The sequence below is a fragment of the Gymnodraco acuticeps genome, unplaced genomic scaffold, assembly GCF_902827175.1.
Source record: "Gymnodraco acuticeps unplaced genomic scaffold, fGymAcu1.1, whole genome shotgun sequence".
In the NCBI taxonomy this organism is placed as follows: domain Eukaryota; kingdom Metazoa; phylum Chordata; class Actinopteri; order Perciformes; family Bathydraconidae; genus Gymnodraco; species Gymnodraco acuticeps.
In genome coordinates, this window is record NW_022992214.1 from 114,927 (window position 1) to 187,015 (window position 72,089).

The following is a 72,089-nucleotide window of genomic DNA, read 5'->3' on the forward strand; positions in this document are numbered from 1 at the left end:
TGGGTGGGCTCCTCACCAGGCTGGGAGAGCCTGTCAGCCACCTGCCTGTGAAACTTTCTCAACATGTCAGTTAGATATTTGACATAGTTAGTCATGTAATCCTCTGTCCACAAAAGTGTGAGTCTGTGGGGCATTACTGGGGGACTAGATCCTGTGAACATTGGCCTTCCCATCAATACTTCGTGTGGGCTGAGCCCTGTCGTTGCATTTGGTGAGTTTCTGATTGAGCACAGAACTAGCGGCAGCGCGTCTACCCATTTTAGTCCTGTGGTCAACATTGTTTTAGTGAGTTTTTCCTTTATAGTCAAGTTCATTCTCTCAACCTGGCCTGAGCTCTGTGGATGATAGGGAACATGCAATTGCCATTTGAACCCTAACACTGTAGCTAGACTCTGGGTTATCTTATAAATGAATGCTGGACCTCTGTCACTGTTAATCCCTGCTGGAACACCAAATCTAGGGACAACATCTTTAAGACACTTTACAACTGTTCTGGCGTCTTCTTTTCTGGTAGGGTAGGCCTCTACCCATTTGGAGAACTGGCACACTATTACCAAAAGATATTTGAATCCTTGGCATGGTGGCATGTGCGAAAAGTCAATTTGCATATTTACAAAGGGCCCCGAGGGGGGCGGCAAATGTTCATGCTGAACTGGACCTTTTCTTCTTCTTGTCTGCTGGCATATCATGCATCTATCTACAAGGGTCTGTGTAGCTAGTGTGATGCCTGGAGCAAACCATTGTGACTTTATAATCCCATTCATCCCTCCTTTTCCTACATGTGATTTGCCATGTGCAACATGTGCCAAAACATGGAGGAATGAACGGGGACAGACCATCCGGCCGTCTGGGTGGAGCCACAAGCTGGACTCAGCGTCAAGTGTACAACCTCGTCTTAGCCATAAATCTTTCTCCCTAACATCAGCGCGGGCTTGCATGTCCGCGACATCATTAAAGGAAGGCAAACAAATAGTTTCTGCGGGTTGTGTCGAGGGGCATTGGAGCACCATAGAAGAGGAGGAAACTGCTGCTTGTTTAGCCGCGGTGTCGGCTAACGCATTTCCACGCGTGTTACGTTCCCTTCTAGATCTAGGGGGTACAAAGGGAAGTAACAACACACCAGGATGACCAAGCACGACAAAAAGGGAGAGAAAACCGATCTCTGAGTAACGATCCAGTCGTTTAATGATCAATCAGGAACACGGCTCACCAGCCAACTTGCAAAACAACTCTTGCTACAAATATATATATATTGGAGACATGGACACCACGCTGCACACATCCAGCCCGGGGAGAAGGGAGAGAGAGACTGCAGCTTTTCCCAGGTCCTTTATGGAGGCCCTGATTAGTGATTGGGAGCACCTGAGGAGAAGCTGCACCTGGAGACAATATAGAGGGAGAGAGAGAAACACACACACACCACGGCACGTAACAACGCGAAATAGGATCATTAGAATTTTTGTGAGCAGCACATTTAACTACTGCTAGCTGTGCAGGGAGCAGGATAGCGTCTAATAGCTCAGCTACTAACGCATGGTGTTGAATAGGCTTACCAGCCGATGTTAGTAAACCGCGCATTTTCCACAAGACACCAAAATCATGGCACACACCAAATGCATACCTGGAGTCTGTGAAAATGGTTGCAACTCTACCTTGAGCCAAAATACACGCCCTAAGCAGAGCATACAACTCTGCAGCCTGAGCTGACGTGCCATTTGGCAAGGCCCGGCTTTCTAAAACTTCCCAGTCATTCACAACAGCGTAGCCTGCTAAGTGTACTGTGTCAGACGGCCTGCTCGCAGACCCATCTGTGTATAGAATCATATCTGAATTAGGGATAGGAGTTTGCAACATATCAGCTCTGGGGGAGGAAGACATGTCAATCGTTGTGACGCAGTCATGTGTTATTTCAAAATCTGGAATTGGCACCAGTGTAGCTGAGTTTAGGGGGGGGGAACGTTTAAGAGTGATGTGTGGACTTGAAATAATTACCGCTTCATAACCAGATCGCCTTGCTGCCGTCATATGCTGAGTAGCAGAGGTGTTCAGAATATGCAAAACTGCATGTGGGACATGTACTACACAGTCACTGGCCAGTACAATGGGAGAGGATTGTTTTACAACTATCGCAACTGCGGCCACAGCCCGCAGGCATGAAGGCATACCAAGCACCACAGGGGAGAGTCGAGATGAGTAGTATGCAACAGGCCGGAAATTAGAGCCATGCTTCTGCACCAAGATGCCCGTTGCAAAGCCCCCCTTCTCATGGACGTGCAGGTGAAACGGCTGATGGTAATCAGGTAGACCCAGGGCGGGAGCCGATGTGAGGGCTCGCTTTAAGTCCTGAAAGGTAGTGTGCATGTCCTCAGACCATTGAACAATGTTAGGGGCAGCCTGCAGAGTGGCAGCACGCAGGACAGAATCCATCGCAGCATACTCAAAAATCCAGTGTCTGCAATAATTTGCCATGCCCAAGAAGGAAAGCATGTCCTTCTTTGTGCGAGGTGGTGGTACTTTGTTCAACAGACAAATCCTTGCTGGCGAGAGGAGACGGTGTCCATCCCTCAGAATGTGACCCAAATACGTGACCTCAGTCTGGCAGTATTGCAACTTGGCCAGGGATGCTCTGTGTCCGCATTCAGAAAGTCTTTTCATGAGCAGAATGGAGTCGATGCGACAGGCGTCTTTATTGGGAGAAGCTAACAACAGGTCATCTGCATACTGAAGCAAGGTACTACCTCCTGTCAGGACCAAAGTGTCCAGATCTCTCCTCACAGCTGCTGCATACACTGTCGGAGATTCAACAAACCCCTGTGGGAGGCGCGTGTATGTGATTTGTTTACCTTTAAAAGTAAATGCAAACAGATACTGGCTGTCTGGATGCAGAGGAACAGAGAAAAATGCTGAACATAAATCAATCACTGTGTAGTACTTAGAGTCCGGGGGCAGAGAAGCTAAAATCGAATTGGTGTCCGGCACAATTGGAGCTGTCGGAATGACAATAGCATTAATAACTTGCAAATCTTGGACAAAGCGCCACTCATCAGGGCGATTGTGTTTAGGTATGGGTAGAATTGGAGTATTACAGGGACTAGTTGTGTAAATTAACACGCCCTGATCAAGCAAAGATTGGATGACTCCTTCAATCCCCAAAATGGCTCTATGGGGCAAATTGTACTGTCTGATAGCTGGCAATTTGGCGTTGGCTTTAAGTGTTACTCGATGTGGAGGCGCTGAGGCAACAAAACCAACATGGTTCTTGTGTTTTGCCCATAATGCAGCCGGGACTTCTGAAAAATCTGAGGGGGGGCCATACTCTGTGGGGGGGTTTGGTTGTAAATGAAGGAAGGTGCTTTGGGGAAGAGCAATTGGCTCCGCGAGACGCAGCAGGAAATGCTCCCCTCCAAAGTTAATTACGTTAGGTGCGTGTGTGTGTGTGTGTGAAAAAAGTGAGGCTTCCAGCTGGGCCTGGCAGCGGGCTGCCATGGCCCCCACCTCCTTTGGGTTACTGCCTGGCGTAACAGCCACCGTTATGTAGGGAGAGGGTTTCTTCAAGATAAAAGCTTTGTTGTGAGGGTGTTAGCCTGAGGGGTAATACACATCCTTGTCGGGAAATGAACAAATATTGTTCACTTGTCAACCGATCTGATTTGTTGCAAAAACCTCTTACTGATTGCGCGTAGTCATCTGACGGATTAAAGGCTGCTGTGCAATGACAATTCAACACAGGTCGCATAAGAGACATTAAAGACGCACAAACCGGAGAAATGCTAGCAATCTTCTGAATCCCTGTTGTGGAGAAAACAGAAATCATGTTGAAATCTGGAAATGACCAACAATAAAGGTTGTCTCGCGATGATTGAATGAATTGGACTGCCTGATAGACCTTACTGTCAGGAATTGTCAAAAACAATCCGTCTGAAGTGCAATGTATTGTTGCCTGTAATTTACATAGTAAGTCCCTGCCCATTAAATTAATAGGACTTCCATCTGAAATAATGAAAGAGTGTTGCACGTTTGATCCATTAATTGAAACATTAGTGTTCTCTGAAATGGGTTCGGACATAGAAATTCCAGCAACACCGATAGTTGTGACAAATGTATTGGTTGCTTCACACACTTTCTCCTTAGTACGCACGGCAGATAAGGTGGCTCCGCTGTCAATCAAAATATCTACAGCCGTACCACTAAAATCAACGGGCATAATCGGATCTTCACAAGGGTTATTGGAAAGGCGAATTGTTGCTGCTTGAATGGGGAAATGCTGTGAATCTGATCCTATATCTTCCTGGCACCCCTATCTTCTATTAAATCCACTTTGTTGAGCGTTCTGCTCCTGCTGGATCTGTCTGTCATAACGTGGAGGCTGCATTAATGCCAGATGTCCGGACTGCTGGGGAAGGGTAGGGGGAAGTGCGGGCTGGGTGAGGGGGGGCTGTGTATGCTGCTGGACCCCCCACCGCTTACCACACTGTCCTGCCCAGTGATCCGTTGCTCCGCAAACATGACATGGCATCAATTTTTTAGGATTTTTGTTCTGCTGCTGTCTGCTCTTATTATGATAATCCTGTGATCTCCCCTGATTTTGATACTGCTGGGTGTGGTTTTGTCCCTGAGTTTGATAAGCCTGGGTGTTTTGAGGAAATTGTTGAAGCAGTTGTGAAATTCTGGGAGTAAGAAATATTTGGCTCCTATGCAACGCACGCATTGTGGCGATAGTCGCTTTCCAAGATTTAATTTGCCAATCCGGAGTTGACATCATGTAGGCTTGAGCTGTCTCTGGGATTAAATTATGTAACAAGGTCTGTATGGCAAACAAATCATTACCCTCTCTTTTAATTCCCGCATTATTGTCCCATACTGTCATGAAACGCTGGATAAATTCTGGGACATTTTCTGCTGGGTCTTGTACACAAGCCGTCACTTGGGAGAAATCTGTGTGAGTTTTAGCGCATGCTCTGATAGCCAATGCAGCGACGTTTTGTATCCACATGTCTCGCGTCTGTGTCGTGGGCCAGTCCCCCGCGGCCGTACACTCAGGAAATTTAAACTCGTCTCTGCACGTGGGCCAATCTGCTTTGTATGTTAAGATTATTAGCTGTTTAACATCATGAACCAAACAGTTATAAACTGAACAAACATTAGTCAACCATGACAGATACTCATCTGGACTTTTAGTGGGACTGGGAGCGTGGTTAGTGACATCAATGACCTCAGCGGGTGTCCAGGGTTTGCAAACTGGAACATCTCCTATCAGAATTTTCGGGTCGGTCACACTTTCTTCAGAATTATTATCCTGAGATGTTTGCATTGTCGTGTACATTTTACGCTGGACATGTTTTGGAAAACTGGTGCCGTACGGCGAACCTGTGTAATCTTGTAAAAGGAGTGGCGGAGTGCGAGGAGTGGGGGTCAATAACGGACTGCCATATGAAACATTCCCCTCCCCCGCTGCTGCACTCTGCTCGGCGTGTGCCGATTCTAATTCTCTATATTGTCCTGTCTGATATCTCAACCCATTTTTATTCATGATAGCTGCAGCTGTCATTAACAGATCATCATCGGAGTTTCTCGCAACGGGATTTGAGAGTTCTGTCGCGGGAATTATTTTCGTACAGAGAGATACAGCCTGCTTTCCTTCCAGCAGCCCCGCGTCTGTCAAAATACAAATGAGCTGAGATGGGCTTGGAGATCTACCTTGTCGTTTAAGCCAATCAAACATGACTGACTTTGCAATGTCTGGAACATTCTCACCGTGTCTTTCCCTGAATCTGGACATGTTTTCTGATCTTACATCAAAAGCAGCCTCTAGGCTAAGCAAATGACAACTTTTTGCACATTGAGAAACTTTATCAATCAGCGCCTTGAGCTCAATGGAGCCTCGCTCGCTGCCAACAGATTTTGCATTCTTCCGCTCCTCATAACCCCTTTTTTCTGCTATAGTCATCCAATCTTTCACACATTCTGTCATGTATTTCTGATCCCATGAAAAATTTGAATTATTTTCCACCAGTTTATATGCTTGCCACAACACGGCCATATCAAAACTACCTGTCAGAGGCCAATCAAATTGAATCAATCCTTTCTGATTAATCTGTTGTGAGTGTTCGCAAAGTAACGATGTAAACGGCATAACTTTAGACCAATCCAAAGTTCTTCCGACAATTCCAGACGGCATGTTTGGAGAAAACAAATGCGTGTACTGGTTTTCTGCAATCGGGTTTTTTTCAAGTGTCTTTGTGCGTAAAATGGTTTTCCTCTTACCAACTGAATTGTTTGTGGAGGCAGTTTTACCCATGTTTAACGGTTAGTACAATAAAACAAACACTGCAATTAGACAAACAAACATGTACTCGCAACAAAATCAGCGCCCTGGCCAAAAAGTCATCCAGTTAAATTTAGTCCGAAATTACGGAAACGTCAACGGGAGCACTGAAATATCTGTTTAATATGGGCTCTTCTCAGCCATATTTACTAGTAATCTGTTGATGAGCAATAAACTACCTTATTCTCAATAAAAACCACTATGCAAATGTAGTGGTATAACTGCTCAACCGACCGAGAGCAGAGATTTTTAATTAATTCAGTACTTTAAAAAAAATTTTTTTAAACAACATCCAATTCAATAATCCGTTAGTTTATTAAACACAGTGTGAATGCAATATTCTGCCACCACCCTTCCCATTTAATAGCTAAATTTAGTTCTTGAGCTTATGGTGTGATTAACAGAAAATACAAGTCTGTGTTCTTAAACATTCCTCGTGTGCCGTTCACCACAGGGGGGAGGGGAATTCGCCCTCCCTCGTGCAGGCTTGAACAGACACCCGAAAACGGATTGGTCTGATTTAACCCGTTGAAATCTCCAGAATTCGGCAATTTGTTTCAATTACAAATCCTCACATTGCTTTTTGAAACAGAGGTTCCACCTTGCTGATGCTTTCCTTAAGGTCTCTCCGAATATTTGCAGTGTGTGATTGTCCAGTAATTTAATTCTAGAAAACACACACAGCGGAAATCGTTAAAAGTCGATGTTCCGAGGTTATTTATTAGCCCCAAATATTCTTATTGTTTTATACATGAGCTGTGCTTGCTTTTGTTGGCACTTGCCCCAGCAGCAATCACAGGAAAAAACCGGCCAGGATAGAATCCCCTAGATACCGATTCCTCAGGTTATGATTAAGCCTTCAAATGTACAGAGTGAAGAGACCAAAACAAATTGCACTCGCGCAGTTTCACAAGTAATTTTGATACCGTCAATCACAGAGTCTGGTAAGGCAGTTGTTCAAATAGATTTGAAAAAAAGCACTTACCAGTCTTCTGAAGAAATCTCGGTATCCTGTTCGTGACGCCAATTGTGAAGTTAAACTTCTGTTGTTGCAATGTTGAGGTAGAATGAAGGAGTCTGGAACCGTCGTTAGCCAAAGCACTGAGAGTTTTATTGAACACAGTACAGACAAATACGGCCGGGAGATCATCCTAGTTTCCCACCGTCCCGTGGTCCACCAAGATCATTTCTGCTCCAAAAGCCACAAAACATCTAGCACCACGAGGAGAGGCGGGCCCACAGAAGCCCGCGTTTACCTAATCAATAGCAAATGGGAGACAATAATCTACTTGTCTCAAGGAAACGCAGACAAGCCTGAAACCTTCCCCCCACAGGATATGGGAGAAGCGTTTGACCTGTGACCTCAACTTACAGAGGAGTCTTTGACTGATACTACTACAAACACATGTTTGCAGTATCACAAAGTCTAAGAAACCATAAGAAACTCTATAAACAGATCAGATTAAAATATTCTCTTACAGTTATCACCCAACCTGCCTCAACCATACCCCTCCAACCCTATTCCTAACATAGCTTAATGAACAAGATGTGCCTTTATCAACTGTGATTTGGACATGAGGCCCCAATTCAATAACCAATTAATCCTGCTATATTTCACACAGATGGAGGATTGTTGTTCATGGTGGCATTGATGGATTCTCCAGGCTAATTGTGTACTTAAGTCGTGCCACCAACAACAGAGCTACAACTGTTCTTGAAGGCTTCTTGTCTGCTGTTGGCCAATATGGCGTGCCGTCTCGAGTTCGGTATGTAATGTCCTACACATGTGTAATAAATGAAGTACAATGAGACTTATTTGACTAAAATATATTTTAATAGCTGTTGTGGAAATAATTATCATCATCAATTATCATGCCAATTTGTAACATACAGGACAAACCTCGATGTCTGTTTACCTTCTTTAAGGACACAGGCTGCTTAGCCAATAATGTTATTATTCCCATTCTGTGACCGGTCAATACTGGGTCACAGATGGTCTGTGTTGTGGGTACACTGGGACACTTCCTTCTCTGTATTTGTGGACTCCAAGGTAAAATCTTCGAGGTCATAAGTGTCCGAGGCAAGTAGCTCTGTGTTCCCACACTGTTTAGGCTATCTCCTCAAATATGTTGTTTACTCTCTGCGAAACCAGTTAGATGGGCTGGCAAGAGAGAGGCTCTCCAGAATTGACGTGGCAACTCTACCGTGAAGTCAGAACCTCTGACTCTTGGACTTGTGATGTGAATCCTCCGGCCGTTAACTCCAAATAAACCATCATGTGTTTGACATCAAAGCTACTGCTCTTCCCGTGTCTCCTTCCTGAGTCGGTGACTCCCACTGCATAGCTACACAGAAGTTTCCTCTACAAATTGGCGTTGTCGGCAGGATGCCAACAGATCTTCAGATTCTGGTAAGTGTGATTTTCAAATCTACTTTGGACATTGCCTTATCAGAATCTGTGATTGACGGTATCCTAAAATTACCTGTGAAACTGATCGGCTGCGTTTCCTTTTGGTTAATGAACATTTGGGGATGATAAACCCAGGGAATCAGTGTCTGGGGACTCAGTCCTGGCTTATTTCCTCTGTGTGTGCTGCTCGGGACGGAAGTGCCATACAGGCATACACAGCTCATGTTTAGAGATACCTTAAAGAAAGGGCATCAGTGAAGTGGAGCTTCTGTGTGAATTGAAAGCAATGTAAAAGATTTGTATTGGACAAATCGCCGGATTTTGAGGGTCTTAGTGGCTAAGCACAGCAGTTGAAAATAAGCAGCCAAAGATATTTGCTGCTATCACCTCTCTATAAAAACACGGCTCCAGCTGCAGCCTTGCGTGTGTGTGTGTAAAAGAAACCTCACTGCGTGTGTGTGGGGCTGGAGCAGTGCAGGCTGAGAGGGAGAAAGTCACAGCTTATTGCCTATAGGTTTTAACTCACGGCACCACCGTCCTTCAAACGGGACGGTCTAAAAGCACTCGTTGTTTAGGACCGCTTTTCTCATGGTTAGACGGGCCAGCGCGAAGTGCGTGCATCACCCGATGCGCCACGGTTCTCTGGAGCAGGTGGCGGTCAGGAGTGCATACATAAAATTATAGGCTAATTGATCAGAGGTGTGTAGTGGCAAGCAAGCATAGGCAAACTGTGTTTCACCTTGAGGTGAACTCGATGGCGAGTAGATATAGGCTGGTCGTACGGACTACAGTCAACTGAGCTGTTGTTTGGAGAGAAAGGGCAGGGAAAAAGTCTGTGGGCTCCGATCGGGGGGGCACAGCGCCACTAGAAACAAATAGCCTAGTGGTTGTCGCAAGAGGATAAGCTAGTTACCGCTCTTGGACGGCTTTCAAGCACCGATAAATAACTTGTATACAAGGGTGAGGCGTGAGAAGACGCCGCACTGGAGATAATTCCCCCCCCCCCTCTAAGGTCTCTAAAATCCGGACTAAATTGAGCTGAAGAGCTTTGCTGTCGCGCTGGTGTTTATTAAGAGTTCATGTTTTGTTTGTCTGATTGTTTGTATGGGGGTCTATATTGGTTTGTCCCGCCGTCTTGTGTATGTTTTGTAACAATAATTAATCAGTCCATAGACAGGGTAAAATGAACTAAACTTTAGTTATCTCACCAAAAGTAAATGACTTGAGAAAAATAAAAAGTGTTTTTATGTCCTGCCTCTGAGTGTGCAGGGGAACATGTAAACAAGAAGCCCACTGTTCAGGGTGAGCGCTATAGGTGTAAGAAGAAAATAAGATTATATTGCTTTAAGAATCCATTCTTAGATGGTATTGCTGGTATGTTAAGATATCTTTGTGACCTTGTATAAACCCTATGCCCGCCTTGCGCCCCGAGACCCTCAGAGACTTGCCTGAGGAGATCAGAGTTGCAAAATCTGGTTTTAGGTCAATGTTGTATTATTTGTTTCATTTATTCTTAATCTATGTATTGTATAGTAATAATGAATAAAAACGTAATGTATTGAACACATTCCGAAACAAAGCAGATAAGCAGAACTAGACTCAGACATAATACTAATTGTTGTTGAAACCTTTTGCGCTGTTGCAGCAAAATGGAAACTGTGTTAATTATTCTGTTCCAACTGGCCACTGGAATCAGGTGATTAATATAAGTTGAAGTTCAATTACATTTTAAAAAATTGTTTAACATTTTTTATTAAACTGCTTCAAATTATTTCTAGTATCAACCAATTGGTCTCTATAGACATTACTAAAATTAAAATAGTTGTTAAACTACTGACAAGTTTTCTGAAACCGAGCTTATGAACAACAGAGTAAAGGTTGCTGGTTAAGCCAGGATCAATATATTTGTTGAAGTTTTTATTGTGTGCATAATAAATGTGTTAAATTAATTGAGCAATTCTTTAAAAGTATAATGTTGCAATTTCTTTAAAATAAGTAATTACAGTTACAAAATAGGTGTTGTTTTCCAAGGGCCTCTCTTTCACAGGCACTTTGAATCATAACACTTCCAAGTCCTACAGAGATCAGTATCACTTTGTGTTGCAAGCCAAATCCAGGGGTTCTACTCGAGCCCAATTTAAAATACCATAAAGAAAAGTATTGAACCCAGCTCGAGCTAAATGTCAAATGTATTTAATTAATGTGCAAGTGTTTTGATTTATTTAAAATGTTCCAGTCTAGCTTCCTTCGAGTTTAGTATAAACAACAGATTGGTTCTCATAACATTCTCACTGCTGTGCTGTCCCAAATGTTTGAAACCTTGGGCAGATAAGCACACACACACACACACTTTGGATGAGTAATCACTTCATCCAAATTGTAAATTGTTGCCTTCTTTAAAGTTATTAGTAATTCAAGATTAATTATTAAATTAAATTAGGTACATAACATATAATAAACAAAATAACTTTGAATTGATCATTTTGTTCACAATATTAGACCTTGTCCTCTAATCTCTACTAGAATAAGATAAGTGTGCATGTTTGGGTGTGGAACACTCCTGTAATGTACCTAATCTTGTTATCCTTTTCATTACAGAGCTGGGGAAATGGTGTATTGCTTAGATTCGGATCCGTGCAAAGTCCAATTATGACTGACTTTAGTTCTAATGTTAATTTGATTTCAACCCATAAGGAATTATTTATATTAACTCAACATTTCACATGATGGATTAGTGCTCCACATTTTTCCCACTAATTTGTTGTGCAATTAGGCCAATGGTAAAGAGAGACATTGATGACCTTGTGTCCCTTTTGTTGGTACGTGGTTCCATTCTGTCTATGGCCTTGGACGGCTTCACTAAGAATCACCCAGTTCTGACAGTCCGGCTGAGTGCAGTCACAGAGATGCTATGGCTGCTCTACATGAAATGACATTAATGGTCTGGTCTGAGAATGGACACCATTACCTGCTTCCAGAGACAATGCCGCTCCTCAAACTGAACAATACTGTCTAACGTGGGCCACTCCCCCCACCAAGCCATGAACTGAAAGCTTGACATCTGCTTTGAACACCTGGAAGCCTCCCGGTCACACCAGCACCAACCCTTGGGTCAGTCAGATGGGACTAACGGCTTAACTTAGGGCATTTGGTTCAGAAATATGACTCTCGTTACCGCAGAGTGGGTTGTTTTTTTAAGGCTATTCATACTGCTATGCAGAGGATGCCTGTAGGTTGGCAAGCTGTTAAAAGCCCCTACTATTTTTAAAATAGGCCTAAATGTCAGGAGCCTCTTAATGTCTAGTTCTACATGTATTCACATTATATGGACCATGTTTCCACCTGGTGAAACTGAAGGCTGCACGGTACTCAGGCTACAATACGACCATTCTGTTCTGCTCTAACAATTCAATTGATAGATTCTACATCAAAACAATTAGCTTTTATTGTTTCCAATGATAACGTAATTTTAAGAGAAGGAATGCAAACCAGTTTTCAAATGTAAGGCTTTGAATGTGTTTGACATTTCTCAGTAAAAACACCCTCAGACACCCACTATCATTCATGCTATGCCTTCAGTAGTGACTCAGATGTTAGGGGGAAGAAGCTTTTCCTCCCAAATCAGATATGCTTTGTTTTTCAACAAAGGTATGCATTTTCTGCATAATATATGTTTCTCACAATTGTTTGTTTTTTTGTAAGCTGCACACAGGTGATACTGAGTCTTCTCGAGTAATAGATTACACCATGCTTAAATAGACTCCTAAGTTATTATTTCATATGAGACATATGTAAGAAAAGGGAGGGAAGAGTCAATTATATTGAGTAATTGATTTTATATTGGAACATTTATTTCTCAAACCTGTTTTATGGAAGAGGAAAATATTTCTGATAAAGTAATATGTTATCAAACGGTAAATGGTGAATTAATATAACATTTATAATCATTGAGAAGGGGTGATATCCGCAGGGACTAGCTCACCTTTAAATTACAATAACATTTCTCTACTTTGGACTGATGAGTTTATGATTCTTGCATGTTAAATGACTAACACAAACCTTACATTTATGCATGTGCATGTCTCAGGAAGGCTCCCAAATAATTCTGAGGGGCCGATCCTATTTTTGTATTTAAATGATAATGTGCTAATCCATTACCTTGAGTTGTCTGCACTCAGGAAAACATCCCTATCAAGTGTTAACCCAATAACTACAGTAGGACAGCTCTGAAGGCCAAGGGTCAGAGAGAGAGCTACGTGGGTCCACGCCAGCCACTGCAAGGTCCTAATCACCAACAAAAGTAGATGACAACAAGTGATGTGTCCTAATCACCAACAAAAGTAGATGACAACAAGTGATGTGTCCTAATCACCAACAGAAGTAGATGACAACAAGTGATGTGTCCTAATCACCAACTTGCACCACACTTGCACTACATACACCAAAACACACTACACACAAGGTGTCACAGGCAAGTGCCAGCTGAGCGGTTCCATATGCTCTCTGGTTCCTCGTTTGTGTTACCGGTGTGCGGAGTCTGACTGTCCGTGTCACAAAATCGACCGAAGGAATACACACACACACCCCATGGAGCATTCCCACCTCGTGATGACGGCTCGCCTGGGAAAACGACAACGCAACCGTGAGCAATACAACTGGCCTGGCCCAGTGATGTGGGGTTTAGCTCGCCACAAGATTACGTTTGGTTGTGCGGCGACAAGCTCTATCAAGTTCTGGCTCCCCTCTGGATAGGTACATGCACTCTAGTGGATTTGAATCCAGCAATCAGGCTTAACAACACTACTCTTTAATGTATTATCCATGCATAGAAAGACCTACAATGATGTTTCAAGTACTGGATTAATTTCAGTTTTGGCCCAAAACAAATATTTATAATATTTCATATAACAATTATGTAGCATATTTGATCCTCAAATTAGAGAAGTATAATTTAAAGAAATTGATATTCTCAACATTAGATAAACACAGAAGAATCCTTTCCAAGTACCATAAGTAGCTCAGGTAAGTATGGCTAATAGGAATACTTGATAGACTTAATTTGGTACAGATCAGTGGTAGCATTTACAAATGTAATAATTCAAGGTTTAAAAATGTTCAATCCTTCCTTTCCAGGTTTTTACAAAAGTCTTTGAATATTTGCCTAACTTTTCCTTTTCAGATTTTGAACAATGTACTTGACTAAAATGAATGTATTGATTTCACTAAGTGCCTTACTCTTGACTAAAGCGTATTTGAGTAAACGGTAAAAGTAATCCTAAAATTGAGGACACTGCACTTTTGCAGATTACAGATTGATCAAATCAGCATTGTGAATTCTATACTCTAACTGTGAATTTTTAGCTGGATCTCTTACGATCCTGAGTTTTAAAATGCTTTTGACTAGTGATTGCCTTGAAGTAAATCTTTAAAGCGGCAAGCTGGTTTTGATTTTATAGTTTGATGAATGAAATTAACTAATGGTAAATGATCAAATATATTAGTTTAAAAACAAATATTTAGCCATTGTGCACCTGTGTTTTATGTGTGTTCATTATTATGCTTTTGACAAAAGATGATCAAACCACTGATGAGAGATGATTTTTCCTATTATGATTGGCTGTATCAATCATTGTGATTGAATGTTTCAATCTTATTCCACTTTGTGATATAATTGATGTAAGGTGAGACCACACTCGAACCTGGAGACGCCTATTGAGTTAATTATTGACCAAATTATTATTAGACTAATGTTTTTAGGTTATCATAAATGATAAAAAGAGAGGACTGTTGTGGAAATAATTATCATCATCAATTATCATGCCAATTTGTAACATACAGGACAAACCTTGATGTCTGTTTACCTTCTTTAAGGACACAGGCTGCTTAGCCAATAATGTTATTATTCCCATTCTGTGACCGGTCAATACTGGGTCACAGATGGTCTGTGTTGTGGGTACACTGGGACACTTCCTTCTCTGTATTTGTGGACTCCAAGGTAAAATCTTGGAGGTCATAAGTGTCCGAGGCAAGTAGCTCTGTGTTCCCACACTGTTTAGGCTATCTCCTCAAATATGTTGTTTACTCTCTGCGAAACCAGTTAGATGGGCTGGCAAGAGAGAGGCTCTCCAGAATTGACGTGGCAACTCTACCGTGAAGTCAGAACCTCTGACTCTTGGACTTGTGATGTGAATCCTCCGGCCGTTAACTCCAAATAAACCATCATGTGTTTGACATCAAAGCTACTGCTCTTCCCGTGTCTCCTTCCTGAGTCGGTGACTCCCACTGCATAGCTACACAGAAGTTTCCTCTACAATAGCATTTGTAACACAGGTACAATTATCAAAAAGAAAATGAGTGTTCGGAATTTCAAACAAGTGTAATGAAGGTACTCTTTGGTAATCTTAAAACAGAGCTGGGTTACAACCCACGCAGAACGGCACAAACAGCCTTCTTCAGGGAATGCTTAGACCAGGGGTGCCCAACCAGTCGATCGCGATCGACCGGTCGATCGCGGGGAGATTCCCAGTCGATCGCGAGATGTGTCTAAAAATAGAACAACAATATTCTGTTTTATCGTTAATGTCCTGTAACATAATCTTCCTGTGCCAGAATAATGCACTTGAACGCATCAAAGCTTTGTGATTGGCGTGACCCCATGTCTCGGGGCGTGGCTGGTGGGCAGTGGGCAGTGCACTAGTTCGCTAACGTTGTCCGTGTCAACAGGAGTGACAGTCCGCACACACACAAGACCGCAATTATGGCAGAAGCAAAACATATATAATTTTCACTCCGAGTGGGAGGATGATTATATTTGTATCTATTCCAATTCAAAGTCCATCTGTCTCATCTGCAATGTGAGCGTGGCTTTATCGAAGAAGGGTAATTTAGGAGCGGCATTTCAAAACAGTGCACAAACGCTACGAGACGGAATTCCCTCCTAATTCTGCCCTACGCTCCCAAAAGGGGAGGGGCCTGAAAGGACAGCTAAATGCACAGCAGTCCATTTTCACCAGGCCCAACAACAAGAGCAAGGCTGCTACCAGAGCATCTTATCGTGTCAGTCACGTTCTTGCGAAACACATGAAGTCTTTCAAAGACCGCGAAGTTGTGAAAGAAGCATTCCTGGAGGCTGCGACCATAGACTGTAGTCTGTGTTTTGGGGCTCTGTGAGCGGCCACAGTGAGGTGGTTTTCCCGGTGTATTTAATGGCAGTGTGACATATCCTGTGTCCTGTGAATAGCGGCTGCGACGCGCTTTTTGGGGATAGTCAAAATAACAGAAGCATTTCAACAGGTTTTTGATATAATAAAAACTCAAGTTAGATACCGTTATTAATCAGCTGTAAGTTTGAGTTTGTTTGAACTTATTCATTATAATTATTGTACAAAATGGTATAAGAATGCAAACTTAAATTGATTATAGTCTATTATCAATTCAGGTTAAGAAACTAGTGTTGCTTGCATCCTATTTTAAAGGCATTTCTTTTTATAATCTACTAAAATGCAACAAAAAAAGGGTTTGATTCTATTAATGTTGTCTTTTTTATTGCACTTTGCCAGCAGATTCCTGAGTAGCTTCAGATCTGAGTTAGTAAGCCTAATTTATACTTTTGTAACAACACTATTTGTATATAATGGCAAAGAAAGGGTTCAGTGTATTTTCTTTTTTCCCTGTGTCACATGTGGCAGCACTGTTCAATGTTTCTTGAAAACATTACCCACTGTAGTGTCGTGTGAATAAACTCCAACTCTGTATCAACAACACTGTTGTGTAACTTCAGTTAAATACTTGTATGTGTGTAGATTAGAAATAGGTAAGATAAAGGATCTGCATTATTTTATGAAGTATTAATCGTACAAAGGTCAGTTTTATTCAAGTAGAAGTGTGTATTTACCTGGTAGTAGGCTGTCAGTAATGGCTACGCTCTCTATTTGGACTGGTAGATCTCGGCAGACTGGCAACTTTAAAAGTAGCTCTCGGTTCAAAAAAGGTTGGGCACCCCTGGCTTAGACCCTGAAGAAGGCTTTCCGAGAGAAGACCTTTCTTTTGAAGGTACAATTATGTTGGATATTCATCTTCAGATAAATGTACTTTTTCCCCCTTACAGATCTGACAAGGGGGGTGAGAATGTTAGGGTTGCTCATTTCATGGTCCAAACACAAGGGGAGAACAGGAGCTCTCATATTACTGGACGGAGTGTTCATAACCAAAGGTATGGAGGATTTAAAAAATATAAATTATTAAAGTACAATGAAACCGAGAGAAAAAGCATGTCTGTTCACCACTGGCGGCACATATCAGACCCGGGCCGGGGGGCGGGGCCACATGACCGGGCCCTTTAAACCCAATAAAGCTTGACAAAAATATCGGGAGTCCAGGGTGGTAATCTGACGCTCGTGCGTAAAAAGTCGCTCAGTCAGTAAGATTACAATTTAAAACAATGTTTGAAAGAAAAGTAACTAAAGAAAAAGGTGTAATATTTAAAGGGATAGTGGAAATCTGCGAATTTTGGGTTTAACTTATGTATTTTTATTAAAAAGAAGCATATTAAACAATTTTTTTTAATTTCATCCGCCTAGTTTCATTTTATTTTCAATTTTACTGCGCCCTCTCAATGAAACGAAATACTTCGGGAATCGTCGGGAATCTTCGGGTGATGACGAGAGCTCAGGAAGACGGGCACAAACAATAGCGGACATTCAATAGCATTTGCATGTGAATAGCCGACCTTTATTATGGTGAATAGATGTGTTTTGTATGGCTGTAGTGCGACAGAAAAATTCTACGTGACACAACGACATTGGATTAACCTTGAGATGCGTTTTTATTCCGTTGAACACAACTTTTGATCACAAATCAAAAAAGGTAAGACGTAATTATTGTAATATTTTTGGAACCGGATGTTGTTTACTTTCTCTTTTCTGGCTGATAGCTCCAGGAATTCGAGGTCTTACAGTGATGACATTACATGTGTGGAATCTGTGGAGTCTCAGCTTTAAATCGTATATCTTGTTTGTGCAGTTAAGATAGTAATAAGGGCATTTCTACCGTGTGTTGTGTGTAAAAAAGCGTTAGCATTAGTTAGCATTGTTTCGCTCAATGCTAATTCAAAGGCTTGGTATTACTCTTGTGTTTTTTCTAGCTAACAATTGTTCTTATTGTCAGTTAGCGGAGTTTCTTACCTTTAAAAGGGTATGAAACATTAATAGTTTCATAAATGTTAAGAAGCCCTGAGACATGTGAGAGAAAAAAAACGGTGGGAGGGGTCCACTGGGGGGGACCTTCGGCCTTAACTGGTTAACAATGATTAATATTTGTAAAGGCTACAGGTGATCTTAAGATGCGTGAGCTATGCTTAGGGACCTACCAGTCAAGATTATTTGTGCGTAGGGGTGCATCATCTGGCGCCTGGTCCTGGTCATCCTCGCCATTGCCCATGCCGTGAACCATCACCTCGGGCTCGGGCTCGAACAAATAAGGACGTAATGGTCCATCTTCTGGCTCAATATTGTCACCATCGTCGCTTACTGAACCGGATTCAGATTCAGTTCCTAAAACGACATTTTCGTAGGAAAGCCGAGAGGATGTTTCTGACTCGCTATCATCACTGGATACCTCGTACAATCCTTCTTCTTTGTCTGGTATATTTGCCCTTCCACGTTCATTCTGCATAGACGCCATGGTTTGTTATCGTATCGTCTTCCTGAGTTTTCGTCACTTCCGGTTAGGCTGAGAAACATTTCGTTTCTAAAAAAACTTCGGGGAAGCTGCAATAAAGTGCTTCTAACATGCGTAAGGCAATTATTATATTTTTTTAATCAGGTGTGATTGTTTTGGTGTAATTATGCTTGTATATAAGTTAAAACGAAACTATTTGAGGTTCCATTTCCACTATCCCTTTAAGATTTCGTTTTTACAAAGGGTATAGAAACGAAATATATAACAGAGATAATAATGATATAACATGACATAAGGTCCAACAAACCACAAGGACAATGAAAACATAGCCTAATAAAATGACTACATTTCTGACACACCATTCACCATGGACAGCCACCATGAGAGCAGAGCAGTGTAAAATTGGCACGGCGGCCCATACATTCACGTACAAGTAGGCTACTGTACAAATTAAATTTGAAGTGTACTCACCACTACTTGAATGGTACTCGGCGAGCCTTGCGCTCCGCGAACTTGTCCACAATACGCTGTATGTCCAATTTCTTGGCTCGGTCACTTTCGATGGACAGCAAGAACAGTCCACTCAGTCTCTCCTGTCCCATCGTGCTCCTCAAATAGTTTTTGATGAGTTTTAATTTGGAGAAAGAGCGCTCGGCGGTTGCCACGGTGACAGGAAGAGTCAGAAATAAGATGAAGGCTGTGCAAACCTCACTGAATGTAGATGTTACTGCTGGGTTGTAAACAATGAGCATTTTTACCAGATCCGCGACAGATTTTAGTTTCTGTATTTGGTCCCTGAAACAGGTTCTGAAAGAAAGCAGCTGGCCAGGGAAGCTGGCGGCGATGTCCCGACTGTAGTGCTCTCTAAGCCGCTGGGCAGCTTGGTGTAAATCCTCATCCTTTGCTTGCAGTAGTGTGTTGGGGTGAATTGCCTCAAACATGTTCACAGTTTCATTTAAACTGGTGAATCTTTGGGACAGTTGCTGGATGATTATATCGAGACATGCATTGAAAACGGTCACCCGAAAGTTGCTCTCTGCGTCAGTGAGGCGGCTGTCTTCAGAAAGTTCATCAAATTGTCTCTTAACTTTCCTGGCCCTGGTTGTTTCAAACTGTGTTTGACTTCCCCATTTAGTAGCCAGGGCAAGAGTGTCCCGGTACTTCTTCACCTTGCGGCGCAGCCAGTAAGGAGCCGGAGGGGGAGGGGTGCGGCTGGTCAAGCGTCAGGCCTGGCTCTCCTCTAGACGAGCAGCTAGCAGCTAGCAGCTGCTGAGTCGTCCCTATTATCATCATCACTACAGCCGAGAGACAGAAAAGGAAATAAGCTAGGTGGCCGAGCTACACGAAGTAACAACAACCATATGATATCAACATTTACCACAAACTCACATTTTCTTGTTGACAGTGTGTGGCCGTGATTGTAGCCTACCTGTAAATCTGGCTAACCCCCACTAACGTTGTTGGCGGGCTGGGGCTCGGGGATGAAACACGGCTGGCGAAAAAAATATCCATCGAGCTTGGACAATTTGGCTTTTCCTTGGTCCTCCTTTTTTATCTTTTTCTTTGCATTTTGTAGCTCCACTTTTGTGTTTATAACTGCTCATGCTTAGGCAGTGCTCTGTTGAATGACAAGTGATTGATGATGACGTTCATTTACGTATGGTGTTGATGGACGGCTGTTGATGACGATTTTACCCAAAATACATTTGGAGACAATAGAAGGGATTCACTTGCCATTTTTCATGTTTTAATGTTAAATGTGAGTGTGAAAATAGCAGAACAAGTTCAACTCGTATTATAGGCTACAATGCTTTATACCTAATATGACCACGAACGTCAGTGCACTCAGTGGCGCGAGGCAGCAGGGCCCGCCCGAATATCTCGGGGGCGGAGCCTGCTGCCTCGGCGACGGGCCCCCATTGGGTCCCGACCGTCCAGGGCCCGGGGAGCCCTGCCCCTACAGCCCCCCCCTGAAGCCCCGCCCCTGCTGTTCACCCTCTACATTACAGTGACCACCAACTGGCGGCCCGCGGGCCACATCCGGCCCGCCAGACATTCTCATCCGGCCCGCACGACGGGGGTGACTGTGGCGTTACTGCGTTCGCCCCACACCCATTTTTTTTTTACAACGTCTCGTGAGTAAGGTACAGTACCGGAGTCCAACAGAGAGGCAGCAGCTGCGGGACAGTAGACTGCGAAACCTTCCCTGCCTTGAAGAAGAAGTGATCCTTCGTTGTGAAGAGTCTGCTTTGTGCGCTCCGCAGCACAGCAGTAGCCCCGCTGCGACAGAGTCCAACAGAGAGGCAGGAGCTGCGGGACAGTAGCCTAGAAGCAGGGTTGGGTTGTAACGGAATACATGTAACGGCGTTACGTAATCAGAATACAAAAATCAAGTGTATTCAGCTGGCGTTACATTTGAAAAACGAGTAATCTGATTACAGTTACTTTCGTAAACCTGAAGTGAATACATTTTGGAATACTTATTGGAATTATTGGTGGAAAAGTTTCCTCACAAAATGTAATATTCATTACCGGCATAACTGCACAGCGCTGCAGCATGTCTGTGAGCGAGAGAGATGCAGAGTGTCTGTGAGACCCCGCCCCCGCACGCAGATTAGAGAGAGAGATCTCTTTTAAAATATATTGAAAGTTAGAAACGGAGATGGTTAGATAAAATGTGCAAGATAACGTTTATGTAGCAGTTCTTTATTGTCGAAATGATGACATTTATAACGGGATCAAATCAAAGTGAATGGCCTGCTGCTGCTGAATGCCTGGGGCAAGTGACTGGAAAACGTTTTAAAAGTTATTACATCGTTTCAGATAATAATAATAATAATAATGATAATTCATTCTATTTAGGGGCGCCTTTCAAAGCACCAAGGACACGTTACAATTCATAACATATTCCAAGGAAAGTTTTAAGGCAGTACAAAGAATGCAGTCTGGGTGATGTTTTTTATGTGTGGTGCAGATGAGAGGGAGCTGTCCAGAATGACACCAAGATGTTGTGTTTGAGTTCTTGATAAGCCATTAAATAGTAAAATACGTGTCTCCTGTTCACCAAAACATACCCATCTGTTATGGAAAAAGAAAGTATTCCAAAAGTATTCTAAAAGTAATCTGAATACGTTACTAACTGTATTCTGATTACTTTCAGAGCATGTATTCAGTAACTGATTACATTTACAAAGTAACCCTCCCAAACCTGCCTAGAAGTGATGCTTCGTTAGCGTGAAGAGTTTGCTAAGCTTTATGCGGTCCGCACCTGAGCGTGCTCGACTAGCATTGTGGACTATATAAAAATCGCTGGCCCGCGATAGTGTCTGTTTGGATACATTTTGGCCCTTGGACAATTGTAGTTGGTGATCCCTGCGAGATGTCTAACAATACTTCCATTCAGGCGGGGCAGGGGGTGATAACGGGGCGTTTTACTGGCAGTTCATAACAAGTTCATTCGTCACTACCTAAAATCCAGCTCTCACTTCGCTCATCATTGTGTTCACACTCCAGTCTGAACATAAGTGTCAATCAGCCCTTACTAGTAGAACCTTGTACACATTTTCCATCCTGCTAACTGTTGAATAATGTGACCTGCCAAAAATACAATATAAAGGCTGTATTTCATTCTTTCTTTTACAGAATTGAGCGCCTTTGGAGAGATGTGTATGAAAATGTTCTTGATCTGTTCTACACAATATTCATCCAGCTGGAGGCCCAAGGATTACTCAACCCTGACCAAGAGATTGACCTGTATGCACTACACAGGTGCTTCATGCCACATATTCAGCATCATCTTCAGTGTTTCAAGGAGGCATGGAATCACCATGGACTGAGGACTGCAAGCCACCGTTCGCCTTTACAGTTGTGGTTACTAAACAACAGAGAGGGACAAGATTTCTCACAGGTAAACAACGTTTTTTAGATGATGTAATGTATGCCATCTTATTCCCTGGCTCAATTATGTATTTAAAATACATGCAAAATGACCCACATTGTAATTGCTTACACATTGTGAACGGCTGTATTCCTTTTGTATGTCAGGTTGGTGAGCATTATGGTGTGGACTGGGAAGGACCACATACCCCCTGTGCATCTAATGTCTTTGTTCCTGAGATCCAGCTCCTGCGCCCATTGAGTGAACAAGATCTAGTGGCCCTACCAAACCCCCATGTTCCTTTCAGTCAGGCATTGGCAGTTTATCTTGAAACTGTTCAAACCCTCAGAGTTATGTTGAACCCAGAACCTTAGGTCAGGCAACATTTTCTTCGCACGATTTGAGCAGTGGTGGAAGAAGTACTTAAAACCATTACTTACGCAAAAGTACCAATACAACAATGTAGAAATACTCCATTACAAGTCAAAGTGCAGACATACTATCAACAAAATGTACTTTAAGTATCAGCAGTAAAAGTACATGTTGTGCAATAAAATGTAAATAATAATAAATTCTGATGCAGCATGTTACTGTTGGAGCTGCTCCAGGTGGAGCTAGTTATAACTACTTTATATAAAGTTAGCTAGTTTAGTCCAGTGTGTCCCGACCCCTCCTAATCTGAACACAGTGCACTTACGACCTGCTGGAGAATGACGGGGACATTTGTAGGCAAGAGTGTGCTGTATTTGGGCTTCGAGGCCAGACTGCTCAATATCATTTTTGGGTATTTCCTTTGAAACTCAGTACAAATTATGCCCTATGTGCATGCTGAGCATTTATAAACGAAATGTTATAGGGAGGCTATTTGGGTAGACACTGCAGCCTAAATTGTCACCAAATCTACCTCTCCAGCAGTAACAGTATTTTCGAACTATATTTTGTGCATAAGTAATGAAGCAATAACAACTATTTAAACAGCTCTGGAATTAAATACATGCAGCCCTTTAAGAACAGTAGTCATTCAAAATAAACTGAAATACTTTCAAAGTTGTAGATCACTTATTTATTTGATTCCATCTCGAGCTAAATACAATGGCCCAAACATAGAACAGAAAACATTGGAAACATTTCAGATATCTATGTAACTGAACTACCTGTGAATAAATCAATTTTTAAATGTTGATGGGTCCAAAATGAATGCTCTGTGGAAGATGTTGTCAGCGATCAAAAGTTGCCAGATAGTGTGGAAACCAACAAGTGACTACTGACATTAGCACATATTAGCTATCTTAGCTGAACAACAATAACCCACAAAATTACAATCCGGCATATGTCAACAAAACTACAACAGACATCACCCTGACAACCTGATAATCCCTGGTAATGAGGGATACATGTGACATTGAGTCCAACCTAAACAAGACCAAAGCCTGTGTCAACGGAGTTGAGGCAGGCCTGAATGTCGGTAACAAAAGCTTCATAATCAGTGTGCAGGAAGACGGAGCGTTTCAAAACATGTTGCAGATTTGGGAAAGTCGCTGCTGACCACTTTCAGCGTCAGTTCACTGGGTAGAAGTTCCCATCCGGTCCAGAATTGGAGGAGTGCTTTGAGCTGTGCACAGGATGCTATGAAAGGAGAAGTGAAAAGTGTTAATCTTAACCTATTTTTTTTGTATTCAAAGAACACTTTAAAAAGTTTGGATGACAGGCATTCAAAAATGTGTAATCCGTGGGCTATGATGATGTTAGAACGACTATCAAGTACTCCTTTAAGTGCTAATTACACAATGTTCCATTCCAGTCAATGACTGTTCACTAAGCTTCCCTGCCCAGGGATCTGTCTACCTCAAGTAATTCTACCTCAGCATTTTGTCCCTCAAAATAATACATCATTAAAGTTTGGACAGGACTATTCACGGTGATGGTTTGCAATGTGCATGTCGCAATTTATATACATTTACAAGACAACATGTGTACATAGTTTTACAGCCCAGTTTGTGAAATTAGTTTTATATTTGTCATTATGTATTTCAGAAAAATAATTCATTACTGTCATACCCTTTTCAATGAAGATGCGCAGGTATCCTGCGACTCTGCATTTGTCCTCCAAGCAGCATTCGTCCTCATCCTCATCCTCTTCCTCCTTTTCCTCCAGGATCGGCCACACAATCCTTTGTATGACTGTCTGCAAAAAAAGTCATAAAATAATCTTTTAGTGCAGTTGTACGTGCAGTTCTACAAAGTTGACATGATGTTCTTGTGTTAAAGAGGAATTATAACACTACTGCTGTGGACAACAGAGGAGACATAGACAGAGGATCTGGTTTGCCTTTTTTCACTTCACAAGTGTGGATGTCATTTTTACATGAAAATTGAGAGCAGCTTCTGAAGTCCTTGGTAGAAATGTGGGAATGATGTCTGCTCTCTCCTTCAGAAAGGGCCAAACCATGGTCTCCTTGAGTCCTTTTCTCAGTTGCTTAACCTGACGGCTTGTTCGTGAAATCACCTAGAATCCCAAAACAGAAAACGGCATAAAAAGCAACCATATGAGTTATTGTTGGAACAAAATAAACAGCAAGTCTATACAGAGAAACAAGTATTTCATTTGAGCTATATGGAGCAAATGCATTATGTTCTGTACTACAGCAGAATAAATAAAAAAATACATTATTGAACATAGTATTACATCTGCAGTTTCAAAAAAGTAGCGTGCAACGTCACCCACAGCATGGAATAAAAGCCGTTCATGCAGCCACTTCCGGTTGGTTTTCGTAACACCAGGCAGGTCCCAGGACAAGGCGAGGTCAAAGACAGCTTTCTCTTCCTGTTTTGTCAACTCAGCGTTGCCCTCCAGCTAGATGAGAACATATGTGTGTGTGTGTATATATATATATACATATATATACAGACAGAGAGAGAGACAGAGGAAACAAACTGTTCTTAATTTAAACAAATAACACAACCAACATTCTTACCAACTGGATAGTGGTACGGATGTCAATATCAGGGCAATCCTCAATTTGGATTGTTGTAGTTTCTGGTGATCCCCCGAACAGGACATGAGTTATTGCAGGACTTAGGCCAGATATGCAGGGTCCACTGTGTAGGAATGAATGGCCCATCATCCCCATGGCCTACTCTGAGTGTCAACAGAAGGAACTGGAGCAACACTGGGCAAGCTGAAAGAAGGGTTTACAAAGGTTGAGACATTATCTTAAAGCAACATGGATGTTTGTTAGAACATTTGAAAAGGACTTTGGTATCAATGTAAGTCCCTATACGAGCATTTGTGCTCATCTGTAGTTCCTGGGCAACTGAAGAGCATCAGGTATGCTTTCGTGCTCCATTTCAAAAACATAGTTCAGGAGGGAAAAATGAAGCTGTTGAAACCCTGCCATTCATTCATGTTAGAACAGGAATCACTGACGTACTTTGGAGATATGCATCATTGCAAATCGGTATCTCATGAGCATAATTAGCTATATGGGAAGAAGAAAAAAAATAGTAGGCTGCCCTTATTAATAATGTTACTATTAGCATACCTTCGGAAAAGTATGACAGACGATCCCCCTTTCTAACACAAATCAATGACAGGGTTTCAACTACTTGATATGTTTTTCCAAAGTATGTTTTTGAAACAGAGTAAGAAAGCAATGGCAACTTATGAAGAGGGGGGAGGAATTGTAAAACATGATTCTCTCAACAGTTGCCCAGGAGCTACAGATGAGTGTGAGTGCTTGTATATGGACTTATATTAACACCAAGGTCATATTCAGTCAAAAGTTCTAACAAATGTTGATACAAATCTTTTACTATGTTGCACTGATCAAACCTGTATGATTTACAAGAGTTAGAAAAAACATTCCACAACAAGTAGTACACATCACACACATAGTCAAACATACCTTGGGAACATAAAAATGTGATTTCTCATCTGATTTAAGGGGAAATCCTCGTCACAGGCTAAGCATCTCGTCAGTGGTCCTGGTTGCAGGGATGTTGGGGTCTACATAATAAAAAACTATTAAATCAAAGCTTTAACTGCTAAATTACATTAGTATTTAAATGCAAGTAGAAATGGCTCACACATACATTTACTGGTAAAATGTGAACAACCTAATGACAGACTTACACATTCCAAAACAATACTCTTCTGCAATGGCCTGATGTAAATCATGGCTTGGCCAATGCCGGTCCCAGGGCTGGAGAGATACCGCACCGTGTAGCCTTCATCTGGGCTTGTGATTAGGGTTAAATCCCGGCTGCGTGTTGTCCCCAAAATCCTCAGTAATTGGAACCCCCCTGTGTCTTTTAACTGGGGAAAGGCATCCTCAATTTTGGCCCTAAAGTTTGTAGGATCATCATCTCTTACTACATACCGGTACATAAGAGAAAGGGGGGTAGAGAAGAAGAACAAAAACTATCATTCTTCTAACATTGTATTCATTAATTGTCAAACAGAAGTTGCCTTGGAAGAAATATAAACCACACACACACACACACACACACACAACACAACACACACACACACACACACACACACACACACACACACACACACACACACACACACACACACACACACAACCTTGAAATGAGAGCCGTTTCTCTCCAAGTCCAGCAGTTGTTAAATCCCATTTTTCCATCTTTCCTGGAACTTTGTCTACCGTATGGTCGCTCAAGCAAAGAAAATAGTGTGAGTAGATTGTGCGAGCAGTGCGACACAGTCTTTTTGCTGGAGGTCCCAAAGAATGGGGTCTTAGTGAAGGCATTGCTTGCCTAGCACTGTAAGGGGCGAATAGTCTCGCCACTTCCGCTTTAAAATGTGAAAACAAGAAACATAGGATTAGAGAGGCAGTCTGAACAACAGTAAGGCACACAGACAAAGCTTGTTGGCGTAGCTTTGTAAACACATACATCTAGATCCCTGGCAGCACTTACTTCTGATCCTGATGATGTTTATAATAATTATTTTTAAATGACTTTAAACACACTTGATTCAAACAGGCCGAGTAGCTAGGTAGCAACATACCTCACTGAAAGACTCTATAGCAGGGGTGGCAAACATACGGCCCGCGGGCCGGATCCGGCCCGGGAGGCATTCCAGCTTGGCCCACGGAGCTGAAGGATTTTGCTAAGTAGGCTACTGTATGAGAGGAGGGAAAAAAAACTGCTATTTTGAATCCTTCCACTAGTGGGCGCACTACCGCACCGGTACCAGTGAGAGCGCAGCCAGACTGTAAAAAAAGTGATGAGTAAGAGTAGTGATTGCAGTCAATAACCTCTGACACTCTCATCCCCAAATGTCTCTGTCAAAAAAGAGAAAAGTGGACACGGAGTGCCGAGTTTTCCAAGAAAAATGGACCGCATCCTATTTTTTTACAGAGGTAAATGGAAAACCTGTATGCTTGGTGTGTTCGCAGCAAGTTGCTGTGCCCAAAGAATATAATATTCGCCGCCATTATGAGACTCACCATGGAGAGAAATACGACTGCTTGCAAGGACAACGGAGAAAAGAAAAGATAAATGACCTGCTATCAGGTCTAAAGAAACAACAGGCCGTTTTTACCCGGAGCCGAGATATAAGTGACGCAGCCGTGAAAGCCAGCTATCTCATTGCTAACGAAATAGCATCAGCCTCAAAGCCATACTCTGAGGGTGAGTTTGTGAAAACATGCATGCTGAAGGCTGCAGAAATCGTGTGTCCTGAGAAGCGACAGGCTTTTTCCAACATTAGTCTAACGAGGAATACAGTGAAGGATAGGATTGCCGATCTTTCAGCAGATTTGGATAGCCAGAAAAAAATAAAAGTCAAGTCATTCGTAGCATTTTCAGTTGCAATCGATGAGAGCACTGACATTACAGATGTTGCTCAACTGGCCATATTCATTCGTGGTGTAGATGAGACTTTGACGGTCACCGAAGAGTTCCTTGAGTTGGTTCCTATGACAGACACCACTAAAGCGGATGACATTTTTAGCGCTCTCGTTGAAGCACTGGACAGGGTCGGAGTGGACTGGACCCGTGCTGTCAGTCTGGCTACAGACGGCGCACCATCAATGATCGGGAAAAAAGCAGGTGTTGCCACGAAATTCAGGGAGAAAGTACAAGCAGCAAATGGAGGAGATCGTTTTTGGACATTCCACCGTATTTTGCACCAGGAGGCATTGTGTTGCAAGACGTTAAAAATGGATCACGTCATGAAAGTGGTTGTCCAAACTGTTAATTTCATCCGAGCCAGAGGGCTGAATCACCGTCAGTTCGACAGCCTCCTCAGTGATAAAGACATCACCTGTAGCCTACCATATCACACTGAAGTAAGGTGGTTGAGCCGAGGTGCCGTGCTGAAGCGTTTTTCTGATCTACGCGAGGAAATTGGACAGTTCATGGAGAAAAAGGGTAAGCCAGTGCATGAATTAAAAAACCCAGAATGGCTGCAGGACCTTGCATTTATGGTGGATATTTCAGAGCACTTGAATAATCTGAATATAACGATGCAAGGTCGCAAAAAAGTTGTCACAGAATATTATGACAGCATACGCGCATTTAAGTTGAAGCTGGCTTTGTGGGAGACACAGCTGTCAAGTGGTGACCCTGCTCATTTCCCTCATCTAAGAAATGTGCATATGACCGGAGTTACTGCTGACATGAGTCGGTACAAAGACAACATTACGGAATTGCTGCGGGAGTTTGAGCGGCGGTTTCAGGTCTTTGGTGAGCTTGAGACAGAGTTTGCAGTGTTTCGCTCGCCATTTGCAGTTAAGGCTGCGGATCTGCCCGTCGACATACAACTTGAGATAATCGACTTACAATGTGATCAGGATTTAAAGGACAAATTTGCCTCATCGGACTTGCGCACATTTTATCGGTATCTTTTGCCAGGATACCCCAAATTGACAGCCCTGGCAGCAAAAGTTTTGAGCATGTTTGGGACCACCTACCTTTGTGAACAGGTTTTCTCTGTAATGAACATTACTAAAACAAAGCTGCGCTCAAGACTCACACACAAGTGCCTGAATGAACTCATTAAATTGGCTGCTAGTCAGGATTTTAAGCCTGATATTGATGCCATTGTGAGGGCTAAAAGATGTCAAGTTTCAGGAGCAAATTAATCAGTGACGTGAAAATAAGAACCTACTGAAATATTTGAACATGTTATATTATTATGTCATAGAACATTGTGTATTATAATGTCAATCAGCAGCTGCATTAGGCAAACAATAGTTTGATTTGATGTGGCACTGCCCAACTTCTTTTTAAAATATAGAAATGTTATATCTTCAAGGCAAGGGGGGTAACTCAAACTCCTCACTTAATAGCTCCCACGTTTTTATTTGTATTTTGTGGTGAGTCAGTTCAGGTGGAAACTGTGATCTGTTGTAAAGAACATATGTGTAGCACTTGAAATTGCACTTGTTTTTTCTTAATAAATGTCAGTTTGTTCATAACGTTTTGCGTCTCATTACATGTGGACATTTTCCGAATGTACTTGTAGCCTACTTATTTGCACTTAAACAGAAATATTGTCGTTATAGGGCCTGTGGGTTATTATGCTGTGATTTTACTGGTCCGGCCCACTTTAGATCAAAGTGGGCAGTATGTGGCCCCTTAACTGAAATGAGTTTGCCACCCCTGCTCTATAGTGTCAATATCACACTATTCGTTATCTGAAGTAATGCTACCACAATGTTGACATGTTTCCATTCTCTTATAATAGAACAGGATCACGTTGACAGATTGCTTCATCAAATGTTGTCAACCATACCAACAACTTAGTGCCATCTATACTGAATAATCAGGAACGTTACACTAATTGTGTTTGCGGGCAGTCAGCTTGCTAGCTAATGTTACGTTTACCCGGAGAACACCGATTTGGATTAATCAGTACCTTGCTAGTGACCTACCTTGGACAGGGGTTCTTGGGCTTGGGGTGCCCAATCCAGCAGCTCTAACGTCAGACGGTGGCTGTCGCATCACCATCCCATCGAGGCGGTTGGCTGCCTCTCTCAATAATTCGGAGATGCTTTTCTCAGAGTCAGACATCGCATGTAATCTGATACTGATACACTAATTTCACCCGCCAGAAATGTTCGCTTCTTCGGTGTAAATTGTCCGTTGGCAAACCAGTTGACTCCTTCTCTCGGTTTTCTCTCAAACAACTTTAAGGTGCATACCGCCACCTACTGTACATGAGTGTGAATCATCATATCATTCCATCTCTTGACTTAACTCATGGACGTATCTATGATCTAATCCAAAAATAAATAAATAAAAAAACATAATAAATAAAACAAAACAACAATCTATGATCTTTCCTGTTAGATAATTGTACCTACCCCAGTTTCACTAAAGGTAAAGAGTGCCTTTCTGGTAGCTCTTTCTCCCTCTCCTTTTGTTCCCAAAATACCAACCACACTCCATTCCCTCTCTGCCTCTAAAACGTTATCCTTTAGTTTTTCTCTTTCAGCTTTATAGATGTTCCACATTTTCTTTAACTCCACAGTTCCTACACTCACTGTTACTTTCCCCCATGACATGCAGCGTACCATTCAATGCTGTGTGATTTATTCTGAGTCTAGCTATCATCATTTCCTCCCTTCTGTTTCTTTCTTTATAAATATTTGTCTGCTGGCATACCAGCCTACATAATGCATGTTTTCTGCTATCTTTGATGAATGATACAAATATAATTTTACCATTAGTTCTTAATGAAATTGATACTGTTTGACTTTGTATTAGCCTACTACTTACAATACATTGAAGTACTTTTACTGTGTATTGTTTGAGGAATACTCTGTCAAAGTCCCCTGCTGAGAACAAAATCTGGCCACTTCTGCTAAGTTTGATGAGGGAATTATTTTGTGTTGCCATTAGTTCTTCGTGAGATAATTGATCCTGTTGGACTCAGTACTACTGAAACTACCCCCACAAGTACTATGAAGTACTTACTGTGTACTTTTCCAACAATCCTCTGTCAATGTCCCCTCCTGAGAACAAGAATGCATGTTTCTCTGGAATAAGCGTTAAAAAACCTTTCTTCATGAGACTGATATTGTTGGACGGAGTATTTTAAGAGGATGGTAGACTGCACAATGACACACGCTGTCACTCTTGTTGGCCTATTGATGATGCTGCTGTCTTTTAATATATGATTATTTCTCAGCCGCTAGTTCGTCACAGATTCTTCAGTCTCATCAGCCTCATCCTTCCATCAGTCCCAGTCAACGCCTCCAGCACACTTCCAGTGTCTGACTCCATATGATATTGTCCTGATGCTGTAAGGGTGATGCCCCATGATCACACAGTGCCAAGGACCTCATATTATGTATGTCATTAATCTTGTTGTAGTTGACATCTTCGCGGATTCATCTTCTTATTACAGACACATGCATTTCCAAACATTCGGTCTATATGCTGTAAAATGTATTATCTCTTCGAGTTACACACGGCATCTATTGCACGTCTGTCCGACCTGGAAGAGGGATCCCTCCTCTCTTGCTCTCCCTGAGGTTTCTCCCATGTTTCCCCTCAAACTGTGGGTTTTCTCTGGAAGTTTTTACTTGTACGATGTGAGGGTCTAAGGACAGAGGGTCTAAGGACAGAGGGTGTCGTTTTTCACTCATACTGATATTCTGAACAATCTGTGTTGTTATATTAGGTGTAAAATGTCTCTACTGTAGGCTATTTTTATTATATGTACAGCACTTTGGCTCGACCAAAAATCGTTTATAAATGTGCTATATAAATAAAACTTGATTTGATTTGATTAATATTACATCACCCATTATGACAATTTGCTTTCCTTTTTCTCTTCTCTTAACTGAATAGTCCTGTCTTTAAGTATAATACAATGTAAAGTCCTTTTCCTGCACCATTTTAAGGCTTCAAAACAGGCATTTTTACTGTATGTGTTTGGAGAAATGACACAATCAATGGCCCAGAATTGTACTTTATAAACTATGAATCTTGTGGTGCTTGAAGAATTACACACTGGCTAAGCCGGCCAGGTTATATATGCCTTTTTTGTAGCCCTTTTTTGCAATATTTATAAAAATGTCACTAGTTATTTAAACAAACCACTATCTGAGGATAATACAAGCAACCATAAAACACCCTTTACTAAAGCCATTGAAGCCCATGAAGAATTTATCCTTTCACAAATATTTTCAACTGCTGTAAGTTAGGGCACTCTGTGCAGAACATTTTAAATATTCTTCATTTGCAGTATTTAAAAAAAAAAAAAAGTGTTCAGAAAGACTGCATCAATTATATATGTATATATATATATATATATATATATATAATATCAATATTTGTATTAACTAACCAAAGTCAATTTAAATAGCGTTAATTGCCATGGATGTGGTGTTTGATACAGTTTACGTTCAATTTCAACTATTTTAAGCAGAAAAACGTATATTGACCAAAACTTTTTTAATAGTTTACTATAATTTAGAAAGGTTTTTGTGAGAAATCATTTCAAAAGTAAACTTATTTTTCATTTTATATTTAAATTTGAAATACAACATTATTAATTTATCAATTTTTAAAAATTATGAATCCATTTATTTTAATGTATTTCCTTGAGGCTCAGAGGCTGGGGAAGATATCATGTAGTTCAACATGCAAATGTTATAATGCAAGTAAGTATAAGTATAACATGGAAAAGGAAATAAAATACTTTTCATAGGAGGATGTGGATTTATTTTCTCTCACCTTGTAATTACACAATCAAACAATCTATAATTTAGCTCTGGCCTTCACTCACAAAAAAAGATTTTGTTGAATTGGACACATTTTTCAAAGCTCTATTGACTGACATGCAATGACTGGGACTGATGGAAGAATTTGCGAGGAATGAACTGGAGCAGAGAAATAATCATATATTAAAAGACAGCAGCTTCATAAGAGGCCAACAAGAGTGACAGAGTGTGTCAGTGTGCTGAAGGATAGACCAGCTATCCAGGCCAGACTCTAAAGACTTTCCAAGGGGTACAAATGCTGCTGCCGGAGTACTGACTGGAAGTATTGCTGGTATCAAGTCTACCATCCTCTTAAAATACTCTGTCCAACAATATCAGTCTCATGAAGAAAGTTTTTTTTAACGTTTATTCAAAATAGCAGAGAAACATGCATTCTTGTTCTCAGGAGGGGACATTGACAGAGTATTTCTCAAAAAATACACAGTAAAAGTACTTCAATGCATTGTAAGTAGCAGGCTAAATAATACAAAGTCAAACAGTATCAATTTAATTAAGAACTAATGGTAAAATCATATTTTTATCATTCATCAAAGATAGCAGAAAAACATGCATTATGTAGCCTACTAAGGAGGAGACTCTGACAGAGGATTACTCACAAAGTAGCTACACAGCAAAAGTAGGCTACTTCATTTGATTTCTGGTAGAAGTCAAACTAGTACCGAGTCCAACAGTGTCAGTTTCCTTAAGAACTTGTGGTAACAAATATTTGTATCACTCGTCAAATATAGCAGGAATAATGAAGAGCAGCTGATTTGAAAAAACAAACTCGAGAGGCGGCTGAGTGACCGCAGTGCAGAATCGCTGTATAGTTTAAATCTCCTAACAATGTTGTCCATTTTAGACAGAGGCTTATTATATTTACAGCCCTCAATAACATCCATTTTCTGGGCTCAATATGTGTCTTGGCCGTTTTCGTTGTGATCGATAAATTCACCTTGTTTCCCTTTGTTTATAATATTATCACCGCTTTTGTTTTGAAATCACTTCCGTGAGTTTGGTCCCGCCCCCCGTTGCACTGACCATTAGACCATTTAGTAAGGTAAAAAGCAAAAAGCAAAAAGGCCTCTCAAACGCTCTTCCGTTTACGTGTTTAATAAAGAAAAACAATTGGACGGTAGATACACAGATTTAAAATAGATGCATTTGATTTAAAAATAACAAATATAATTCAAAATGTAAACAGCAACAAAGAAATTATTAAAAATGTTTTTCTTTTTCTTGTTAATATCCATTATCTTCTCTGTTATGTATCTTCCGGTCTTTGCCAATCTGGCCAGCATCTCTTGGTCCTCCACGTCTTTCTCGTGCAGCCACTGCTTGAAGCAAACTGAAAATAAGAAACAACAATGTTTTAACAAATCGTATTCAATAATGTGATGATAGAACTGCAAACAGAATAGCTGAAACTTTAACAAAATAAATAACTCAGTTACCTCTCATCATTAACCCATGTTTGTATCATTGTGTTAACTCTGTGTGTTGCTGCTAGCATACATAACACCTGACGTGGAAACGTTACTCGTGCATGGAGCTACAGAGCTACTAGAAAGACAGTCCGGTGCATTCTTCCGTCTGGATGTGGAGCACTTTTGCTAAATGTTTAGACAAATAGCTCGTGTTACCGCCCTTACATGCTAAACTCTTTTTGCACTATTGGCAACGAGCATTTTCCACCTCAAGACAAAGCCCCCAGGAAGTGCGCCGGACTCTGAGGAAAATATTCGTTGTGTCCAAACGGCGGTACTACAATTTCCTTATCAGTCTGTGACATCGACCGGCCCAGAAATACTTTTTCCCATTGACTAACATTTGGAAAGAGACGTCTGTAAATCGGTGGATAATTTTTTTGAAACTAAATAAACTACCCAGTATGAACTATTGTATAGCCCTAGAATCATTAAGTCCTTAAAGTTGTAAAATGCACTAAAAGCCGAATCTAGATTTATTCTCTCTCTCCATTCATTCTAGTGAGCCGAGAGTGTGTGCTCGGGGGGGCGGGGCTTAAGGGGTGCTTAGTTCTCTCCGCCATGTGTTTGTGCGCGCACGCGTGTGTGTGCGTGTGCGTGTGTGTGTGTGTGTGTGTGTGTGTGTGTGTGTGTGTGTGTGTGTGTGTGTGTGTGTGTGTGTGTGTGTGTGTGTGTGTGTGTGTGTGTGTGTGTGTGTTGCATGTAGCAGGTTCTGTGTGTAAACTGCCCCACCCCCTCGCACACCGTCAGGGGAGAGAGATCTCTCGTCTGGATTGGAAAGATCGAAAATAAATCATAGACGCACTTTGTAGTCTTATTGCATATTAGGAACGGAGTTGGCAACAGTAAGACTGCGATATAATGTTTATGTAGATATAATACATATGACATCTATTTTTTAAATGTCTCCAGCACCGATAAAAAGATCGATAACGTTGGACGTTAACGGTACCACGGTCTTTCATAATTCAGCCCCGGGGCCCATTTAATACCAGGGCTCGGTACCCATCCCTAGTTTTAATTATTACATCATCAATATTACATTTCAAATAACCAAGTACTTGGTTACCAACACAAAGCGTAAGTGGCTAGTGCTGCTAAGAACATACCTGGTGATGGTGTTGATGGTGGCTCTTCGCTGCAGGATCTGGTCGTTGTCCTCCTAGCAGAAGCGATTGCCTTCGTCGTTCTCGTCCATGATGGCGGCGTAGGCTCCTTTCCTCAGCAGGTCCTCGATCTCCTTCTTGGAGAACTGCTGGACCGGCTAAAGGCGACGCAGAGAGACATTTACACAAGTGGATTTAGAAAACTCTTTTTGAAAATAAACTAAGCGTACTGCAACAGCGACTGACCCAAAAATGACTTGGCATCTAGAAATATGACAGATTTTCTTTTTCTCACCCCGTTGTTGTTGTTGCCACTCATGCTCTGCAGGACGGGACGGTCCAGCCCGAGCTTCAGACTAGCTTTATCCAGCATTTCCCTCTCATAGTTTCTAGTGATCAGACGGTACACCTCCACCGCCTTAGACTGGCCAAAACGATGACGAACCGAGCTTGAGCCTGAAATAAAAAATTAAAAGAGGGGTCAAAAGAGCATCATGTGCAGCTGCTGTTCAACGTTTTTAAGCATTAAATGGGAAAATATACACTTAAAGAACCGAGGGAATAAACGGAAAGACTGTTGTTGTTGTAGCCCTATTGAACTATCTTTAGGACGGACAGAGCAGATATATATATATATATATTGTACCTGCAGGTCATTTTGAGGGTTCCAGTCAGAGTGGAATATCACACAGGTGTCTGCAGCAGTGAGGTTCACAAGCTCTTGATCAGGTGTTTGATGTGGGCTGGCATGATCCTTTCTGCAGCGATGAATAAAGAAAACAAAGAAGACATTATTAATAATAGTAACAACAATAATATTAGTATAACTATTTAAATAGCACTTACACAATAATTGCAAAGTGATTCTCACAACAAAAATAAAGAACAAAACAATAAAAAAACTAATTATTATATGAATGTTCAAATACAAATAAATGATAAACATTCTGAGAGGCCGACTACAAAAGGTAGACTCAATGGCTCTTGATGACAGTCCCAAAACATGCTGCTGTATAAAAAGAAATAGGTCCAGATTTCTTCTATTTAGTGTTGGATGATTTGTTGTATTGATTTCTGATGGATGTTAAGATATGTTTTACAATTATAACAAAAAGATTATTGTAATTGGAATCAAAAAGTTTACAAAACGTAGTTTTAATAAAATGACTAGCAATATAGGATTTATTCAACCGCGGTAAAGCATTAAGTTACTAAATTAACATACACTGAACTGTAAAACTTACCACTATTTAGGAAAGGACCTGATCAGAAAGATTGACTAGTAAGACAGCAAAGAGGTGGAGGAGGTCTCTGTCATGTACAACCATTGGTAGATGTTACACCTGAAAGAAAGATAAGGAAATAAGACAACACAGGAGGACAAACACCTTCTTAAGTAAAAGACCAAATCATGTCAAGCTTTAACTTGAGGCTGTTTTTTCAGTCTTTACAATGCACAGTTGGAAATTACATTCCAAAAGCTAAATTCAAACTCAACACCATAAATAACTGGGTACCAAAGTGCTTTACCTGATAGGACACGTTCCACACGGAGCAGCAACCATCCGGCTGGGCCGTATGCTGCATATCATCTCCTCCCTCTCCACTGTTTCCAGTAGATCTCTACTGCCTGTCCAATACAACTGAAATGCCCCAAAACAATCATATTTCAAAAGTTAAAAACAATAACTTGCTTTTGGCATTCAAATGTATTATAATCTCACCTTTTTCCTGGATGTCAGGAAGGCGTTCCCTTCAAGTCCGCAACCAGTCATAGGAGTTCAAATGCAAAGCCTGAAAGATGACAAGAGCGGGAGACTTACATGTTACAAGATAAGTAATACCAGAGCAGTGTTTAGGACATGCAGAGAACAGATCAAATCCCCTGACAGGCTCACACACTTTGGTGATGTCCTCATCTGATAATGATGTTTCATTTTTAGCAGCAAAGTAACATTACTCAAGGTATATGTTGGACCCAACTCATGTACAGTATGTTTTGCATCTCCTCAACAATGGTCTGTATAGTTGAGTAGAAACAAACTGTCCCTACAGTTTCAGGTAGATTAACAAAGTAAAGTTTGCAAATGAAGCACAAAACCCCTCTTTGTATTAAGCGAGCTGCCACAAAAAGTACAGCTTAACATGCTAACCTGGTGGAGTTAGCTAACGTTAGCTAACTTCATGTCCAACACAAAACCTCTAACGTGCATTACATTGACGATTTTAAACACAACTTAACTCTCTCAACTTGTAAAATAACGTTAATTTAACATACCCTTAAATAACTACATCACGTTTTTCAGGGGCAACACAAACTGCAGAAAACGTTAGCTGCTAACTGTTGTTAGCTAAGACAGCTAGCTCGTAACGATAGCCTCCTAGCAAACGTAAGGTTACGTCAACATTAACTTAACGTTGTAAGAAACGCAAAACGAACCTTCGAGACATATTTTACTCTCAGACTGGGTGTAATTGTGTAGCGTTGAAGGACCTCCAGAAGGACTTTTAGCTGACTTTTTAGCTCCCAGTAGAGACTACAGAGAGCTGTCAGAGCGGTTGCTCTCAGAAGAGCAGCATTGGGCGGACCAGATAAGACCAGAGAAGACCAGATAAGAACCAGTTAAGTCTTGGAGCCCACCAACGTCTTCCATGTTGTTATTTTCATTTAGTAGTTTGCCTTATAGTCCTTCTCCTCCATTTTCTTCCTCTTCTCGAGTAGTCAGTGTGGTGCTGTTGCTTTGGTCTGGGTCTCTGGACCTGTGAGCTAACCACGCCCCGTTCATTTGCATATAAGGAATGGAAATGTCTCATCATGAAATACAAGTCACATTAAATAAGCCATTATGAAATACAAGTCACATGAAATAAGCCATTATGAAATACAAGTCACATGAAATAAGCCATTATGAAATACAAGTCACATGAAATAAGCCATCATGAAATACAAGTCACATGAAATAAGCCATTATTAAATACGAGTCTCTTGAAATAAAGAAACGCGTCATTATGAAATACAAGTCATCTGAAATAAATAAACATGTCATTATGAAATACGAGTCTCTTGAAATAAATAAATGTGTCATTATGAAATACAAGTCTCTTGAAATAAATAAATGTGTCATTATGAAATAAAAGTCCCATGAAATAAATAAATGTGTATTTAAATGTACATGTATACATATTTATTGCCTAATTTATTTATTTTATAATTTATTTCATAGGCATATTTATATATATATGTATTTATTTAATTATTTATGTATATATTTATTTATTTAATATTGGCTTAAATGGCATTCCATATTCCTCTAGTAATGCTAACATGGAGAGGGATGTCATTTTTATTTTATTTCTATTTCAGATTGGGATCAATAAAGTACTATATATCCATTTATATATCTATCTACCTATACCTACCTACATACCTCTCTCTACCTACCTACCTAGCTACCTACCTCTCTCTCTCTCTCTCTCTCTCTCTCTCTCTCTTTCTATCTATCTATCCATCTATATATCTATCTACCTATACCTACCTACATACCTACCTACCTAGCTACCTACCTCTCTCTCTCTCTCTCTCTCTCTCTCTCTCTCTCTATCTCTATCTTTCTATCTATCTATCCATCTATATATCGATCTACCTATACCTACCTACAGTACATCCCTCTCTCTCTCTCTCTCTCTCTCTCTCTACCTACCTACCTCTCTCTCTATCTATCTATCCATCTATCTAATCTTTTTACTTTTAGATACACCTTACTATTACTGTATAGAACTATTGGTTATATTATACATTTCCTTTTGAAGCTTGGGTAAGTCCAATTGGATAAGCTAACAAGAGTAAATTATAGTTTTTAAATTATCAAACCAGAAAACCCAGGCCGATGATGCTAACCGATTGATGTAGCTAGCAGTGTTAGCTTCAAAACTTGCTAAATCTAGCGGGGAAATTCACCAAGTTGGCAACACTGATCTTTTCCTTGGGGCATCCCTCCAAAACCACTCCTTAATTTATCTTAATGAACATAAACAATGACCATGGCTACTGCTAATACCCTAGCTAGTATCTTCTGGAAGACTCATTGTGATGAAGCACACTTTGTTGACTTAAAGGTTTATTTGAATTTTTTTACATTTTTAAGATAACTTACACAACAGATATACTTTATTGTCCCAGAAAGGGAACTCCTCCAAATTGGATCTGACTTTCAAACCTCTCAGCTCTTGTTGCAGCCCCTCGACTTTCCCCTATCCCCTATTTGCATTTTGCTGAGGCTTCTTCTGAAAACACGTCTGACAGCGAGTGAGGAAGTAGGGGTCAAGTGTTTTACACAAGGGCATTTTGACTTGACACAAACCCTGACCTGTAAGAGTCTCTTTTCACAATGTGCAGGGATGCCGGTATCAGATCTATATTTAGATATTGTTTTTCATTTTCTTCCAGGTTTTGACTGTCTATCCTTGCCTGACAGGAATGAGGCTGACAGCGAGAGAGGAACATGATTGACAGGTGTCTGCTGAGATTTACTCTCACGTGAGTATTTGGTATTTGGCTGAATATTCTTATTCTTATGTCAGCCTGCATCACATTTAAGAGGTGTTAAAAGCTCATTAAACCTAATTTAAACACCTCATACGTGTCACATGACATTGCTTTTGTGTCACGTTAAGATGTTATTATTACTGTGCATGTACCTTTAATTATTTGGATGAATTTTATATTTAAAAAACCCTATGTTGCTCTATCTTAAGATAACTTTTTGCAGATCATAAGATTAACTACTTTCTGTTTTCTACAGTTTAACTTTTTATTTCCCTCAGCTGTATTTGCTCAGTCAATCCCTTATATTCTCCAGTTGCATCCATCCTTTTAACTTCTCATGCAGCCCCCCTGCTTGTGTAGAGAGTAAATAAATCAACAAAGGAAAGATATATATTTAATATATCTGAGAACATTTATACAAATAAAAATACCAATCAGTATTTGAAGTCCTGTGCGTCTTAGCTCTTCCCCTCTTCTTCAATTTAAATACTTGTTAAGCAGCCTGTTGTGGCTTTATATGTTTGTGTGTGTGTGTGTGTGTGTGTGTGTGTGTGTGTGTGTGTGTGTGTGTGTGTGTGTGTGTGTGTGTGTGTGTGTGTGTGTGTGTGTGTGTGTGCGCGTGTGTGTAAGCGAACACACTCTTTCCCCAGAATGTTTCATAATTAAAATGGCCGCTCCCTCAGCCTCCAACATCTGCCCTGAATCTGCCACTGCTGATGAACTCAAGCGTTCTCAGTGGTTTTTTCTGTTACCATCCCTGACACTCTTAATTAGGATGACCAGGTGCCAACAGGCCACAGGTGGTAGGGTTGTGTGGGACAATGTAGGACATGATGATGAGAGGCACTTTAGATTTTGATGTGATCTCCATATGACCTTTCTATTGAAACCGTTAGCGTATAAATAAAGTCTTGCATGTGACACAAAAAACATGCTAGGAATTGCCCTCCACCAGCTTAACACTTACTTTGCCAGATTTGTTGTAGCTGCATCTCTTTTTCTTTGTCATGGTTTCCCTCATATCTTCCCAAAAAGAGCACCCTGGTCGCTTGTTTTGTTTTGTGCCAGTAGTGCGTAATGTAGGGGCCAGTTGGCAGCAAGTATGATTAAACGTGAACTGGGTAGACGCTAATCAAAATGTACACACCTGAGAGTAAATGGATGTACAAAGTACTGATAGAATATTTAATTAATATACATCAGAAATTTAAGGGATAATGTGCAGCGAGGCGGTGCGCGGCCACATACTAAATAAACCAAAGACTTGACTCCTATTATTAATCGAAATGATTTTATTGAGCTACCGCAAAGGAAACAATCCCTCGCTCCGCTGGGTACCAAGACTGCAACATCAACGTAACTTAAAATGAACGACAGCTCCTATCGATGTTTTCTGTAACTATCCAAGTCTGTCCACAGTTTCTCATAATGCCAGAGCCCTTACCGTGTGCCTGTTGGTGTTTACTTCCTGTCTGCCTTCTTCTGGTGATTTCTCTGACGTCCAGCGCTCTGTCTCTGTACCTCTTTCGTCCTCTCTCTTGATCCTCCTTAGCAATGGGCACTATTCTGCTTAACAGCCGTGTGCTATTGGGTATTAACAACCTCTGAAAGATCCGTATTGACCAATACATATATCAATATATATAGTACACCTGCACAGACAGCTCACCCTAAAACACTTTGTGTCAATACTGCAGGTTGTTTGTGTGTTCATGCACCTTTTCTTAGATTACATTTCCCAGAGTCTGCATGCTTATGAGGGTTACATGTGTTTGTGTCCATGTCACACATACAGGTTGCAGTCTCACTACATTGCATTGTGATGGGTGTGTGTGTGTGTGGGTGTGTGTGTGTGTGTGTGTGTGTGTGTGTGTGTGTGTGTGTGTGTGTGTGTGTGTGTGTGTGTGTGTGTGTGTGTGTGTGTGTGTGTGTGTGTGTGTGTGTGTGTGTGTGTGTGTGTGTGTGTGTGCGTGCGTGTGTGTGTGTGTCATAAAAAATGGAGAAGGCTAAAGTAGGCCAGCAGTTCATGAGCTTGAAGGAGCCGCGCAAAGACGTCTCCCTCCTCCCACGCTGCCTTCCTCTTTGTCCTCCTCCTCCTCAGAGCCGTTGTCTTTCATTGTCCTTTGTCTCACTCCATCCGAGGTACAGTGAGCGACAAGGACCAACAATTATGTCTAAAAGCATTAGCAAGACAATTACTAAATGATCTTAAATACAAAATACACTTACAACAATAATGCACCTAAAATCTTAGTTTTTTCCGGCTCAGAGATTAATTAATAACTTATCAAAAATAATATAATTTGTGTTTCAGCACGAATGTGCTAGATTTGTACAATCACAGGCTCATCTCTGTCTTATTGTATACAAATCTAAGGTTTAAGGTTTTTAAACTAGTGTTAAATATGTTGTACGTCTTATTATGCATGTATATTTCATTTACAGTTCCTTCATTTACAATCCCTGTACGGTGGCTGACAGAGGCAAACACGTAACAACGGACCAAATGTCCATTAGAAGAAACGCTCTGCACTTTAAAAACCATATATAAAAACTAGGGCTGTCAAACGATTAACATTTTTAATCAGATTAATCACAGCTTTAAAATGAATTAATCATGATTAATCACCATTCGAACTATGTCCAAAATATGCCATTTATTTATGTATATTGTTGTGGGAATGGAAAGATAAATGAAAGAAGGCGGATATATCCATTTAACATACAGTATCTATGTTTATTATAACATTTTTCTGCGTGTCAAAATGAAAGACAAGCCACACACCTATCAGTCATCAAACCGTGGGGTCTTAATTCATTACGTGTTGATTTCTATCAACGGGAGAGTACTTCAGGAAAGTCGACAGAGGGGGGGTGGGGGGGGGGGGGCGGCTAGTGGCGTACTTCATGACCACAGAGTGTGAACGTTGTGATCAGCTGTTTTAGCGCAGTTCTCCAGTGAAGGGGGGGGGAAAGTGTCTCCCTCCGCCGCCGGTTGGCGTAGTTTTGGCACAATTCCGTTGTACAGACCGACGTTAACAGCAGCCCTGTCTGTGCACACGGAGACCGACTCTGTCGTCCGGTGATCTAACCGCCTTCTGGAAAAGCTTCACAAGTACGTCGGTACGCAAATGCGCTTTGTGACACAAGTGACGGTAGCCTACGCATTTCAGATTACGCACATAACCTGCGTACCAGTTATGTGCACCCCTGTACTACAGCAAAAATATTCTCCATCGGGAGTTCCTGCAACAACACCACGCCGTTATCAAAGATGTTCTATTGAGAAGACGATCACTACGTGACAAAAGTTTTCAAAACCGTGGCTACTGAAATCAATCTTACTAACTGCTGTCTGTGCAATTTACTCCGCGCGAGTTGGCAGACTTTATTTTGCTTACTTTAACATCATTTTTCATGGTGGGGCTAAGCCATTTCTTGGTATGGGTGTAGCCTACCCCAGCCATACCCTGGCGCTGCCACTGGTGGCACGTATGGGGCGGGCCATTCTGCACATGCGTTAAATGCGTTAAATATTTTAACGCAATTAATTCAAAAAATTAATTACCGCCGTTAACGCGATAATTTTGACAGCACTAATAAAAACACAAAGTGCCAATGCTGCGATCGAACCCATAACCTTCTGGTGGAAACAAACGCACTCCCTCGCAGCCACAGTCGCACAGTTATTAATTACAAATAGTTATTAATTGTCATTTTATTGTTTGTTAGCAGCGATATATAAACATTCCAAAACCTTTAGCCACCATTGTTCTAATTTAGAATTATTCGATGCCATGACAACCGGAACATTCCAAACTAAGATTCCATTTGGAATGTGATGTAACAAAGCCGTGGAATGTTCAGGAGAAAGAAGCTTCCTGCTGGACCTGGACTCTGTCTTCAGTCGGGTTAACACAACCAGGAGAAACTTCAACTTTGTTAATCTCAACAAAACTTTCAAACACGATTAGTAACATGAGTGACAACATGGTGAGTTGATCAAATCTGGTAGTAAATACATAAAAAGAATAGTTTTCTTACAAAGAAATTCGATTTTATGTTAAAATATATTCTTATAATCCCATTGTATCACATTAAGTGTTCAGTAAAGTGCTTATATTTACCAATAAGTTGATATATTTCACTAACAAGAAGATTTAACAACTTCTACTTCATCTTGCACCTTATTTTAGGTTTTTTAATTCATCAAATTCAGTTTAGTCTTATCAAAAAAAGCAGCTAAATGTAATTTGAATGTTGTTTTTGTTAACAAAGACGTTAAAAACAAACAAAAAAATAGCAGGAGCAAGTAAAGAAACATCCGAATTGTCAATGAGTCCCACTTTTTTGGCATTGACTGTACATTAGAGCGCTTGTTTTTTAGTAATATGTTAATATATTTCACTAACAAGATGAGTTAACAACTTCCAATCCATCTTGAATCCCAGTTAAGACTTATAAATGAACAAATAATGTGTTTATTCTTATCAAAAAAGCAGTAAAATGTCATTTTGAGATGTTCAAACTAGTAGAAAAATAGCTCAAGCACGAATTGAATCGTCCAAATTGTGAAATCAGCCAACATTTGTATTGACTTTTTGATATATTTTAGTTTTGTATAGTTCAGAAAGACTTTTTTGATGAGACAAAATGTGACTTCATGTGTTAATCACTTTCTTCTTCCTCCTGTAGTCTTATCGAGACCCCAACTCAACTCCGTCACCTGACGCAGAGACGAACACCTCCTCCACCTCTTCCTCCTCATCCTCATGCTGCTTTCCTTCAGGGGGAGTGTGCAAACCCATGGGTGTCCTCTCCTCCCCCTCCTCCCAATACCTGATCCAGTCCTTTTTGGGGGAGGGCACCTTTGGGAAAGTAGTAAAGTGCTTAAAGATGGCCACCAACAGGACGGTGGCTGTGAAGATCGCGAAGGGAAAGGACCTAACACCAGAGGCAAAGAATGAGGTAGGGAACAACTCTGATCACATCTATGGTTTCCCCAATTCCCATTTCTTTACTTATTAATAGATGTATTATAAGTTATAACCACCGTATAACATGCAGTAAGATGTCTGACTCATCGCTTCGTACAAACAAATTGATTTGGTTGTGATCAGCCATCCAGTTAGCCTTCTGCATTATATCATCAACCTACTGGGAAGTAAAGAGCAGAAACATTCAAAATACATCTTATTCTTGGGAATAATATATGTGGAAGATTATTATTTAATACTTTAACACAACTAAAAGTGAAATAAATACTAATTGAACTTCAAAATCCTGGAGATAATGTGCTTTTTGGGGTATTTCTGTAGATAAAACCCCAAATATCCTGCTAAAAAACACCAGAAAACATCAAGAAATAAAGATTGTCACTTATTCCTAGTTATTAGAGTTGCAATAATTAACTATATAACTTGTAAAAGCAATGTATAAAATGGGCATGACAATTGGAAATCAAGTTAATATACTTAAAGAAGAATGGATAAAATGGGTGAGGTGTAAACACAAAACCTTACTAATGACCTTCTAGGTAGACGTACTGATGTCTCTACTTCTTATGTTATTAATACTTCAAATGGACATCCATCATCATTTTAACTGTATTTCATCCAGCCCTGTGAAGATATATTTTCTCAACATGCAATCGTTTGTTCCCCAGATAGAGATAATGGAAGAGCTCAGAGCGTTTGACTCCGACAGGTTTAACTTTGTGACGTTCAACGATGTGTTTGTGTACGGCGAACACGTCTGTCTGGAGTTGGAGATCCTGGACATGAGTCTGTTTGAGTTCCTCTATCAGAAGCCTCACCGCTCGCTGGAGCTGGACGAAATCCGCCCCATCCTGTACCAGGTACGCTAGATGCTCCACAGACACATAGAAAAACAACTGAACATTTCCACAGAACTGATAAGAAATATCCTGCCTGAAAGAATTAAGCAACATTTTTGCAACTGATTATACAAAATGGTGGGTGTAGCAATACTTAAAAACTTTAATTTATTATGTAGAAGGGATACACACGCACACAATTATGCAAACACTTTATATTAGTCGTGGTAGCTTAAACAATATCTTTAAGAAACATTTAATTTCAGTTTCTTTCCAGGAGTTAGATCAATACCACGCTCAAATGTGTGTTTATTATCCAGTAGCTTAGCTTAGCATAAAGACTTATTCGCGATCTTATATTTCAGGTTTCCGTAACGCTGCAGCTGCTCCAGAGTCTGGGAGTCGTGCACACGGACCTGAAGCCGGAGAACATCATGCTGCTGGACCACGGGAAGCAGCCGTGGAGAATCAAGGTCATCGACTTCGGCGTGGCGTGTCACGTCGCTAAGTCTGAGCTGGGCGACTACATGCAGACACGACATTACAGGTGAGAAACCGGCAGCGGGTGGAGAAGATTTACAGGTCACCTATTATGCAAAATAATCCACTTCTTCATGTCTCTTCTACATCAACATGTGTCCCCTCTTCTTCATGTCTCTTCTACATCAACATGTGTCCCCTCTTCTTCCTGTCTCTTCTACATCAACATGTGTCCCCTCTTCTTCATGTCTCTTCTACATCAACATGTGTCCCCTCTTCTTCATGTCTCTTCTACATCAACATGTGTCCCCTCTTCTTCATGTATCTTCTACATCAACATGTGTCCCCTCTTCTTCATGTCTCTTCTACATCAACATGTGTCCCCTCTTCTTCATGTCTCTTCTACATCAACATGTGTCCCCTCTTCTTCATGTCTCTTCTACATCAACATGTGTCCCCTCTTCTTCATGTCTCTTCTACATCAACATGTGTCCCCTCTTCTTCATGTCTCTTCTACATCACCATGTGTCCCCTCTGTGTAAAGAGACTCTGAAAGTTTCAGGAACAAAGATTCTCTCTCTTTTTGATCCATTTCTATAAAAACCTGTCTGAAAATGAGCTGATCAGATTTTGGCCACTTTGTGATGTCATAACGATGTTTTGGCTTGAGTAACCATTAGCCAATCACCAACCAAGGTAACCCCCCCCTTATCACCTGAATCTCCTCCTAGAGCACCATTGAGTTCTTTGTAACCAAATGTCTCTCAGAGGGGCGTGGGGAGGGGCTCCTTATTTTCATCTAAAGTCACAGACAGAGAATCAGCACTTTTGAAACAGGGCTGAAACAGAGGGGATTATGGGTAATGCTGCAATGATCTGTTTGGTGTTCCAGCCAATCAGGGACAGGCTCTGTATATATCTGAGACCTGTGATATATTGATGAAAAACTGTACAATAGGGGACCTTTTAATATTTAAGAAGTTAAATAGCAAACTAAATTGTGAAATTACTCAAAACTAAAACGATATATGTTTATTTGTCTTTTCTAAGGTCTCCGGAGATTATCCTAGGATTCCCCATAACGTCAGCCATCGACATGTGGTCTCTGGGCTGCATCGCCGCAGAGCTGTTCACGGGCGCTGTGCTGTACCCTGGAGACACCGAGCACGAAATGGTGGGTGTAACAATACTGTGAAGCTTATATTTATTATGTAGAAGGGATAAACAGTAGGATACACACCTTATATTAGTCGTGGTGGCTCAAACAGTGTCTTTAAGAAACATTTATTTCACTTTCTTTCCAGGAGTTAGATCAATACCACGCTCAAATGTATGTGTTTATTATCCAGTAGCTTAGCTTAGCATAAAGACTGACCGCAGCTACAAACCGCTAGCCTTGCTCTCTCACTAACAAACACTTTTAACTTAAAATCCTCCACCTTTTATGTTGGAGTCCAAATCAGTGTTGATAGTAAATGTAGTTAATTGAGAAACACTTTCCTCATTTGCTATTTCCACGGTTACAAATGTAGTTAGTTTGCGATACAAGCTAATAGAACAAGGCATTCAGAGAGCATGACCTGACTAACGAGAGAAATCCAAGCCTAAGTAGTTTGTAGTTCTTCCCTGCATCGTACTACATCAATGCCACATCAAAATGGCGGTGCATGAAGAACAGACTCTGTAGCTGAGGGTTCAAATGTCTTAATCTTTATTATAGCACGCACTGAGGCACTTTGATGCACAGAATGTAAAAGCAACTATCCGTGGTTTTATAGTGTAACTTTTTTTTGCAAGATCCAGGCTGTTTCCCTACTTATGCTAAGCTAAGCTAATCACTTTCTGGTTATAGAAATATACTTTATGCGCAGACATCAGAGACGTATCGATCTGTCCCTCTGTGCAAGAGAGCAAATGTGTGTATTTCACCATAAAATGCAAAACAAAACGGTGGGAAACCCCAAAAAAGCAAAGTAGGGCCTCTTTAAAAAGGGAGATACTGTAACTGCGTAAAACGTTGGCTTTTTGTAAACTTTTCTGAAGCACTTCTATGATATTTGTAGTGAAACTATTAAAGAAAATCCTAATATTGATGTAAGTGTACGGAAGAGGATTAGGGCCACATACATTTTTTTTTTGCGAGGATTTGAAAAAAAAAATCTTTTTTTTGGGAGAAAAAAAATTCTGACTTTTTTCTCAGAATTCTGAGAAAAAAGTCAGAATTCTGAGTTTTTTCTCAGAACAAAAAATATTTTTTTTCAAATCCTCCCAAAAATCATGTAGCCCTAATCCTCTTCCGTATAAATGTAACTGACTTTTTCTTTTGTGTTTTGTCAACAGCTGCGACATATAGTGCAGACTCAGGGTCATCCTCCGGCTCGTCTCATGTACAGAGGCGTCAAAACGCGTTGGTTTTTCCATTATAGAAAGAAGGACAGGAGACGTCGTTGGAGATTGAAGGTACCAGCACTGAGTTGCTTTTAAACTAAAATATCTTACTGTTTTTAATTTCCTTTTGAGACAGGTTACCTAATCCTATATCATTTATCTTTAGAACGTTCAGCAGTCTGGAGAAACCAACACAAGCGCCGGACAATTCAACTCGCTGAATGATATAATAATGGTAGGAAATACTATTTGAAAACGAGCTGAGAACATCTGCCGTAAATCTGTTTCCATGATCCACCGAGATGAATAGAGGTTTAACTATAATGTTCCTGGTTTGTTCTGATTCAGTTAAAACCCCCCCGCCACCTGTTGGACGAAGACACCGCGGCAGAAACTGAAGACCGGCAGGAGTTCCTGGATCTGCTGAAGAAGACGCTTCACCTGGACATCGATCGGAGGATTTCCCCCAGCGAGCTTCTTCAGCATCCCTTCATCACCTTGAACCACCTCGCTCAAAACCACCAGAACAGCTTCTAGTGAGTCCTCATTACAACTGTTTTAACATATCTGCAACAAGATAGAGAGGCCGCATCACGCTGACTGGGTCTAATGCATTATCTTATTATTTACTTTTGATTCTGATGCGATTTAAAAGACTTGATTGTCGTCTGCACAATAGTAAAAGTGTAGTTCTGAGAACTAAAATCCTAAATCCAAGGCTTCTTTGACACTGCAACAAACTGAAGACGTAAAGATAACGTAAAAATAGTGCAAGAGAGATGTGCAAGTGACACAATAGTTCAGAAATAACTGAAATACATGCAAAAAAGACTAACTATCAGTACTGTAAAGGGTTCCTGATTCGGAACGTTGGTTTTAACAATGTTTTTTCTTCGTCTTTTCAGCGTAAAATCCAGCTGTGAAAAGATGGAGGTCTGCCTGGATCAGAGTGAGGGCTTTGACGGGGGTCAGATGAACCTGTCGCCCTCCATCAGCGGAGCAGAGGGCCCCCCCGCCTGGTTCAGGACCCAAGAACACCCCCTCATCCTGGGCATCTCGTCCCAGGTATCGGACAGCCTCTCCATAAACGATGAAGAGAGTCAACAACAACAACAACAACAACCCCCTCCTCAATCGCCTGTTGCTGTAAAGCCTGTGTCGCCGCCACTGCAGGTTAGCACTGCGGCTCCACCCTGCCAACAAGAGAGAACCGGGAGGAAGGCGCTGAGGAAATCATCGAGGAGAAAACCCCGCGGTGACGACAGGTAAGTGTTGTAGGACAGAAGATCTTTATGTACACACACAGGTCCATTTTAGGACATTTCTTCTATTACATGTCTTCGATCAGTGTAGTAGAGAAAACGTGCAAATTACACACAGAAGTGTTTCATTTACTTCATATAAATGCATTTGTTTGTATATTTACACATCTTGTAATACAACAAATATTGTTTCCTGCAGTGTCTTGCAAAACGTCTGTACATACATTTTTACTTTACACATCTTTAAAAGCCATTTTCTAGAAAGTTTTTACAGATGTTTGTGTAGTTTATTGATCAAAAATGTGATTTATTGTATGGCTTTAGACAGTGTGTTCTGATTTATGTAGTGATACTAATGGATATTCCTTTAGTTAAACCTTTGTATTTAATATGTCAATGTTTTGGTTTTACTTAATAATGAAAGATTTGTGTTCAAGAAAATGTAAACAAACTAGCTCATTTGAAAGGATATAATGCCTTGTTTGCATATCTTAACACAACATTTCTAAATATTGTTTAAAGAAAAGAATTAACGCAATAATTATTTTTGTTATATTATGATATTTGCAGTTATAATTGGAGATATTAAAACCCGTTTTTTTGTCAATGCAGCAACCCGGAGAGAGACAGACCATCGAGCGAGAGCAGGAACACAGAAATCATCCAGACACCAAAAAGTAGGCAACTGTTCATAAATAATATTGAGTATTTTATACTTACACACAGCTGTTGCAACAGATATCTTAAATCTGAAACTAAGAGGGGATGTTTCACAGGAGGATGAATCTAAGAATCTGGTGATTCATTTAATCAGTTTTTGATTGACCTTTGCTTTGTCCTTTTATCCAGAGCCTACGATCCGTGTGGCCGAAATAAAACCGGGGAGAAAGCGGACGTGGGACACTTTTGTAGCCTCTGGATTAAGGTAGGTGTTATTCTCTTGTCTGTACTGTTTTAGAACTCACTGTAAGAATTAATGAGGTAAAAATAAAAATGTCTTTAAAATGCAGAAAGCGAGTCAAGGGCTCACCGGAGAGCAAGAAAATCAAAAGGGATGATTCTGAGGCCGAAAGAAAACGCGGGAGAAAGCGGACGTGGGATACTTTCTTAGCGTCCCACATCGAGTCAAAGTAGGTGTTATTATATTTGTCTTTACTGGTTGAAGCTCACTGTTACAATTAATGTGGTTAAAAACAAAAAAAAACTTTCTTTAAATGCAGAAAGCGAGTCAAGGATTCACCGGAGAGAAAGAAAAGGGATGATTCTGAGGCCGAAAGAAAACGCGGGAGAAAGCGGACGTGGGACACTTTTGTAGCCTCTGGATTAAGGTAGGTGTTATTCTCTTGTCTGTACTGTTTTAGAACTCACTGTAAGAATGAATGAGGTAAAAATAAAAATGTCTTTAAAATGCAGAAAGCGAGTCAAGGGCTCACCGGAGAGCAAGAAAATCAAAAGGGATGATTCTGAGGCCGAAAGAAAACGCGGGAGAAAGCGGACGTGGGACACTTTCTTAGCGTCCCACATCGAGTCAAAGTAGGTGTTATTATATTTGTCTTTACTGTTTGAAGCTCACTGTTACAATTAATGTGGTTAAAAACTAAAAAAAACTTTCTTTAAATGCAGAAAGCGAGTCAAGGATTCACCGGAGAGAAAGAAAAGGAAAAGGGATGATTCTGAGGCCGAAAGAAAACGCGGGAGAAAGCGGACGTGGGATACTTTCTTAGCGTCCCACATCGAGTCAAAGTAGGTGTTATATTATATTTGTCTGTACTGTTTGAATATAATAGAAACCTTTATCGTCATTATTCACTTACAAAAAAAAACCTTCTTAAAATGCAGAAAGCAAATCAATTCCTCACCGGAGAGGAAGAAAAGGAAGCTTGATGATTCTGAAGAAGCGGAAAGAAAACCCGGGAGAAAGCGGATGTGGGACACTTTCTTAGCGTCCCACATCGAGTCAAAGTAGGTGTTATTATATTTGTCTTTACTGTTTGAAGCTCACTGTTACAATTAATGTGGTTAAAAACTAAAAAAAATATTCTTTAAATGCAGAAAGCGAGTCAAGGATTCACCGGAGAGAAAGAAAAGGAAAAGGGATGATTCTGAGGCCGAAAGAAAACGCGGGAGAAAGCGGACATGGGATACTTTCTTAGCGTCCCACATCGAGTCAAAGTAGGTGTTATTATATTTGTCTGTACTGTTTGAATAGAATAGAAACCTTTATCGTCATTTTACACTTACAAAAAAAAACCTTCTTAAAATGCAGAAAGCAAATCAATTCCTCACCGGAGAGGAAGAAAAGGAAGCTTGATGATTCTGAAGAAGCGGAAAGAAAACGCGGGAGAAAGCGGACGTGGGACACTTTCTTAGCGTCCCACATCGAGTCAAAGTAGGTGTTATTATATTTGTCTTTACTGGTTGAAGCTCACTGTTACAATTAATGTGGTTAAAAACAAAAAAAAACATTCTTTAAATGCAGAAAGCGAGTCAAGGATTCACCGGAGAGAAAGAAAAGGAAAAGGGATGATTCTGAGGCCGAAATAAAACGCGGGAGAAAGCGGACGTGGGACACTTTTGTAGCCTCTGGATTAAGGTAGGTGTTATTCTCTTGTCTGTACTGTTTTAGAACTCACTGTAAGAATTAATGAGGTAAAAATAAAAATGTCTTTAAAATGCAGAAAGCGAGTCAAGGGCTCACCGGAGAGCAAGAAAATCAAAAGGGATGATTCTGAGGCCGAAAGAAAACGCGGGAGAAAGCGGACGTGGGACACTTTCTTAGCGTCCCACATCGAGTCAAAGTAGGTGTTATTATATTTGTCTTTACTGTTTGAAGCTCACTGTTACAATTAATGTGGTTAAAAACTAAAAAAAACTTTCTTTAAATGCAGAAAGCGAGTCAAGGATTCACCGGAGAGAAAGAAAAGGAAAAGGGATGATTCTGAGGCCGAAAGAAAACGTGGGAGAAAGCGGACGTGGGATACTTTCTTAGCGTCCCACATCGAGTCAAAGTAGGTGTTATTATATTTGTCTGTACTGTTTGAATAGAATAGAAACCTTTATCGTCATTATACACTTACAAAAAAAAACCTTCTTAAAATGCAGAAAGCAAATCAATTCCTCACCGGAGAGGAAGAAAAGGAAGCTTGATGATTCTGAAGAAGCGGAAAGAAAACCCGGGAGAAAGCGGACGTGGGACACTTTCTTAGCGTCCCACATCGAGTCAAAGTAGGTGTTAAGTTATCAGTTTGTAATGATTTACTCAAATCACTGTTAAAAGTCAAGAGATTCAAACAAGTTTCTTCCGTGCAGAAATGAACGCAGCGGCTCTCCGGAGAGGAAGAAGAGGAAGACGAGCCTGGAAGAGGAGGAGACAAACACACGTAAGCTCATCTTTGAGATGTATTCAATTGATTAACCTTGTCCTGTTTCAGAGGTGGGAAAAGTATTCAGATTCTTTACTTGAGTAAAAGTACTAATACTACACTTTAGATGTACTACATTTCAAGTAAAAGTACCGCATCGAGAATCGTCCTCAAGTAGAATTTAAGTACGATTAGGAAAATGTATTTAAGGTGTTAGGAGTAAATGAACTCATTGCAGAACATAATTACATTACATGTCACGCTTTTATCCAAAGCGACTTACATACTCGATACTGAGGGCAATCCCCACAGGAGCAATTTGGGGTGAAGTGTCTCAGGGACACAACGACATGCTGACTGCAGTGGGACTTGAACCTGTGCCCCCTGATCCGAACACCAACACACTAGGCCACTGCGCCACAGCCTCCCTATAATGTTAAATATTTGTTTAATATTTTAAAGCAAAAGCAGCAAACTTTCCCATTTAAGAAGCTGGGACTGTGAAGTTAAATTGCTGCCAATAAATGTTCAGTTCACCAGCCTTGAGTTACTTAAATATATTCGATACCAAATAATCATATTTTATAAGTTTTTCCTAAGTATTGCAAAATCGTAATTTTTAAAAGTATCTAGTAAGTCAATTTGTCAAATAAAATAAATGCCGATGAGTAAAAAGTATAATACTTGCTTCCAAAATACAGTAGAGTAGAAGTATAAAGTTGTACAACATGAAGTACCTTAATGTACTTAGTTACTTTCCTTTACTGTCCTGTATACATTACAAATCAGTAATTTGTCTGGAGGTTTTTAAAACTTTTAAACGTTTTTATCCCACAGAAGGCTCGTCTGTGAGCACCAGGAAGAGAAAGCGACGCCCTGGGGATCCTCCAGAGGGGGAGGAGGAGCCCAGGTGTGTCAAGAGAGGGAGATATTAAAGGGGGAGAGCGCCAAGTCCGATGGGGTTGAGCGCCAAAACTAAGGGGGGAGGGCTGAAATTACAAGAGCGCTGAAACTATGGGGGAGGGAGACAAAATTACGGGGGAAAGCGCCGAAACTACGGGGAGAGCGCCAAAACTACGGGGGAGAGCACTGAAACTACGGGGGAGAGCACTGAAACTACAAGGGAGAGGGCTCCAAAACTACGGGGGAGAGCACTGAAACTACGGGGGAGAGCACTGAAACTACAAGGGAGAGGGCTCCAAAACTACGGGGGAGAGCACTGAAACTACGGGGGAGAGCACTGAAACTACAAGGGAGAGGGCTCCAAAACTACGGGGGAGAGCACTGAAACTACGGGGGAGAGCACTGAAATTACAAGGGAGAGGGCTCCAAAACTACGGGGGAGAGCGCCGAAACTACGGGGGAGAGCTACAACGCCCGACAGGTAAGAGTGCAGAAAGAACGACGGGGGAGAGCGCAGACGACAATGGGTGAGTATTGATGTCAGCAATGGGAGAGCGCAGAAGAACGACGCGGGAGAGCGCCAAGTTCGATGGTGTTGAGCGCCAAAACTACGGGGGAGAGCCAAAACTACGGGGGAGAGCGCCGACACTAGAAGGAACGACGGGGAAGAACGCAGGCGGACATCTTTATATAAAATCTTAGTGTAAAAGTATAAATGTAAACAGCATGATTGTTAGCTGTATCCCAGGAGAGAGGAGGACACACTGGCTTCCTTTTAAAGAGCACTTCCTCTCTTCTTTAGGCCCATTAGACACTGATCGTTGCCTGGTTAAATCATTATTATGAGAGTTATTCCGCTTGAGGGAGGGTTTGTTGTCACTTGGGCTTAAAATGACTTGTTTTTTCCACACTGGGCATTAATTAGCATTTCATCCCACCTGTACAAATAAGATAATTACATTTGAAAGTATTATTATTATTATTATTATTATTATTATGTATTATTGTGTGTTATTATGTATTATTATGATTGATAATTATGTGTTATGTATTATTATGTGTTATTATGTATTATTATGGTTGATAATTATGTGTTATGTATTATTATGATTGATAATTAGGTGTTATGTATTATTATGATTGATAATGATGTATTATTATGTGTTACTATTTATTATTGTGTATTATTATTATTATTGTCATTATTATTATTATATGTTATGTCTGTGATTCTACGTATTTCTCCTTATTATATGTTTATAACTTTATTGGATGTCTGTATATCTGTTTTCTATTTCTAAATAAATATATTAAATGTTATTTTAAGTCTGTCATTCTGTTTATTTCAAACTGTTGACGTATTTGTATGTATTTAATTGGACTTTAAATGTTTCAATAAATATATTACATTTTAATATTTGTTATGTCTTTCTATCTTTTGAATGTCGCATTTCACCGTGCTTTGCTGTTGCACTTACAGTTGTGTCCATTTAATTGTTATAAAATAGCATAATAATAACAATTAATTTAAAAACTAAGTATAGTATGGAGGTACAATAAAAGGTAATTCAATGAGAAACAAATGTGTGGACATCAAGACACACTTGATCAATTGTTTTACAATATGATGTTATATCCAAATCCACAATTCAGAGAAAAAATTGCAATTAAAAGCAAAAACATTTGTTTGAAAAACCAGGTTTTGCTTTGCTAATGTGAAGAGCATTATCTCATGTAAATCACAAGATAATTGCATTTATATATTCTTTTTTAATTTACACAGTTACACAGAAGGGCTCTGCTGTGAAAAGCATTGTCAATGTTCTTTGTTGTCGTTTTAAAAGCTTTTAGTTGGATTTTTTAAAAGTGTGAATCAATTGTGTAACAGTCGCTTAGCAGAAACACAGACAGCATCAAACCACACTTATATATATTAGCTTATTAAGGCTAACACGCCTCAACTAATACCATTTCTGCATAGTTAGCTTTCTTCCTTTTTACTAGCTTTTCACTGGGCAGCTTTTAGTAAAGCTAGTTAGCCTTTTTTGACAACAGAAGCTGCTTACAAAGGTTGATGGAGTACTAAAACCACAACAATATAGTTAGTGTGCTTTACCGTTAGCTAAAAAAGGCGGGAAAAGCTCAGGTATTTGCAGAGTTGTTCCTTGTTGTCCATTTTGGCGACATGAGTGACAATGTTGTACTATTGAATTAGGCTGAATACAAAAGTTGCTATTGAAGAAGCAGCTTTTGGAAAACTCTGTGGCACTCAATGAATCCAAGCCTAAATATATGACATATAAACAAGAGCTTATATATATTTTTGGCGTCTTGTATGTGGTGGTGGGAAAACCGGCGCTGAAAACAGAGAGAAAACCTGCTTTCATTAATGCCAACCTGACACAAGTAATCACTGTGTCTGCATTTGACTGATGTGTACAGTACAAGACATCAACAAATATTAACATGCTCACAGCTTTATTTTTAACTGCTATTTTGAAAGAAAAGCCACCAATTGAGAAAAAGAAAGATGCCTTTGTGTGTAGTGTTTGAGAAACAAGGAATGCACGTGCAGTGTGTAACAGATTGTAGGTATTTATACTGTATTTTGGGTGGATAGAAATGGGAGGGGTTGATTATGAAGATGGTGGACAAACAGTTTATTTCTGCTCTGGTTAGCAAACACAGCCGGCTGCACCCTCTGAGCCCGAGAAACGACCAAAATAATAATGGGGAAAGGCTGGAGGAACAGAGGAATTATTAACCTGTTAAGCCCCGAGCCTGTTTTTCAGGTTTCAGGCGCGAAAATGACATGCCCAGAACAAATGACCATATCTTCACTTCTAAAAGGGGTAAATTCATAATATGTTTTCTCAAAGCAATGATAAACCTGTGAGTTGGATGTAGAAGAGTCAGAATCAATATATATATTTTAAATGTTAAAGTAAATTCAGATTGAACATAGTAAAAAAGTGTAAATAATAGTTTCCGTCCAAAGAAAAACATTACTTATAGAGAAAACCACCCTTGAATGATGGGTTAGTAGACTAAAAGCTTTAGGAATCCAAACTATAGCATATAATAAGTACCCTGTATCAAGATTGATGCAAAACAAGTGATATTTGACCTTTTTAAGAGAGATTTAGCAAAAAGAAATCACTTCTGGGGTCATTTGGGTGCATTTTCCATATGTCTGGCCCCCCTCGGTCGATTTTGGTGATTGACATCTCTTTTTAACCGTCAGAGCCAATAGAATCGAGGGGAGGTTCCTAAATCCATCTAAACATTACCATTGGTGAATGAGAGTGATGCGCAGCCAGCATCCCCAAAACCGGAAGTTGTCACACTCTCGTAGCTCTCATAGCAGCTGAAAACTACTCTTATGACATAAATGTTATGATGGATTATCAATAATCATTTCAAAGTGACACAGAGACATTGGATTAACCGTCAGCAGCGTTTATATGCCATTGAACACAACTTCTGATCAGAAAACAGCAAAGGTAAGACGTATTTGCCGTTTTGGCCCCGTAAAGTGAAGTTGTGTGTTGTCTTTGCTGGCTTTCGCTGCCGCGAGTTTTGGTCACGCAGTGATGATACTTATACCATTGGTATCTGTGGAATATCAGCTTTCATATGATATCTAGTTTGTGCAGATCCGATGAAGTATACAATATTTCTACCGTGAGTTATGTGCTAAGTGCGTTAGCACTCTTTCGCTTAGAGCTAATTCATAGGCTCGGCGTTAGACTTGTGTTTTGTTTCGGTAAAAATGATTCGTATCGTCAGTTAGCTGAGTTTCTTCCCGTAAAGTGGGTATGACACATTAATAGGTTGTTAAATGTTAAGAAGCCCTGAGACACAGTTTCTTGAAACTCAATTGATCACCCGTTAAATAAGACTAAAAGCCCAAACCAAGCCATTCTTTACCGATGAAAAGTCAAATTGTCTGCTCTGGACCTATTGTTACATTTTCATCAGTCCAAGCTGCACTGCTTTTGCCTCATGCTACTGTAGGCATGCTGATATTAGCACCTGGCTATTGTTTAGCTCACTTTATAAGTAACATGCACATTTGTTGATTGTTCATGTTGTTTGATGAATACTATATTCATATAAAGTGCCCATTTTAACACGTAGTATTAAGACTTTGCAAGTGGAACATTGTGAAAAACACCAGTTTTACTCAGCTTACACATTTTGTTCAGCAAGATAATCTTTACAAATGAGTCATAAATATTGTATTTATTAACATTGTTAAGGGAAAGGGGACATTGCGGATAAAAAGGAAAAAAATAAATAAGCAGACTAACAGTAAATATAGACCGAAACACTCATCAATACAATTCCAATCCACTTTCAAGGAAAAACATATAAATTGCAGTATAGTTAAGTAAGTTAACATAAACAAGCAGTGAAACAACACTCTAAAGATTGCTGAAGACAAAATACCGTTATCAAAAGTAAACATTAGGCCCAACTGAAACACACCACGATGCATCTCAAAACACACAAAATGCTGGTTCTCTGTGTCATGCTGAAGCTCAAATAGGACTGATGTCATCCGGTGGACCAATCAGGAGGCAGCAATCAGTACTCGCCTGGAAAAGCACAGGTGTAAATAATAACGCAAATTACATGTAGCGGCAACAGTTTTCGGGTCCTGGTGTGTGAGTTACTGTCTGTCACACTGTCATGGTTTAAACTGGGCTCAGAGGATTTTGCATTAAGAAGAATAACTTTATAATTTGTGGAATTCATCTCCCATTTCTTAAATTGGAGCTGCACTTTGAGGACACAGTGTGGAGAGGAGGAATAACTACAACTGCCAGTAACTCTGCAAATGAACATATGGACATGTGAGAATTGTATTAAGATAAACAAAAATGAACCTTTCTAATAAACAAACATCTCATTTCCATATGTGCAGCAAACAAGCTCCAAGGTCAGATCCTGTTCTCGTGTTGCTACAGAGTGAGCTAATTAGACTTGATACAATTTAGTATGCACGTATAGAGATTTAGGTCATAAAATGACCCCAGGTCTGCTACACACATACAGACTGACTGTATTTTGTTGGTTTGAGTTGTTTGAACTGTGCGATATTGAATTCACACAGTGAGCAATTTGATTCATGCATGGATCACTCTGTTGTTGTGTGCTGTTTGGATGATATAAGAGGTTTTAATTGCGATTTTGTGCAGCTGCTAACATAAGCTGATAGCCTACACTATTTATGTTGTGTTCATGAGAAGGCTATATAGAGTGGTGCAGGAAAGAGTCCTAAAACCTAGAAAGGAGTTAGCATTTTAGCACTTCTGATTCCCTGGTCTTAAAGTCAACAGATTCACGTGTTTTTGGTTAGACGCCTGAAATGAAGGGTGCGTCTCACTTCGGTTATTTTTCATTTCCTCGCTCCTCGGGCTCCGTATCACCGGAAGTTGATTTGTCTGCGCCATCTTGAGTACCGTCCCAGTGGCCTTATTTTTGCCGGAGGACCGAGGATCGAGGAGTGATAACGGAGGAGCGATAATCGAGGAACTACCAGACCATCCTCTGGTGAAATCCTCAGACACTCGCCCCGCCCCCTTACTGTGTATCGCTCATTGATCGGATGATGCAGGCATGCACTGATCTGGCTGCTGTCAGACGATCAGCTGTGCGGAGTCATCACAAACGGACGTCGCTTCACGTGACGCTCCGGAGGAAACAACGTCCCATAGCTCTTAATACTAATTTCCCTGCTTCTCGTGGTTTCCTTGCAGGGACGTGCACAGGTACGGGCTAATGTTGCCCGGGCAACGGCCCGTTTGCCATTTTTGTCTGACCTGCCCCTCTGGAGAGAGTGAGAGGTTTTTTTTATTTTCTGTTGTGGCCGAATCAACATGATAGGCCTAAGCCCACAATTAGTAGCGTCTCGCTGCGGGAAACACACCGGAAGTCACCTCTAGTGTCGGATTTTGGAAAATTGGTTTTGAGTTTTCTCATGGCAGTAGTATAGGGGACCAACCAGGGGACTTATCTTCCTCTTGACACCGTCGGTTATTTAAAAAAAAACACCTAAATATACTTGTTGTTGTGCTTCTGTCTTTCTGTGTCGTTTCATCTGTAAACTCCCTCACCGCTCGCTCTCTTTTCTTGATCGCCCTCTCACGGAGAACACTTCACTGTCCCGCTTCATTGTAGGATTTCTGCCATGTCTCTACTTCAGTTTGACCATCTCTGTTATTAAGTGATGGAATACTAGATCAATAAGTAATTAGATACATTACCCTTACTGCGCTCATAAAGAATGATAAGAATAATGCGTATTGAACTGGTTTCATTAATGAAATTAAGTGAGAATTAAATGAGTTTATTTAAGATAATTAGTTAGAAGCCCTATTTTATCAGTATGTCTGCACATCAGTTACAATGGTCAAACTACATTAAAACAGAATTGTCCCCATTCTTTCTTTAATAGTTACTAACATTAGATATTTTTAATGAGATATGGACCACAAAACAAAAGATATCCCTGGTCTTCATTTAAAAAATCAAGTCACTGAATGCAAGTAGTCGCCTTAGCTTATTTTGTTATGAGATGATGATGTGAATTACTGTTCAAATTAGTTAATATAATAATCGTTTGGTTATTTTATGCATAGCCTAATGTTACATTTATGTGCTTAAGAATGCCTTCAAGAGGAGACTGAAGCAGAGAGAGAGATATCTGAAGGAGGCAGCTAAAAGGACTGCAACTTTGCAGAGCTGGATAAAAGGTGCCAGCAGGGCAGCTTCAGGTGAAGCACTGTGATTATGTCAAGCAACTACATTGGAGTACATAATAAACAAAATCAGTGATAAATGCAAAGCCTGTATCTGTGCTGAGTGAAGTTCATGTTCTGTTGGGGGCTAACCCCAAGCCTCCAGTTCAGAGCACATTTGAGAGGCTGAATAACGAATTTAGCAGTTGGACATGAGTGTCAACTGAGTGTCACTTGCAATGAGTGTTGTGTTTTTATTTCATTAACCTTTTACATTAACAACAAGTTCGAATTTTCAAAAGGTCTTATGTTTTTTTTCGGGAGGGGAGGCCCTTTTTCAGTTTAGAGCAATAGCCCCTCCAAATGTCTGTGCACGTCCCTGTTTCCTTGCGTCTCTCCATGCTTCCCTGGTGGGAGGGACTAGTCGCAGGGAAAAGACGCAAGTGCGGGACGCAAGGAATCCATGTACCGAAGTGAGATGCACCTAAAGTCTGTGGTTATTACAAGCGTGTGAGATTATAGACATAAAGATCAGTAACTACTCCTCGTGAAAGTCTGAAGCTTCTAAGGAGCCCTTGTGATGCTGACTTGCGTGTCGTCGGCACTCTGTCCCCCCCCCTCCCAGTGAGCTGTGGTGTTCCACAAGGAAGCATATTAGGTCCGTTTACAGGGTTTTTAATTAAAAAATTAAGTAATTACCGGCTAACGGAAACCCTGGTCCGTTACTGTTCCTAATTTATGTAAATGACATGTCATCAGCATGTGACTGCAACTTGTTCCTGTTCGCGGACGACTCAGCCCTGCTGGTCTCTGACATGAACAGGTTGCAGGTTGAAAAAACCCTCAGCTCCGAGCTCGGCAGAATCTGCACCTGGCTCGCCGATAATAAATTATCATTACACCTGGGTAAAACAGAGTCCATTCTCTTCGGTTCGAAACATAATCTCAGCAAATCCGACGACTTCTCAGTTGCAGTGGGCGACATTATTGTCACAAGTAAGAAGGAAATTACATACCTAGGATCTATTCTTGAGGCAAACCTCTCCTGTGACAAAATGGCATCCAATGTAATAAAAAAAGTCAATCAAAGAACTAGATTCCTATACCGGATCTCCTCTCTGGTAAACAAAAACACCCTGAAAACTCTGGCAGGAGCACTCATTCAAGGGTACTATGACTATGCTTGCACGTCATGGTACCATAGCACCTCCAAGGCGCTAAAAATAAAACTTCAAACATCGCAAAATAAACTGGTCAGACTACTGCTTGACCTTTCATCTAGAACCCACCTCACCTCTGCCCACTTTGACAACCTAGGATGGTTTAGAGTAGACGACAGAGTACAGCTACTTGCAATGGGCCTGGTCTACAAGATCCACTACACCTCTATGGTACCCATGTACCAGGGTTTCCGTTAGCCGGTAATTACCGGTTTTTAGCTGGTAAAATGTATTAAAAACCGGTAAATTCAAAACCTGCCGGTCAAAATGTCTGGTAATAATTAGGGAGGCTCCGATAGATCGGCCGCCGGTCATTATCGGCCGATATTCACTCTTAATTGTTTGATCGGTGCTCTCTATAAAGGCCGATCAGGAGAGCTGGATCTGATCGATATGGACATAAACGCGAGTGAAGTGTAACCGGACCCGAGAGAGAGATCAGATCAGCTGCTGAGTCTGACCGAGACACGCAGCTCTGCATAATCACCTGAAGCCCCGCCCTCTGTTTAGCGAGCTGCAGGAGCTGCATGAGAAACTGACGGGCTGTCAGAGAGAGAGGGAGGGAGAGGGGAAAAGAGAGCATCCGTTTCTCCCGTGTTATTATTCAAAGTTAATGTAAACTTTTGAATAATGTACGTTATCTACTACAAGTAGTTTGTTTGAATGTAATAATTATGTTGTTTGTTGTTTGTGGAATAATTTATTGAAAAATGAATCTGAATTTTTCGATCTGTTACGATTATAAACTGAAGCAATATAAAAATGAGCCCCGTGAACTGAGTTTTAAACTGAAGCATATCTGCTCATAGTCCGGTAATTACCTGCTAACGGAAACTCTGCTACACAACTCTTATTATTATTATTGAAATATGACCGGTAAGTTTCAAATGTGTCCGGTAAAATAAATTCTGCCCGGACATTTGACCGGCGAGAAAAAATCCTAGCGGAAACCCTGCCATGTACATGTCAAAATTCTTCCCAAAGGTCAAGGAATACCATGATCATAACACCAGAGGGAGCTCCACAAATCATGTGAAACCCAGATTTGGCACAAAAAAGGGGGAATACACGTTTCGCAATTATGCCACATCAAGGTGGAACGCTCTTCCCACAACTGTAAAGGAAAGTAAAACTATACTTACCTTCAAAACCTCTCTTAAAGAGCACCTTCGGGGGAGAGCATTGCAAAACTGGCCCCGGTAATGGTACAAATCTCAACCTGTCGTTCAATGGACAGCTTCCCCCCCCATCTATGTATATACTCGCATTTTAGACTCTGTTACTAACTGTATATCTGTAGACTTGGTATGTCTTAAATGTCCGGTTAGGATGTATTAGAACGAAATCTAAAATGAAAATTGGAAACAAGCAATCTGTATGTAAAAAACCACCTGTATGTAAATTGTAAATAAGCCATTTGTATGTCAAATGTGTCTTATATGTCTTAAATGATATGATGAATTGGCAATGGGGGACCCTGATGTAAACAAGACGAAAGTCTTTCTCTGGTCTGCATCCCCTTAACAATTGTATGTTTTGAGCTGTACTGTACTGTACCCAATATACAAGCTGTTAATAAACTTTTCAATCAATCAATCAAACCACTCTATAAGGCAAGCTAACAAGTGCTAATATGTAGCATGAATACAACATTTTAAAAACATTACTACAGAGCTTAGATAAAAAAAACAATGGACCCAACTACTGTATCGTTCTTGGAAGGAGGATCTGGTGGATTTTGGAAGCTTTCATTGCTTCAACATTATTTAATTTCTGCACTCATGTTAACAACAAATAGTGGCATTTTCTTAGCAAGGATGTACAAGAAATCAGTGATGTTATTTTGTCTATTGTTGACTACAGGTTCAGCTGTTGCCTAATGTTTGTATAACTTTATTGGAATTTTTTATTATGTTACTCGCAGAATGGAAAAAGATAGAGTGGAGGACAGAAGATAGTTGATGAAGGATGGATGGAAAAAGGGTTTGTCATGCATGTCATATTAGGGGAAGGGGACTGTTTATGTTTTTGAGGAAGGATTAAATGTCCCCTAATCCATTATGAGCCCTGTACCCCATTTCATATAATATCCCTAAAGAGGTCGGCCCGGACTGTCACAACAACAGCATGTGACCCTCAATCGGATATGATAGCTGCACAAGGAATTAACCCAAAATACTGGGGTCGGGCTGCCAGACTGAATTAGTCTTTGGTGTGTGTGTGTGTGTGTGTGTGTGTGTGTGTGTTGTGTGTGTGTGTGTGTGTGTGTGTGTGTGTGTGTGTGTGTGTGTGTGTGTGTGTGTGTGTGTGTGTGTGTGTGTGTGTGTGTGGTGTGTGTGTGTGTGTGTGTGTGTGTGTGTGTGTGTGAGAGAGAGAGAGAGAGATACATTCACTTGCATCTCTTGTCAACAGCTATACTGTGTACAGAAGCAGTTTCGTACATTTGGGTCAAAATCTTAATGCTTGATTAGTAATGTAACTGATTAAAATGAGGTAAATTACAAATGTTATAATGGTGCATTAGATTTGTTTTGGACTAATTGTCAGACAAGAGTTTATCTTTTCACATTTATATGTTTGATGATATTTTACAAGCTTATTTTTAAACACTTCTTGGGGATGAAAACTGTGAAACTTTGGTGATAAGCGCTGGTCTCTTGGTCGTCTGTTCCACCATTTTACAGACAGAAATATTTTAACAACTACTGGATGCATTTCCATAAATGTTGCTTTCAATGTTCATATTCAACACAGGACCAGTTGGTTTAATTTGCTCTGCTGTGTCAAAATTCCTCACAAAGCTGCCAGCATGATTGCAGAGATGGTCTTTTGGAGTATCATTAAGCACTTATTGCGAGTTTATTTATCACCAAGGTTTCACCTGAGATATGATGACAGCATAGACATCAGTGAGACAACATGAAGACCGATGGAAAGACAAATATCCCACTTTATTAGATTCGGTGGATTTGAAGATACAACTGAAGTGAGCCCAAGATTAAACTTCATAACGGATTTGATGTATTTTGTTATTGTTTTCCTGTCCAGCTCATATTGGCATCACAAAGGGGAATAGGTCAAACCAATCGTCCAGTGAAATCAGATAAAAGCAGAAAGGTCGGCAGTGTGAATGTAATCCTATTGTGCTCATAATGAATATGTGCGGATCTGTGAGGCAGGAATAGAGATGTGGAAAGAGAAAAGAAAGAGATTTCACAGGTGCTTGGTGCTTATTCAAAACCTTTTTTGGCATCATGTTTTCTGGAGGATACATTGTTCACATAGTGTTCCCAATAAATGTCAGAAATTATAGAAAGGGTTCATATTTTATACGATTCACACACACACACACACACACACACACACACACACACACACACACACACACACACACACACACACACACACACACACACACCCACACACACACACACACACAAAACATCTCCTGTTGCCCAGCCCCTCTCTCTTTATGCTTTTTTGTGTGTGTGTGGAAGAATGCCCACGACCCCCACCACCACCATTACCCTCGGGGCCCTTGGGCATTCATCACCGTGTGCACCCCCGACCCCCCCACCCATTTACCCCCCTTTCACCCAGACACCCCCCACGTTTTCCTCTCCTCACCCTCCCCCCTTTTGTTTGCTTCTCTGTGTCACACCATCACACAAAGCTGCTTGTTTTGACGGCATCAAAAAAACACTTTATTTTTGCATAATCTCAAACTACTACTTCTACACACACACACACACACACACACACCACACAACACACACACACACACACACACACACACACACACACACACACACACACAACACACACCACACACACACACACTGAAAGTTAAGCTCCTTCGAAATTTCCCTAGAGGGGAAAAGGGAAGAGTGCTACTCCTATTGAGATCCAACACGGTGATGAATAGCAGATACAGGGAGGAGGTGGACAGTGAAAGAGGAAGTGGATAGATCGGAAAAATGTCCCAAAAGTTGAAGTTGGAAGAAGGTGGAGGAGGGAAGAAAGAGGAAGAGGAGGAGACATGTTTCCAGGAAGGAAGAGGAACAACAGTATCAGGGAATGGTAAAGGTGGAAGTGAAGAAGGAAGGAAGGAGGGAAGTGTAAGGAAGGGAAATGTCTTGTTAAGGTTTGGAAAGAGGACAACATTCTGTGTCGATTAAATATATATTTAAATTGTAAAAAAATTACAGTGAAAAGGAGTTTGGGGAGGAGAAACATTGATGCTTTGTAAATATGAAAAAAGTAGAAAAGAGAAAGACATTTGGGAACAATGAATAAGATGGAAGTAAGATGTGGATTTGAGAGGAGAAGAGGAAGAAAACAAATTGGAAAGACGACAAGGAAGTTCAGAGAGGACAACAACTAATGGCAAATATAATATAAGTGAGGATTAAGATGAGAAATATCCGAAACAAAAGATAAACAAATAAAAAAATGACTAGGAAGAGGAGATAGTTAACGCTTAGAAGATCGAAGAAACAGGAGAAGTTTTAGGAAGTAGGAAGGATGGAGTAGGAGAAGGAGGAGGAGGGAAGCGTCTTAGGAAAAGGGGGGAGGAGGAGGAGGGGGGGGGCATCAACAACCATCTTTCCCCCTCCCCAGATGGTGAGAAGGCTGGAGAGCGCGCTGCACTCCACCGTGCGTTTTGTTCCAGCCACAAAGTGCCCAAAGCTCCGATCCGTTCCGAGCCAAAGCAAGCCAAACCGGACCACGGCGTGCGTCCCTCTTTGCGCATCCCCCGCCTCCAACCACCACCACCTCCTCCTCCTCCCCGACCGCGTTTCTGTGGCAATGGAGCCGTAACCAACCTCTTAACTGAGCCGAGCGTGAGAAATAGCGACGGACACAGAGACAGCTGAGAACAAGCGGCTATGGAGGAGAAGCGCAGGGAGGCTGGAGTCTAGACAAATTAAAACACACCCGGATTACTTTTTTGCAACATTTTTTAACTCTAGTACCGCTATAAAAGCAGGGATTTCCCGGTTTATTTTCTCTCATCTCTATTATATCATTGCACGGTGAGGATGCAGGGGAAGGAGAGGAGCTTCTGCACGGGATGCTGGAGAATAACGCTGCTGTTCTGCGTCCTGGCTCTGCACTTGATGCCGCTGTCTGTCCACGGTAAGAAACTGCCCTTCACCGTGCACTGAAATCATGCAAACACATTTAAAACCCGTCCACTTCTCGAAAAATGTGCTTCAAAATTGCTGCAGCAGCATCTGAGGAGCCAGGGTACCTAAACACACTCCCACAGGGCAGCCAGAAAGGAGGTCAGTGAGCCTCGGATTGTGGGTTAGCAGGCGCTGCACACTCAACTGGTATTGATAGATATTGGATAGTAACATTATGTGACATTATTCTGTACTTTATATTGGTTTTAAATCTCCCACTCAATGCAAACTGAGTATTCAATTGGATTTTGGAGAATCTGTCCTCAGAACATTTGAATAATCCACTTTTTGGATGGACAGTAGAGCAAATATTGCCTTAATATGATACTGTAGTAGTAAAATAATCTTGCATTGATATAGTGGACACATTTCAGGGCGAAATCACTATAAAATACTCAGTCCCTGCAGGAATATTTGTCACAGGAGAGACAAACTGAAATGAGGTCACAGTAAAGACACATCTAAGCCCTTATGGATATTATAGAGACACAAGAGGGGGTAACAATGAGGTCAATTTAAACCCATTGGATACCATAGACGCACTGCAAGACAGAATATAATGGAATTAATTCAACTATTGTGAGACCCCAAAGAGATATCTGAAGACATGAGTACAGAATGAGTTTACTATGAGCTCAATGCAGGAAGATTACACAACATGGCGGGTTAAAAATGACAATTTAACTCCACACACCACAGGAAACACCGGTAACACACTACTGAGGCTTTTTTCAGCAAAATCCGGTCATTAAATGAACACTGGATTATTGCAGTCACATTTAAAGCCACAGTCGGAGGAGAAATTACAGAGATGTGTGACAGTGACAGCGTCCAGCCGATGCAGTAAAGCAGATCCCTGGAGGCACACTGGCACTACAGCCACACAAAGGCGAGGATTAGTGCTGGGGGGACTTTATGAATAATGCATGAAGGGATGTGGATGGACATTCTGATACACAGAGGGGGGGAAAAACCCACCAGATTAAACATAAAAAAAAGACATGGAGGCTTTCTTCCCCTCTCTGTCCTCTTTGTCTGAGATTCATTGCACACGGCGAGCTACAATTACTGTCAGATTAATAATGCAGCAGCGTGCAACGGGATGAAATCAGTCTGGGCGTTATAATCTAATATAATCTGGTTGATTCCTTTCATTGCACCGGGGTACAATTCATGCAGTGTGATGTCAAGGGTGAAGCCTCCACTAAATAATATGATGTTTTTTCATGGGTGTTTTATTTGGAGCGAGAAAAAATTGAAGATAAGGGGGGGGGAAATCCCATTAGAGGAACATCCAAGAGCATTGAACGCTATGCTGAGCCAATAATGATGTGCAGACTGACCAGTTGATCAACTATTACTTTGGTGTGCCCTTCAAATGCCACAAGTTTTAGGGTTTTTTATTTGCCTTTGAAGGAGCAAGTGGATTTATTCCCCATTTACCAACTTAATGTTTTATAGAAATGTAAAAACAAATTGTATTCCAAGCAGAGTTCCATAGTTTGTAGTGTAATCCACATGCAAACTGTGGCAACATTGTGTACATTATTTGGCCTGTTCTCCATTAAATCAAAGTTTGACAGCACCAAGAAGTGGAAGAAATGATCGATGCCATTGGGTGTTGGTTTGAATATGAAGCTGCATCCAGTAGGTTAGCTTAGCGTAAAGAATGGAAACAGGTTGGGGACGCCTAGCATGGTGCCAAGGTAAAAAAAAAAAACACCACATTTTGAATTTCACTTAGTTAACAAAATGTCCACTTTGTAAATGCAAAAATTGCTGCAGCAGCAAATGTTCCATTATTCTGCAGTTATATTGGTTTGGACAGTTCGCCCAGTCATGCAATCTTATAAGTAAATTGGATTTTGGAGAATTAGCTTAGCATAAATATTGGAAGCAGGGGGAAACTGCTAGCATTGATTATCCTAAGTACCTTGCAAATTTTACTTATTAACATGTAAATCAAGAGCTGTCGCCTCCAGGTCGCCTCACGGAAGAAGACCAATTAGCTCTTCACGCCCCCCCCCCCCCCCCAAGGGATGTTTGCGTCACTTTTCATGGATGCTGCGGGGACTTTGTGTTAGCTTGACCTCAGGTGGATATTTAACAAAAAGGGGTTGGGCAGATCTAGTGCAGACGCCTTAAAACTACCTTGGCTAACCCTCCACCCCTTCACACACACACACACAGCACACACACACACACACACACACACACACACAACACACACACACACACACAGCACACACACACACACACACACAGCACACACACGCTTCATCACCGGTGGAGTGTGGAGTCGGCAGCTTGCCCCACATCTGTGAACGACGCTCAGACGACCAAGCCAACCACCCCGACTTGACAACAGCCGACCAGAATACTGTCAGTCATTTTCCTGCGGCTTTTTCTCCGGTGGCCATTTGCAATCCTCCTCGTCCTCTTTCATGTGTGTGTATGTGTGGTGTGTGTGTGCGTGCGTGTGTGTGTGTGTGGTGTGTGTGTGTGTGTGTGTGTGTGTGTGTGTGTGTGTGGTGTGTGTGTGTGGTGTGTGTGTGTGTGTGGTGTGTTAATACAGATGATATGCCGGTGTCCTCCCTTACACCCTTCCCCCATGCCCGTTAAGCTAGGTAGATAGGTGATTGGCAGACGAATGGTTTCTGCACTGAAAACTCAGGACAATACATGCCCTTCTCCTCCTCTTCCTCCGGCCTGCTGACACATATCTGCATGCCGGCAGATTATCTTTGATTAAGCCAACCCCCACCATCCCCCCACATGACACTATCCAGCCTTTTTTATTGCAGTGTGCAGAAGGACAAAAAAAAAAAAGAATAAAGATTACCAATCATAAAGACTAATGTCGTCCGTCTACAGCTTCGGTTTATCATGTGGTGAACAATGTCTTTTTTCTATTCGCTGTCTCTCTCGCCTCTGCATCGTCTCCGTCGCCATGGAAACCACGCACCATCCCATTGACACCGGCTGGCAGCACAGTTTGTGCATATCGCCGCCATAATGTGTTCACAGCTTAGAATGTCATTAGGGCTCAAAACGTTGGCTGAGTTTTGGCACATGGGCGATGATAGAGTGGTGGCTCTACCCTACAGACCATTGCTGTGTGTGTGTGTGTGTGTGTGTGGTGTGTGTGTGTGTGTGTGTGTGTGTGTGTGTGGGTGTGTGTGTGTGTGTGTGTGTGTGTGTGTGTGTGTGTGTGTGTGTGTTGTGGCAATGGGTGGTAGTCCATCCATACCTATCTAGCTCTAATTTCTCGAGTGATATCATTTCCCGTCGTATTGGTGTATTAATTATTTCTGCAGGATGATTTCATGCTCGTTGACTGTGTGGGATTTGCAGCAGATGTACAAATGTCCCTGTCGGCCGTGCAAACATCTCTGTTTTGACTCTTATAATGCAAGAAGGAAAAAATGTACTCCTCATTTCTTAAAGTATTGCCATGTTATATCATCTTTCTAAGTGACGGAGTGACAGACATTTAGAGCAGCCAGGAGTAATGTCTGAATATTCATATTTCATTTTGAAAACTTCTCAATCTGCTGAGCATCATTTAAGCAGAGTGACGTTTTTTACCCGGCTGTACTTTGAATCTGATAACAGTCACTCATTAAATCATACATTTTATTGAGTGCACATATTTGGGACCTGAGTTGGGATTTGACCGAGTACATTTCCGCAAGTAACGTACAATGTTGAGGTACTTATTCTTCGGTTGAGTACTTTGATTTTGTATTTCAATATCTTCGCATTGTGAAAGCCCAACATACTCTTCACTTAATCTTCACAAATGCGCAATAAACAAAGTTAAAGATGAATTTGAATGATTATAACGGAAGTATTTTAAAATGTTCTGTATATATTTTGCTGAATTTATAACATTTTTGTAAATTCTCCGGCCAAGATATCCGTGTAGACCATATCTAAAATTGGGACAGCCCTAATACTTACCTTAAAGACATGGTCATGGTTAAAGGATTAACAAATAGTTCAGACAATTTCCAGTTAATGTCATTCATTTATTTTGCAAAAACAAGAAGATATTAACTTGCTTTTAAAACTCTTATTTTCTGCTTTGCTCTGTTTCATATGATTATACATTTGTTTTGCTCTGTTATTAATCAGACAAAGCAAGCTATTAGATCTTATTTTCTTGCATTTGACGGATAAAAAACTAATTAAAATGTACTTGAGAATGTAAATCACCGCTTGCAGCCCATATCACCGTCATAGGTGTTTTTGGACAAAAAAACGAAAGCAAATCAACTTTATTGACAGTCTCTTCTCCCTCAAACCTTTCTCGTAGCACTCCTTTGGGATCTGTTGAGCTAATATGTCCGCCATCCCAGATTAATCTGATTGTCGGGAACTACGTGATCCCAATCTCATTTGTAACATCCTCCCACCTGGATCTGCTGCAGGCAACATCAGCATATATGATCAGTGCCATAGGCCTGACCCCACCGGCTGCTGTGTGTGTGTGTGTGTGTGTGTGTGTTGTGGTGTGTGTGTGTGTGTGT

General features: G+C 40.9%; 2 protein-coding genes and 1 long non-coding RNA gene across 9 annotated transcripts; 1 reads left to right on the top strand and 2 right to left on the bottom strand.

The window, feature by feature from the left end:
* Positions 1–23,330: 23,330 nt before the first annotated feature.
* On the bottom strand, positions 23,331–30,428 carry LOC117539615. Of its 5 annotated transcripts, none has more exons than XM_034205849.1 (9): positions 30,195–30,428; positions 26,879–27,106; positions 26,423–26,661; positions 26,205–26,296; positions 25,266–25,469; positions 25,016–25,144; positions 24,656–24,796; positions 24,349–24,475; positions 23,331–23,916 (listed from the first exon to the last, which is right to left on the bottom strand). In XM_034205849.1, the coding sequence occupies exons 5-9, from the start codon at positions 25,419–25,421 to the stop codon at positions 23,774–23,776; spliced, it is 696 nt and encodes a 231-aa protein (XP_034061740.1). In that variant the 5' UTR covers positions 25,422–25,469; positions 26,205–26,296; positions 26,423–26,661; positions 26,879–27,106; positions 30,195–30,428; the 3' UTR covers positions 23,331–23,773. The 5 variants fall into 5 exon arrangements, with proteins under 5 accessions (XP_034061740.1, XP_034061739.1, XP_034061742.1 ...); XM_034205848.1 differs by having other exon boundaries at positions 26,196–26,296; XM_034205851.1 differs by lacking the exon at positions 26,205–26,296.
* A 3,495-nt stretch (positions 30,429–33,923) lies between these two features.
* LOC117539622 lies at positions 33,924–38,438 on the bottom strand. 3 transcript variants are annotated; one of them, XR_004568042.1, is made up of 8 exons: positions 38,120–38,438; positions 37,350–37,419; positions 37,156–37,268; positions 36,870–36,968; positions 36,272–36,383; positions 35,921–36,081; positions 35,629–35,783; positions 33,924–34,380 (listed from the first exon to the last, which is right to left on the bottom strand). It is a non-coding gene; the product is annotated as an uncharacterized LOC117539622 (long non-coding RNA). The 3 variants fall into 3 exon arrangements; XR_004568040.1 differs by having other exon boundaries at positions 38,066–38,438; XR_004568041.1 differs by having other exon boundaries at positions 37,156–37,419; positions 38,120–38,140.
* A 5,711-nt stretch (positions 38,439–44,149) lies between these two features.
* On the top strand, positions 44,150–54,463 carry LOC117539619 (STE20-like serine/threonine-protein kinase). Its single transcript, XM_034205855.1, has 24 exons — positions 44,150–44,164; positions 44,867–45,139; positions 45,837–46,028; positions 46,373–46,554; positions 47,538–47,661; positions 48,828–48,947; positions 49,042–49,110; positions 49,224–49,411; positions 49,781–50,140; positions 50,750–50,814; positions 50,987–51,062; positions 51,148–51,267; positions 51,358–51,465; positions 51,551–51,670; positions 51,761–51,880; positions 51,977–52,099; positions 52,190–52,309; positions 52,404–52,526; positions 52,617–52,730; positions 52,816–52,935; positions 53,026–53,145; positions 53,240–53,362; positions 53,447–53,517; positions 54,337–54,463. The coding sequence occupies exons 1-24, from the start codon at positions 44,150–44,152 to the stop codon at positions 54,432–54,434; spliced, it is 3,144 nt and encodes a 1,047-aa protein (XP_034061746.1). The 3' UTR covers positions 54,435–54,463.
* The last annotated feature ends 17,626 nt before the right edge of the window (positions 54,464–72,089 follow it).

What these genes read in the sequence shown, in the direction of transcription:
- LOC117539615 (XM_034205851.1), bottom strand. Translation starts at nt 25,421, where the DNA reads ATGGGGATGATGGGCCATTCATTCCTACACAGTGGACCCTGCATATCT. An exon ending in TCCGTACCACTATCCAGTTG is followed by an intron (nt 25,145 to 25,265) that starts GTAAGAATGTTG and finishes GTTCTCATCTAG; the next exon opens with CTGGAGGGCAACGCTGAGTT. An exon ending in AACGGCTTTTATTCCATGCT is followed by an intron (nt 24,797 to 25,015) that starts GTGGGTGACGTT and finishes TTGGGATTCTAG; the next exon opens with GTGATTTCACGAACAAGCCG.
- LOC117539619 (XM_034205855.1), top strand. An exon ending in CACCAGAGGCAAAGAATGAG is followed by an intron (nt 45,140 to 45,836) that starts GTAGGGAACAAC and finishes TTTGTTCCCCAG; the next exon opens with ATAGAGATAATGGAAGAGCT. An exon ending in AACCACCAGAACAGCTTCTA is followed by an intron (nt 49,412 to 49,780) that starts GTGAGTCCTCAT and finishes TCGTCTTTTCAG; the next exon opens with CGTAAAATCCAGCTGTGAAA.